Raw genomic sequence first — 60948 nt, 5'->3', positions numbered from 1 at the left:
TATAAAGTAAGCTGAGCGCCAAAGACTTGATGCTTTTGAACTGTGGTTTTGGAGAAGACTCTTGAGAGTCCCTTAGACTGCAAAGAGATCCAACCAGTCCATCCTAAAAGAAATCAGATCTGAATATTCATTGGAAGGACAGATGCTGAAGCTGAAACTTCAATACTTCGGCCACCTGATGCGAAGAACTGACTCATTTGAAAAGACCTTGATGCTGGGAAGGATTGAAGGCGGGAGGAGAAGGGGACGACAGAGGATGAGATGGTTGGATGGCATCACTGACTCAATGGACATGAGTTTGAGTAAACTCCGGAAGTTGGCGATAGACAGGGAGACCTGGCGTGCTGCAGTCCACGGGGTCACAAAGAGTCGGACACGACTGAACGACTAACACTGGAGAGGCAGTGGCTGCATTTGAAGCGGGTCTTGGAGGTCCACACCCAAGAAAGGAGGGGCCCTTCCACAGCAGCGAGGGGCGCGAGGGGAAGGGGTAGCAGCCCCAGACAGGAGTGGCAACTCCTCCCTGAAGGGCAGGTTCCAGATCCTCTCGCCCTGCCCTCTTTCCAGAGCCTTCTCTGCCTCCACCCAGGGGCCTCCAAGGTGTCTACATTCTTGCCACCACCGCCCACAGGATGGCCCTTCGCGCTCCCTAATGCTCCTATCTGGGGGGCGCGGCGGCGGCGCCGGCTTCTCTCCCTGCCCCTGGGTTTGGTCAACCCCGGGGGGCAGACATCAGTTCGGCTCGAGCCCCCTCCCCCAAGCTGCGCTGCGTCGCTCTCTCGCGACCAAGATGCCCAAGTCCCCCGGGCAGCGGGCAGCGGCGATCGCCTCTCAAACCTCCAGCCGCGCCCGCCCCGCTGGCCGCACGCTCGGCCGACTGCACCTTGCGGCGGGGCTCGCCTCCTGCCCCGCTCCCAGCCCGCGGGCTCCGGGAGCGCCTGAGTCCGCCGTCCCACCCGCACGGACCCGGGCAGGGGCCACCCCGGGCCCGCCCCGCGCTCGGCACCGCCCCGCCCCGCGCGCACTAGGCATGCGCAGAGCCGGGGTACGCGCCCGCGCGCCGCCATGGAGCGCATCGAGGGGGTGGCCGTGGGCCGCTGCGCAGCCTCGCCGTACCTGGTGCCGCTCACGCTGCACTACCGCCAGGTGAGCGCGCCTTCCGCGCCTTCCGCGCCTTCCATTCCCCGCGCTGCCCGACACCGCCCCGGGACCCCGCCCGCCTTCGACCCGGAGCCCCGCCCCCCTCGAGCCCGCAGCCCCGCCCCCCTCGAGCCCGCAGCCCCGCCCCCAGCCGGCGGCCCCCGCAGCTCCGCCCCCGCCCGGAGCCCGGCTCGGAGCTCCGGGCCCAGGAGCCCCGCCTCGAGTCTCGTGGTCCCGCCCCGCAAGCCTCGCGTCCCCGCTGAGCGCACACTCCGGTTGAGTGTCGGGGTCGGGGAGGGTCTGGGCAGGGACACCTCGAGGGACCACTCATTCCTCTAAAGAGACTTTGCTGAGCCCGGCCCTTTTTGCGGTGGGACATATTGGGCGCCCCCAGGGTCGGGGCAAGCTTCCTGGAGCTGGTGTTCTCCATTCTGGGCAGAAGAAGGCGAATGGAGGGACGGGGGTGCGCACTGGAGAGCCTCTCCAGGTGGGCTTCCTCCCCAGGACGCCTCCTCCGTGTCTCCACCTGCCGTCCTTGCAGGCTTTCCGCCAGGGCATCATCTCCTGCCGTTCCCTGGGAGGCAGTGCGGTACCGCGGCTGCCTCCCTTGGCGCCGTACATGGGAGTAGGTTCACAGGAAACACATGTTTGTCCAGTTTGGGCCCTCACCCTTTGCTTGCAGCTCCCCTGGAGTCCACCGTGCCATCCAGGTGAGGACTGCACCCCATAGCGTGGTCTGTGCGGCCCCTCGGTGCCCCTCAGTCAGGACAGGTGGTGCAGGTCTTCGGTGCCTCTGTCTCTGCCTGACTGCCCTTGGCCTGCAATATCCTCTCTACACCCCTCCCCCAGGTCCCTTCCTGTCTCCAAACTATGACACCCTCTTGACCCCCAGCCTGAGAGAGGCTGCACCGCCCCGTTGCTGTTGTCCCATTGGCCCTAGGGGACAGGGAGTCTTGTCCCCAGGCTGGACCTGGGCTGGCAGCACTGGCCTGGGGCAGAAGCCGGGGTGGGGTGAGGGCATAGTACAGGGACATGGAGGTTGCCGCCCTGTCCCTGGTGCTGGCCTGGGGCCAGAATGCCTGATTGTGGCCACACAGCTCCCAGGGGCCAGGGCTCTGGGGGCAGCAGGTGAGCACAGGGTGGTCCAGGCACCTGACTGCTGTGGCCTCTGGCTGTGGCACCCTCCCCCACTTCCTGTGAAAGGTGGATGGGTGCTGGTAACCAAAGCTGAGCCCGTGTGGGTGGCAGGCTGCAGTGGGCACAGGCAGGGGGCCACGGGACACTGGGCTGGGCGGTGAATGTCAGCGAAGGGCTTCTGCAACTTTGCTCAGTAGCCGCTATGCCAGGGGAGATCTGATGGATGGATAGATTCATCATCCAGAGGCAGGGCCTCCCCATAGCTCTGAGGGGGAGGGGGCTGTGTTACACTCCAGTCCTGTTCCTCCCTCCCAGTGCCATGAAGATGAGCCAGGCCTGGGTCTGGACCACCTGGGTGGGGGTCCTGCAGGAGGGGCTGCACGGGCCTCAGTGGACCTCTCTGGACCCTCCCCTCCACCCTGCCTGGACCTCAGGTTTGACCGATGTTCTGATCCTGATCCAAGAGGGTACCTGAAACCAACACAGGGTGACACGTACCCTGAGGGAGGCAGGGGACAGCCCTGAACTTGGCAGACTTGGGGACAGGCCTTCCCTGGAACCCCTCCTGGTGGGTGGCCGGCCCTGGGGTGGCCAGGCTGCAGGCAGGCCCAGGCCTGCCTCTTGTGGGTGGTGCCTCACAACGGCCTCCCGGGCAGCCCGACTGGCACAGCACAGCTCTCCTTCCCCCCGGAAACCAAGGCTGCTGCCCAGCCAGGACGCTCCTGCCTCCAGGCCAAGCTCAGCCCAGGTTCCCCATCTCCGCTAGACCAGCGTGTGGGTGGGCCTCTGCTTGCCAGGTCCCCCTGCCGGGAAGGCCCTTTTTTCTCTGTGAGTCCTGGCGCAGTGTCGCCTCCTCCGGGAAGTCCTCACAAAGGTTGTTCCTCAGCGTCTTCTCTCTTTTGCAGCCCTGACTATACTTTCTGTCTCTGGTGCTCAGGTTCATGTCCAGTTCGTGGCTTGGACAGGGCCCCATGTGTTGGGCCGGCAGCTCACCAGGGCAAAGGGCTGGACCAGTGGCTGAAGGGCAGTGGGCTAAGCAAGCTGGTGACGGGTATCCACAGGGCTGGGCTCTCGGGCTCCAGGGCAAGGCCCATCCTCAGAGACCTCTTTGAGGAAGGCTCAGGGACAGGGGGAACGGCCTAGCTGGCAGGGTCCCAGCCCCTCGTGCCTCCTGCCGGCTGGAACCACGTTAGCATCGGTTCTGGTTGCCCGCGGCGGCCCAGGCCCCGGCTCCGCACTGCCTTCTGTTCACCAGATGCCGCCCAAAGCCCTGGGAGCCGCTGGGGCAGGGCACCCCAGGCAGGGGAGCAGGGTGGCGGAAGGAAGGGACAGAGCAGCAGGACCATGGGCCACGGGAGAGACAGCCCCAAGCCAAAACCAGGCTGGGGAGAGGGTGGTCCCTGGTCCAGTCACACCCCTGAGTCATCCCATCCGCGGGGCAAGCTCCTGCCAGGCGCTGGCACACCCCCCAACTGCTCCTGTGCCCCGCCCCAAGCCCTCCCATGGCCCTTTGTCCAGGCACCCAAGGGAGCTTCAGCCATGAAGACCTGATCTCTGCTCCACTCACTCGGGACCCCCCAGCCCGGGGCCCTCCACACCCCGTGATCCTTTCCGGTCTGGGTGACAGCGAGCGTCTCCGCAGCTCCCCACTGCTTGCTCCAGTTTTCTCGTCACTCCTGGGGCGCACGCGTCTGCCCTGGACCCCCCTGCCCACCTGCTGCACCTCCTGGCTCCCGGGCCGCCTGGGCCACAGCTGGTCTCCCTGGGAGGAGCCGCTGCAGCGTGTCCCTGGGGCCTCCTCGCTCCCCGGAGCACTCCCTGACCGATGCCCTGTCTCTTCCAGAATGGCGCCCAGAAGTCGTGGGACTTCATGAAGACTCATGATAGGTGAGGGCCTGGCCTGGCTGGCACCAGGAAAGAAGGCTGGCAGGGACACGGGGCCCAGGGGCAACGGAGCCGCAGCCCCCTTTGCGTTTCTGAGCACCCCCGCTCTCCCTGCCTCTCACTGAGGGGCCCCATGCGGGCCTCCCAGGCGCCCTTGCCCTGGAGCGCCGGGAGCATGGGCCGGGGGCAGTGTGGCTTTAGCTGGCCGGCAGGGCCCACGTGTCCCGTCATTCTCGCGCCCTCAGATGCTGCCAGCCCCAGCCTGTCCAGCTGCCCAGCATGTCCTTCCTACTCCTGCCACCCAGCACATACAGGAGGCCTGGGTCCTCAACTGGCAGTGTGACCCTGGCGAGTTCTGTCCCAGCCTGGGCCTCAGTCTGCCCATCTGAGCAAGGGACCCAACCCTCCAGGGCTGTGGAGGGCGGCGAGGTGAGGGCACGCTTCTGTGCTGAGCTCGGTCCCCCCTGCCCCCAGCGTGACCATCCTCATGTTCAACTCTTCCCGGAGGAGCCTGGTGTTGGTGAAGCAGTTCCGGCCAGGTGAGGTTGGGGTCGGGGAGGCCGGCAGGCTCACGTTCAGTCCCCTGGGGTCCTGGTGTCAGCATGTAGACCTGGGAGGGGGCTCTGGGAGAAACAGCCTTGGCAAGGAGGTCTGGCCAGAGCGGGTCATGTGGAGCCGGCCACCATAGGCCGTGACGCAGTCGCCTCCCCCTGCCAGCCGTGTATGCTGGCGAGGTGGAGCGTCTCTTCCCAGGGTCCCTGGCCGCTGCGGAGCAGGACAGGCCCCAGGCGCTGCAGGCGGCGCTGCCTGGCTCAGCAGGGGTCACCTACGAGCTGTGTGCCGGCCTCCTGGACCAGCCCGGGCTCTCGCTGGAGGAGGTGGCCTGCAAGGAGGCCTGGGAGGAGTGTGGCTACCGCCTGGCACCCTCTGACCTGCGCCGGGTGACCTCGTACAAGTGAGTGGGGCTGGGAGGGCGGCCTGCAGTCGGACAGCCCTGGAGGCGGGCTGGGACAGGCCGCTGGGGGGCGGCGAGCGCTTCCTCCCCAGGGCTGTGTAAGCAGGGTGAGTTCGCCTTGTTCTGCAGCTCAGGGTTGGGGGAAGGTTGGCTGGAGCCTGTGGCCCCCAGCCCCCACTGCAGCCCCCTGCGGCCCCGCCACACCCCCCCTGCCACCCCCCCCCCCCCGCCCCGTGTGGCCGGCTCCAGTGGCAGCTGCTGCTCACAGATGCCCCTGCTTCCTGTGGGATTAGGCACCGGGGGCTGGGGGTGGGGGTGAGTCACAGAGGGCTCTGACTGCGGCTCAGGAGTGAGGGCAGGGCCGAGTCCTGGGCCAGGGTTGGAGCTCTGCGCTCCCAGGGAGGGGTCGCAGTGCGGCCTGCCCCTACCAGAGTCCGGGTGCCTGCCAGCCACTCCAGCTCCCCCTGGGGACATCTTCCGGGACGGGATGTCAGGTGAAGCCCACCCTTGCCCTGGGAGTGTGGCGATGGGTCCCCAGCCCTGGTGAAGTCCTGAGCAGGAGGAGGGTCTCCAGCTGAGCCCCAGCCCCTGGCAGCCTGCTCCAGAGGAGTGGGGCCTCAGCTCTGCCCCCCAGGCCAGCCCAGGGCCACCTCAGCGACACCCAGGCTCAACCAGGCGTCCCTGGCCTTCAGTCTTGGGAAGGAGATGGGGCAGGGCCTAGCACCTCCACACTCCAGGTGGGGTTTCTGCACCCCAGGGTCAGACATGCTGTGTGACGCCTCAGTTATCTGCAGGCATCCTCCGTGTGCCTGGCCAGTGGCCACTTGGTCTCTGAGCCTTTGGGCTGGCGATCCAGGGGCCCTGACTTCAGGTAGGGATTGAACCATTGGGCAGGCCAGCCCTGGGACCGGGGGCTCCGCAGAAGGGGTGAGTCTGTGTGGACGCCTGGCAGGGGCACTGTGTGGGAAAGGCTCAGATCGAGGGGACGAGCAGCCCAGTCTCTGGACCATGATCTGGAGGGTGCTGGGGAGCCACAGAGGGTTCTGGACAGCAGGCGGTCAGTGGTCAGCTCACACTGCGTTTTAGGGACAAGGGCAGGCAGGCCTGGGAGGGGGAGAGGAGGCCAGCGCAGCTCCTCACCCCGGGAGCTGGACGGCAGCTGGATGAGCCAGAGCTAAACTCACGCAGCCCCGTGGCCCGGCCCACGGCTTCCGTCTGAGGCCCCGGCCGCTTCCCTGCCCGTCCCGGGTGACGCGGCCCCCCCCCGCGCTTGCCTGAGGTCTCGCGGCCCGGGGCGTGATTGAGTGTGCAGGGGGGGCCGTGCCGGCCTGGCAGGGCACACTCTCCTTGGCCCCGGTCTCCTTCACACACCGGCGGAAACGGGGCCTGGAAACCCCGCAGACGGCGACTTCCATCAAAGCTCAAGCTGTGGTGGCCGGCGGAAACGGGCTTCAGGAAGGGTCCGGGGGAGATAAGGGGCCGGAGGGCGGAGGAAGCAGCTGGGTGAGGTCAGTCTGGGCGTGGCCCCGCCAGGGGTGGGACAGCTGGGGAGGGGACGGAAGCCCCTCTGCTCCTTGCCCCGGTGTCCCGGGAGCTCTTGCACCCCGCAGGCCTTGGCTGGCCTCAGCTAGCCTCAGCGGGACCTGGGGTCCCCTTATCCCCTGGACTTTGCACACACCGCTGGTGTCCCTCTCCTCTGCACACTGTGTTGGGCCCTTTCCCTCTGGAGTCCAGACCAGCCTGTCCGTCACCCCATCCTCAAGGCAGGCAGTCACCATGGCTACCTGCTGCTGACCTCCGCTGCTGGGTCTTCCCCCCTACCTTCTGCCCAGCCCATCCCCCTCCCTGGGGCCAGCAATCCCCTCCTGGCTGCCACCCAGGAAGGAAGGGGAGTCCTTGATGCCCCCCCAGCCTATGAGCCCTAGCCCTGGGGACCTCACCCCCCACCCTCACCGTGAGCCCCAGCCTGGAGTGGGTACCCTACCCTGTGAGTGCCCACAGACAAGCTGCACGGCCGGAGCCCTGGGCATGGACCGGCTCTGCCGGGTGGGGAGAGGACCGGCTTGGCCCAGCCTGGGCAGAGTAGCAAGGCCCGCGGTAGAACGGGGGCCGCCTGTCAGGCACCCACGTTCTCACTGCGTGGTTGCCGGAAGTCAGCCGTCTGCTTTGCCGGAGACCTGGCCCACCACTCAGGGACTTGACGGGCTGCAGCCAGGCATCAGCTGGGCTCTGCAGTCTGGTCCGGGGCTCTGCGTCCTCTTGCAGCTCCTCGTGGCCGTGCCTGCGGGCTGTCTCCTGGCCAGCTCTCGGGCTCTTAGAGGCCCCCACACACCCTGGCCCGTGGCCCTCCCGCAGCAGCAAGGCAGCTTGCTTCATCTTGAAGTATCTCTCTGAGTTTTCACTGATCTCTAAACTCTCCTGATGAGGTCACACCGACCCAGGATCATCCTCCCTTGAACTTAAATTCCCCTCATTAGGTCCCTTAATTATGTCTGTAGAATCCCACCTTCATCACCTGACCTAATGTAACCGGTTGCACGTCACAAGCCTAGTCACAGCCTCTTCACATCCAGCATGTTCCGAGGTCTCCCTCACACTCGAGAGGATACCGTGTGGGGAGATACCCAGGGGCCTCCTGGAACCCTGCCTGCCAGGGGCTGGAAGGGGTGGTCAGGAGAGGACTGTGGAAGGGGCAGGGGTGGCTGGCGGGGCCTGAGTGGAGCCCTCAGCACATGCTGTCTCATCTTCAGGTCTGGCGTGGGACTGACCGGCTCCAGCCAGACCATGTTCTACGCGGAGGTGACGGATGCCCAGCGGGGCAGCCCGGGTGGGGGCCTGGCTGAGGAGGGAGAGCTCATCGAGGTGGTGCACCTGCCCCTGGACGGTGCCCGGACCTTTGCGGATGACCCGGATGTTCCCAAGACCCTCGGCGTGATCTTTGGTATCTCGTGGTTCTTCAGCTGTGTGGCCCCTGGCCTGGGTCTCCAGTGAGAGCGCCGCAGACCCAATAAAGGCTGGCATCGCTCTTGGATGTGACCGACTCTGAGCTGTGACCGGGCTGGGCTCGGGGGCAGGGTAGGGCGAGGTCTCCATGAAAGCCCCTCAGCTCCCCCTGAGCAGAGGCATCAGCTGCAGGCTGTGCGGGGTCTGTTGGGACCTGGCCTCTGGCAGAGGGCTAGGCCAGGCCTGGGCAGTGCCGCCAGCTGGCAGGGAGAGGTGGGAAGACGGTGTCGGGTCAGGCCGTCCCTGGGGGCAGGGAAGGGTCAGCCAGGCCGAGCGCTCAGGGCCCGCTGGGCACCGGCCGTGGATGGAACTGTGGCCCTGGGGGCGGTGGCTGTCATGTCAGGAGAGGCTGTGGAGAAGTCCAGAGGCACGTGCTCCCTGCTCCTGGGTCCTCCCTGAGTGGGGCTGGGCCGGTGCCCCCCTCAGTAGCCCTGTGGCCCTGGGCACTGGTGATAAGTCTCGCTCCACCTGCTGACCTGTGTGCAGGCTGGCCTGCGAGCCCCACAGAACCCCCACGCGAGGGGTCAGGGATGACGTGAGCTGCCCTTGAGCGCCTGGGGTCTTAGGAGGGCTGGATATCTGCCCCACCAGGTGCCCAGCAGGACCTCCAGCGTGCGCTGGGGCCCTCTGCGAGGAGTATGTGCAGGTCATCGTGGTCTGGGTGTCTGAGGGCGTGGCGGGGCCGTCAGTTGGGAGAGGGCCGGGGAGGTTTCCTAGAGGGAAGGCTGGCTCTCCCCTTTATGAGGGTGGTGGCCTGGCCTGGCCCTTTCCCACAGGCCCCCAAATCCTCGGGTCAGCCCCTTGGGTGATGCCCTAGGACATGATGGGGGCAGCCTGGGTCATGGTCCACTGACCCTGTAGAGGGCAGAGTGTCCAGGAGATCCTGCTGGACAGACAGGTTGGGACTGGGGGCCCGGGTGACCACGAGCTTTTGCTGTGAACCTGCATGCCCTGTGCCCAGCGTGCCCCGGGACTGGGCCCTGTCTGGAATGGGAGGGGCGCTGAGCGAGGACGCACTGCCTCTGGCTTCTGCTGAGAGCCTGCTGTCAGGAGGGGACAGCTCACCAGCTTAGGGCCCCCTGCCCTCCTGTGCTCCCTGCCTGCCCCGGGCCAGTGGGCACTTTAGTTCCTGCTGGCCTGGGGGCCGTGTGTGGCTGAGCCCCTCCAGGAGCGGCTCAGAGCCCATGGCCCCCGAGTCTGGCCCTTGGGGCCCCCTAGGGTGGCTGCACCCAGGAAGCCCACTCAGGCAGCACCACCTGTGTGCAAATGCCGGCTGTGACCCAGGTAGGACGGCCCGGGTGGGGTGTCCTGGGAGCCCAGCCCGGCAGTGGGGTGCTGTGGGGGCGGTGCTCGGGCCGAGGTGTGGAGCCGGCGGGGTGGTGCCGTGCTGGGGTTCCGAGCGCCAGCACTGCCCTCTCAGAGGGGCTCTGAGGGCGGCCCTGGGCCGGGATGTCTGGAGAATCTGAGGCAGGGGCTCTGCCCAACCTGGGGCTGCCCCACCCCGCCCGCACCTTCCACCTGCCGCTGCCCACCTCCTGAGCTCCACTGCCTGCCCACTCAGAGGGGCCTCTGCTGGGCCCCGGGTGGGGCTGGGGGCCCTCTGCCCTGGGGAGCACATGGGCTTCGTCCTGGCAGGACAGGGCCCTGGTCTTGGGTGCAGTCCAGCTCCGCACTCTGCTCGGCAGCCCGTTGAGGCAGGTCAGGAGGCACTGCCGGGCCTAATGGAGCTGGCATCGATTTCCTGGCAGTGTGGTGGGGGGGGGCTGTAACCGGAAACTCCCCTCCCTGGCCGCTATATTTAGCACCACAAAACACGGGCGGAAGTAGCTCACTCAGCCCCACCGGCTCTGTCCACATGCCCGGCAGCGGGTGCCCAGCCTGGTCCTGAGCAGCCTGGCAGGGCTGAGCCGCGCCCCCTCCACATGTGCCTTGTCTGGCGCAGAGTGATGCCGACCCCAGAGTCTGCCTGGAGGGCCCCTGGGGCAGGGGACTCGGAGAGGGAGCCCTTGGGTTAGGGGGCGGGTGGGGCTGGGACACTGAGCGGAGTGTGACCCAGGGAGCCCTAAACTATGCCGGGGTCTTCCTGGAAGAGGCGGGAGCCTGGCTGTCTCTTGAGTCTCAGCCCTCTGGCTCCCCCCCGCAACCATAGGAGAGGACCCCTGTAGGAGGATCGCCCGCCCCGCAGCCCCAGCCCCGGCCCCTTCCCTCAAGCAGCCAGCGTCCTGCCTTGAGCATCTCCTGGGTCCATTTTGTCCAGGCTGTGGCTCCTGGGAGGGAGAGGGTGGGGAGAGGGGACCATGAGGGGCGTCTGTGGCCTGCAGGGGCCATCCTGGGCAGGGAGGCAGGGAGCCCACTTTGCTCCCAAAGGGCCTGGATGGAAGCAGAGGGGCCCGGACCCCTGTCTCCCTGTGTTGCAGGGCGGGTGGGGTCTCCCTGGGCCCCAGGGCGGCTCTGTCCCCTGACAGGTCGAGCTGGAATCTGGAGGTGGGCTAAGCATCCCTCACTGCTGCCTTCGAGCCAAGACAGCCCAGAGCAGGGCAGGGCCTCCGCCCAGAGCAGCAGCTCCTGGGACTCGTGGCCCAGCCGCCAGGGTCAGCCACGGCGTCCCGTGGCACATCCCGGCCGTCCGCTTCTCCTGCAACTGGCCGCTGGCAGGAAACTTCGAGGTGGACAAGGGAGGAGCACAGAGGGCGGCAGCGGCTGGGGGGCTGCTGTTCTCCAGATTCCACCTCTCACTCGTGCCGGAATTGCCCCCTCGGCCCCTCCACGGCCAGGACCCTGCCAGGCCACCGGCCCCTCTCGTTTGCTTATGGCCTCCCTGTCCGACCTCACCCCGTGCTGCCCTTCCCCCCTACAGCCAGGGATCTTGGTGACAATGTAAGTCACAAATGTGCAGCCCAACCCAGCTCAGCTGCTTTCTGTGACTTCCCGTCAGTCTTCGCAGGAAGGCTCGCCAGGCCGGCCCAGCACAGCCGGTGCTTGCCACTCCTTTCAGCCTCCCCAGGCCCTCACCTGCTCTGCCAGGGCGTGTCCTCCTCCTCAGCCCCAGGGCCTTTGCATGTGCTGTTTGCAGCCACTTTCCCTGGCCGACCCTGGCCTGCCCACTGGGTTTGAGCAGGCCTACTAGGCAGGGTACCCCCACGTGCCTCACTCAGTACAGTTTGCTGTTCTGTGTTGTTTAAGTTCTCTGCCCACTCCACCAGCCCCACTGGGAACCACTCACGGGTGGGTGGGCAGGGGCTGTGTCCACCTTGCTCATGGTTTGAGTAAGTGCTGGAGGACAGTGGGTAGTAAGGCAGCAAGCAAGGGCCAGGATGGAGCTCTGCCCCTGGGATGGTGCAGGGGCTGCTCGTCCCTGATGGGGCCAGCAGGACTCCGTCCCTGCCCTTGGGCCAGAGCAGGGGGGCCGGGAGCCTCTCTCCGTGAACCCCCTGCCCCCACAGGCGGTAACCGCTGCCCAGGAAGCAACTGGAAGGCTCTGAACAGCGCTCACATTCCCTTATTTGGTGGGGGTCGCTGTGCATGGCGGGGCCTGGCTTGTGTCCTGCCCCCTCCCAACCTAGAGAGGAGCTCAGGCCAGGATGGGTGTTTGGAGGGAGCAGTCAGGCCCAGCTCTTCAGGCTCCTAGGGGCTGGACCTCTGGCCTGGGCAGTGAAACCAGGGCCGCGGGCAAATTTGCGGGAGGAGCCAGGGATGGAAGAAAGCCCAGTTGCTACCGGGGTTGGGCGGGGAAACCCCTTTGGACCAAATTGGTATCCCTAACGGCCAAGGCGATCTCCAGCCTTGGAAGGGACCCTGTTTGGCAGAGAGGAAGGGGTGTTTGGAGACCCGGAGCCTTGGCATGACTCCGGGGAGGTGAGGCGAGGTTACTCCAGGAGAGGGCAGTAAGGCGATGAGGGGGTGGGATACGGGGGCCTGGCGACCAGGACAGCAGCCGCAGCCTCTCTGGGCGGCCTTCACTTTGTCCTTTGGGGCTTGCACCACCGTCCTTTATTCGCACCCTCGTCCGCGCCCAAACCACGACCCCCATCCCGGACGTTCCTCGGATGTCCCCTCTGCCACCAGAGTAGAGCTGGACACGGGCCGCGCAGAAGAGCGTTGGTTCCGTGGCTTCCGACCTGCGGGCAGTGGGGCGGGCGTCCGAGGGGAGCAGCGCCCCCTGCGGCGGGAGTGGCGGGGGAGGTATTCTCGGGGGCGGGGGCACGTAGTAGGGCCGCGCCCGCTCCAAGTAGGATAGAGCCCTGATTTGTGCAGGAGGCAGCCTCTTCCCTGGGACCGCGAGGAGCGCGGCGGCGGCGGCGGCGCACCGGTGGGAGGGGACCGCGGCGGTGACCTCAGGGGGCGCCCCACCCCCTGGCTCCGGAGACCCGGCGGGGCTCCGGCGAGGCGCGGCCGCGTTGGGGCGCCGGGTCCCGCTCTCCTGGCTCCGGCCGAGGCGCTAGCGGAGGCCCCACCGCTCGGCCGCCGGGCGCCCCGCGAGGCGCGCGCCGGGCCCAGGCGCTGACAGGAGGCGCCCTCCGCCGCCTTTAAATCCCGGGCGCCCCCGACCCCCCCCGCCCCACCCCGTGGCGCGGCCCCGCCCCCTCATGCATATGCAGGTGCGCGGGTGACGAATGGGCGAGCTAGCTGTCAGTCTCGGCCCGAACTTGTCGGCTGCGGGCGAGCGCAGCGCGGGCGCGCAGAGCCGAGGCCCGGAGCGCTGCTGCCGCCGCCGCCGCCGCCGCTGCCGCCGCCGCCGCCGCCGCCGCCGCCGCCTCCGGGAGGGAGCCGGGTCGGGCCCGAGCGCCGCCGCCTGCGAGCCCGAGCGCCGCCGCCCCTGCGCGCCCGCCGCCCCCGCGCGCCCGCCGCCCGCGCCCGCGCGGCGCCGCCTCGACCCCGCCCGCCGCCGCCGCCGCCGCCGCCGCCGCCGCCGCCTCTGCTGCTGCCGCTGCCGCCGGCGCTCGGAGGGCGGGCGGGCGCGCGGGCGCTGGGAGGCCGGGGCCCGGCGCGCAGGGGCGGCGGCGGCGGCGGGCCGGCGGGCGGGGTCACGGCGGCGATGCGGGCGCGGGGCCGGGGGCGCCTGCCCCGGCGGCTGCTGCTGCTGCTGGCGCTCTGCGTGCAGGTGAGCAGGGGCGCGGACGGGGCGCCCCGCGCCGCCCTCGGGGCCGGCGGCACCGCCCGCGGGCGCCGCGGTTCGGAAGCCCTCGGGGCGGCCCGGCGGGCGGGGGCGGGGCGCGCAGCGGGCGACCCCGGCCCGCGCCTCCTCGCGCTGTCCCTCCGCCTTATTTTTAGGCGGCGCGGCCCATGGGCTATTTCGAGCTGCAGCTGAGCGCGCTGCGGAACGCCAACGGGGAGCTGCTGAGTGGCGCCTGCTGCGACGGCGGCGGCCGGACGACGCGCGCGGGGGGCTGCGGCCACGACGAGTGCGACACGTACGTGCGCGTGTGCCTCAAGGAGTACCAGGCCAAGGTGACGCCCACGGGGCCCTGCAGCTACGGCCACGGCGCCACGCCCGTGCTGGGCGGCAACTCCTTCTACCTGCCGCCGGCGGGCGCGGCTGGGGACCGGGCGCGAGCGCGGGCCCGGGCCGGCGGCGACCAGGACCCCGGGCTCGTCGTCATCCCGTTCCAGTTCGCCTGGCCGGTAGGTGCTGCTCCTCCCGCGCTGCCCTCTCCGGGCGCCCGGCCCCACCCTGCCCGCGGCCCCCCGGCCTCCAGGCACCCCCCCCCCCGCCCCCCTGGCTCCCCGGCACCTGCGGCCCCGGCTCCGCGCGCGAGCCGCGCGCGCCCGGGCACGGCGGGGCGGGGCCGGCAGGGGGCGCCTGCCTCGGGGTCCGCGCCCGGCCACGTGGGCGCGCGGGGGTCTCAGCGCGGCGGGGTGGCCGCGGCCCGCGTGCGGGGCGGCCCGCGGCGTGTGCCTGCGTCGCCCTGCGCGTGTCTGTCTGGGTGCGGAGGCGCGGCCGGGCGCCTCGGGCCCGGGCAGGCCGCGCAGGCATGTGCACCGCGCGTGCTGGGGCTGGTCCGGGGCAGGCCCCGGCGGAGCCGCCCGGGCCCGCGGCCAGCCTGCGCCCGCCCTGCAGTTTCCTGGATGGGTGGGGGTGGGGGGCTGCTCAGGCGGGGGGCCGAGGGACCTCGTGCTCGTGGGTTGGTGGCAGCCTTTGCCGCTGGTCCAGACCCGGGGAGCCAGCCTCGAGGGGCCTTGGTGCTGTGATTCTCTGTTAAGCACCTTCCTGTCTTGCATTTTGGGTTTTGTTTGTTCTTTCTGGAGAAGGAGCTTGAGGTCCGCCTGTCAGACAGGAGCCGTGGACCTGGGAATGCTGGCAGGGATGCGGTCCATCTCAGTGGGCTGTCCTGGGCCCCGGTGGGTGGGGGCTGCGGCAGGCCAGGCCTCCAGCTGCCCGATGTGGCCCGAAGCCTGGCCTCCCGGGTCTTTGTGCTGTGCGCGCAGGGAACTGGGTGGGGGCAGGGAGGAGAGAGGCCCCTGCTAAGTGGGGTCTCAGGGTGCAGAGGCAGGTCCGGGCAGCTGGGGTGTGTCTGTGTGTGGACAGTGCCCAGAGCAGGGTGCCAGGCTGACTGAGGGACTGTCCTTCTGACCAAGGACCTCTGGCTCGGCCAGCCACTGGGAGGCCACAAGAACATGCCCACCTGGTGCCGTGGTTCTGAAAGAGACTGGGGGTTGAGGCCAGGCTGAGGTTGGCCCCCCACTGCCCCCCCCGCCACCAGCTCTGAGCCCCGTGCTGGCACCTCCTCCATATCGTATCCTAGGCCAGGAGGCCTCACGGCTACCCCCTCCCCCTGCTTCCTGACCCCTGGCCACAGCCCTGCCCCCACGTACCTGGGGCCTCTGCAGTCTCCCTGGACCCCCAGGCCGCAGGTGGGGAGTGTGTCCCTGGGGTGGAACAGGCGGGAGGCAGGGGCAGGCTGGGAGGCCCCGGGCGCTGGGATGAGCCCAGCCCCCTCGCCCCCGCAGTGGGCGGCAGGCAGGTCTGAGCAGGGCCCGCAGCCTGTCATCTGCGCTTGGGCTCGGGCCAGCGCGGTTCGAAATCGCTACCTGAGGATGTGTTTTCTGCTCGAGTTGGCAGCCGTGGGCGTGGGGGCAGGGAGGCCTTGCAGGAATGTGGCGGGCCGACGCGTGTCCCTCACGCTCTTGGTCCCACCGGCCGGCCAGGCATGGAATGGGACGGGGCAGGCCCGGGTCTCCCAGGCAGGGGCCTGCAGACCAGGGGCAGGTGCTGGGCCAGGTCCCCGCCCTCCACTTTGCTGGGCGCACCCAGGAGGGGCTGGTGGCCCAGCCCGTGATGAGGGTGGGGCAGCGGGGTAGCTGTGCGTTTGGGGGGCCGCTCCTGTCTCCCCCTCCGCACGGGTAGCGTGGCCTGGCTGCCGGGCCCATGGCCCGTGTAGTGATGCCAGTGCCCTGGTATTTCCGCTCGGCCGGCAGCGGCCCTGTGGCTGCACTGCCTCTGCCCCCTGCGAGTCCAGCTCCATCCCGTGAGCTGGCCCGAGTTTGGAACCCGGTGCGCCCACTATGGCCCTGGGGACTCAGGAGGGGCTGGGCCCTGCCTCAGGAGCTTCACGTGAGAGGGCGGGGCGCAGGGGCTTCTGTCCAGGACCCTGGAGCAGGTCGTGTGCGCAGGGCCTTGGAAATGGCGGGGGGTCCAGGAGTGTGGGGAGCCGGCCTGCGCCTGGCCCTGGCTTTGGAGAGGGCGGACCAGGACCTACTTTGGGCTCTGCACTCTCCAGCCCTTCCAGTGACCTTCAGGCAGTCCTGACCCACCCCCCCTCCAACTGCCTTCTCGTTCTATCCTGGTGCCCCAGGCGAGGCTGGGGGACTCTCTGCACCCTTACCTGGCCGCGCGGGCCCTAGAGTCCCCGTGTTGTCTGCTCTGCGTGGTTTCAGGTTGGACTCGGGCTCAGGTTTCTGGACAGAGGTGTGTCCAGGGTCTTGGGTGAGGGGAGGGGAGGGCAGGTGCGGGCAGTCTGAGTGTGGGGCTTCCCCTCCTCTCCTGATCCCCCCCACGGATGCCCCCACGTGTCCTACCGGTCCCCAGGAGATGGATGACACCCGGTTGGCCCTGGCAGCTGGCTCGTAGCCAACAAGGTGGAGGCCATGTTTGATCACGTGTGTGTGTGCCCTCCCTGGGTGAGTCAGTGGCTACTGGGGGCTCACGGGGGCCTGGGGGGCCTGGCCAATGGAGGCGCAGCGTGGCCCTGGGGCCTCCTGCTGACTGAGGGCCTGCTGCCCAGCTGGAGGCCATGCCTGCCTCCTTGGCTCACATTCTGGTTCCAAGACCTCAGGACCTGGCCTCCAGGTCTAAGGCCCCATCCTGGTATGTGCACTGTGTGTCTGCGGGGTGACTGCTGGCCTGGGGGGGCTGCGGCGGCTCGTGGAAAGCCAGGCTGGAGTGAGAGGAGGACCAGGGACCCGTGCGCTGTGCTCAGGGGTCGGCAGGGGGCCTTGGGCCAGTCAAGGGCCTGCACATCCAAGGGTGCGGCCTGGTGGGATGCGCACGCTGGCATGAGCACCTTTCTGCGGTGGGCCAGGCCAGGGGCTGCCCCTGGGGGCACATCCAAGGGTGTGGCCTGGTGGGATGCGCATGCTGGCGTGAGCGCCTTTCCGCGGTGGGCCGGGCCAGGCGCTGCCCCTGGGGGCTGTCCTTGACGGTGTGAGATGACGTCTTCCTGGTGCTCCCTGCCCCCCGAGGACCCGCGGCTGGTGTGGGGCGAAGGCGGCCCCGGCCCCTTCCCCGCGCGGTGCCTAGGGCTGCTGCCTCTTTTGTCCGTGTGGGGGCTCACTTTCCCTTCCTTCCTGTGCCAGGGGCCAGGGGTCCCGCTCAGCAGAGGCTCACCTGCCTCGGATCAGGGGTCTTGGCCTAGGCGTTGGTACTGGGGCTGTAGGGTGGGGCTCTTGGGCAAAGAGGGGCCCCAGACGGGCAGTGCCAGCCAATGGGCACTCAGAGACAGGCTAGGGCTTTGTCCCTGGGCCCTGAGGGGGTGGAGCTGAGAGTGAGGCTCCACCGTGGAGAGGGGGAGGTCACTGGGGGGTCTGGGCAGGGGCTTCTGGAGGAGTTGTGGCTTCCGGGGACCCTCCCAGGGGTCGTGTCTGGGTGAGGGCGGCCTGGGCCAGCGAGGGGCTTCTTGGTAGAGACAAATGCTTGTAATCCTCAGGCCTGAGCCAGGGTCCGCGGCCCCAGGCCTCATCACGCATCCTGGTATGACCAGGGTCCATCTGATCTTCGACTTCATGGTCCTGCCCGGTGCGTGTGACGAGGTGCTGGCAGGCTGTGTGCTGCTGGCTGCAGTGGGCTGGTTGGGCACGCTCAGGCACGGCCTGCCTGGTCCCCGGTGCGGAGCGTGGGCGTCCGGGTTCCCGTGGGGAAGCCTGCGGTCCAGTCCTCCTGCCGTGGCCCCGCTGGGCCCAGCAGCTTGGGGAGAGGTGGCCCCCCCACTCCCCTGCGGTGACAATGGAGGCAGAGACCTGGGCCTCTGCAAAGCTCAGGTTTCAGGAAACATATCTTCGCTGAGAGCTCCTGGCGCCGCATCCTGCTCTGCTCCACGGGGGGCCCGGCTCGGATGCGGGGTCTGCGGGAGAGGAAGCAGGTGGGGCCCGCGGACCCAGGCTCTGCAGTCAGTGTTGCCTCCTGGGCCTGGGGTGCCCCGTGCCACTGGGGCTGCCGGCCCGTCGTACTTTCTGAGGGTCGGACCGCGGGTCGGGACCTGGCCTTGGGGGTGGGCCAGGAGGACCCGCGGTCAGGATGGGGTTCTGGCGCAGGCAGGTTGGGGTGGGCTTTCTGGAAGAGGGAAGAAGGCCAGCAGGCTGGGGGCCTCTCAAGGTTGGGCAGGCTGGCAGCCCAGCTACGCTTGGCCAGGGGCCCTCCTGTTCTGTAGGGTCTTGGGTCCACAGAGCCCGGCCAGCCCGTGGCCCACGAGGCTTGTCCCTGGGACAGAAGGCTGCTCTTTGCAGAGAGGAGACTTGAGTCCTGGAGGCCAACTGGGAGGAGGCGGAGGCCCAGCCTGGCGCCCTGCCCCCCAGCTCAGGTTCTCCCCAGGTGCCTCCCTGCCGCCCAGGTGCAGGAGCCCAGCTGGCGGGCGGCGGGGCCCTTGTGGGTGGGCGGGCGGGCGGGCGCATGTCCCCTCAGGGGCAGGTAACCGGAGCCTCGGGTGCTGGTGAAGGTGACGGTAACCCTACCTGGGTGGCTGGCGTGGGGTTTCCTGGGAGCCAGGAGGAGCTCCCTGCTTTCCGAAGCGCAGGTGCTGGGAGGTGGGCTCTCATGCCCTGTGGGCTGGGCACCCTGGGGCCGGGGCGCTCCTCGGCCTGCCTTGCAAGGGCTTCAGCCCTGGGCCCTGCCCCGCCCCCTCCCATGCTCTCCCTCATGGCCCGTGTGGCCAGGATGCCCGCTGAAGCCCCAGGAGCCCCTGGCCCTCACTCACACCCACCTGGCAGCTACCCACTCTGCTCAGCGCTGGCACCACAGTTGGCACAGGGGCCAGTGGCCCCGCAGTCTGACCCTGAGATCTGTTCCCCGCATTGCTCCTCTTCCAGCCGAAGGCCCTGCCTGTGGTCCCCCTGCCTGGGATGCTTCCTCCCGAGCACCCTCCCCAAAGCCTGTCCTGACACTCTTTAGTACAGCGGCTTCTCACCCATCCACTGCCCCAGAGGCAGGCCTGTGCCTGGTGCATGCTGGGTGGGTGGATGGATGGATGGAGGATGGATGGGTGGGTGAGTGGATGGATGGTGGGTGGATGGTGGATGGATGAGTGGGTGGGTGGATGGATGGGTGAGTGGATGGATGGATGGTGGATGGATGGGTGGGTGGGTGGGTGGATGGATGGGTGGGTAGGTGGATGGATGGATGGATGGATGGGTGAGTGGATGGATGGTGGGTGGATGGTGGATGGATGGACGGATGGGTGGGTGGGTGGCTGGCTGGGTAGGTGGATGGATGGGTGGGTGGGTGAGTGGATGGATGGGTGAGTGGATGGATGATGGATGGATGGATGGGTGGATGGTGGATGGATGGATGGGTGGATGGTGGGTGGATGGATGGGTGGGTGGGTGGATGGTGGGTGGATGGGTGGATGGTGGATGGATGGATGGGTGGATGGTGGGTGGATGGGTGGATGGTGGATGGATGGATGGGTGGATGGGTGGGTGGATGGTGGGTGAAGTGAGTGCTTGCTGGGGAGGAGCTGGGTGCTCCAGCTGCACCCAGGAGTGAAGTGACCCGGGGAAGGCTGGCCCGTGGGGTCATTCCAGGCAGAGGGAGGACGTTGTGTGTGCAAGGGCTCCGTGGTGGGGTCGTGCTGGATGCCTGTGGGGAGCGCGGGAGCCGCAGGCAGCCCCAGGAAGGCTCTGGGCAGTGGGGGAGATGTGGACAGAGCTCTGAGGGTCCTTGGGGCTCCTGTGGATGGGGGAGCGGAGGCCGTGGTGGCTGCTGGGGACCCTTGAAGGAGGCGGGCAGCCTGGACCAGGCCTGATGGCCTGGCGGCCAGCGCTGACAGCAGGGAGGCAGGGGTTTCGGGGACCCTCGGTAATAGGATTCACAGCCTGGGGTTGGCCCCATGGGGGTGGGGTTTAGAAGGGTGGACGATGGCGTCTTCTTTCCTGCCCGTCTTCTCTGGGCAGCTGCTGGGGTAGGGGGGCTCTGGGCAGGGGCAGCCGCGGAAGTGAGGGGGTCCCGGGCAGGGAAGGCATGGGGAGGGGGTCGCTGCCTGTGTCTGGTGGTCTTTGTAGGGTGGGGTAGGGCAGAGGGTGGTCCTGGGCTGCTCAGTGATGCTACCCTGTCACTCACCGCATCCCTTGCCTGGGACACAGGGCCAGACAGTGGGGGGCAGTGAGCACTGCTGAGGCTGCCTCAGGCCGTCCCTGGGCCTCAGTTTCCCCATCTGTGAAGTGGGGCCACTTTTCCTGGACCTTCACTAAGGGCTTCCCTGGTGGCTCAGCTGGTAAAGAATCCACGTGCAGTGTGGGAGACCTGGGTTCGATCCCTGGGTTGGGAAGATCTGAAGAAGGGAATGGCTACTCATTCCAGTGTTCTGGCCTGGAGACTTCAGGACTGTCTAGTCCACGGGATCACAAAGAGTCGGACACGACTGAGCAGCGTTCCCTTTCACTGTGAGCTCGCGTGTCCCACGGCAGCTCCAGTGCTCGGGCTACCCAGGTCGGCCCCGCAGCCTGGTGACTGGGCATCAACTCTCCCAGTGGGCTTGGAGGACCCTGGGCTCCCACGCGACCCCCTCTGGCCCCAGCCCACCTGGGACCTCAGGCTGAGGCCACTCGGCTGTGCCCGCCCTCTGCCCGCTGCCCCATGTGGGTCACTGTCTCTTCTGCAGCCTGACCTGGTCTGCTGGCTGGCAGGTTGCAGGAGCCCGGAGTCCAGGCCCCTGAGTCTCTGTGAGCTGGAAGGAGCAGCGTCCCTGCTCTGAGGGGTCATCTCGGGGTCTGGGCCGAGATGGAGGAGGGGGCTTGGCCGGCTGGGGTGGGCGGAGGAGCCTGACCCGCCCTCCCCGTGTCCACAGCGCTCCTTCACCCTCATCGTGGAGGCCTGGGATTGGGACAACGATACCACCCCGGATGGTGAGTCAGCCCCTGAGGGTCCCCGGGGGGCTGCCTACAGGGCCTCCCTCCTCATGGAGACGCGCGTAGCCAGGCTCCTCGTCCTCTGCTTGCTGGGGCAGAAGGCACACAGCGGGCAGGGAGCTGCCTCTGCCCTGCAGGTCTCTGCTCCTCTTGCCCTGGCCGCCAGGATGCCCTGCTGCGCTCGGGACTTGCTTGTGCTGCCCTGGCTTCGCCTGTGTTCTGGCAGGAGGCCTGCGTCCTCCTCGAGGTCCCGCACCTGGCACCTGGGCCGTCCCTGGCATTCTCGTGACCTCCTGCTGATACCCAGACCCAAGGCCGGTCTTCTGGGGCCTGGCCGTGGCTCAGTGGGGTGGGTCACCGCCGAGAGCTTTCTCTGGCTGTGTGGGCCCCTCTCCGCCCTGGTGAAGGGCTCGGTGGGCCTCTTTGGAGGCCTAGCTGCTGGCTGGCCTGCCTTGCACAGAGTCCACAGGGCCTGTGGTGGTGGGCAGAGGTTCCTCGCAGACAGGTAGGGGGCAGCCAGTGCCAACAGCCCAGAGCCTGTGGGCAGGGGAGGGGTTGCCATGAGGTTAGCGGGCCAGGGTCAGCTCGTGGAGGCCGCGTGGCTCCTGTGAGGACACCGGCTTCTTCTCCGAGGCGGGTTGCTCAGCCTGCCGCGTGGAGGGTGGGTTGCAGGGCCAGGGTGGAGACAGGTGGGGAGCTTTGTGTAGCAGTCAGGGTGCTGGGACCAGGGGCGGCCTGTGGGGTGGGCGGGGTTCTGCTCGCTCCGAAGGTCGAGGCCCGGGGCCTGCTGACTGGGTGGCTGCGGGGCGGAGAGGCTGTCGTGGGGATGGGCTGGAGCGCTGTTTGGACGCTCTGTGTCTGGACAGCGTCAGATGGGCAGCTGGATGCTGGGTTAGACCAAGCTGGGTCCCAGCAGTGGAGATGCCATGGGAACACAGAGGGGCGGGCGGAGAGCAGCGGTCAGTGGAGCCGGCTGTGGGGTGAGGGTCCTTAGCATTTTATTGCACCATCTTCTAAACCGGTACACGCATGTAGGGAGACCCCGTGACCGTGGTTGCCAGCTCCGGCCACGCAGCAGGTTGGCTTGGAGGGAGGCCCAGCCCTCGGGTTGCCGGGTCCGTGGTCTCGGGCCCAGGGAGGCTCGTCTAGAGACACGGCAGCAGTGAGTGCTGTGGCTCCTGCGGGGACGGGGCGGCCTTGACTGCAGCCGTGAGAAGCGTGCAGAGCCCGGGGCGGGGCGGGGCCTCGGGCAGGACAGGCTGGCCGCAGGCGCAGGCGGGAGGCCCCCCGGTCCTGCGGGGCAGCGGCCGTGCCGGCTGACTGCTGCTCCCCCTCCAAGAGGAGCTGCTGATCGACCGGGTGTCACACGCGGGCATGATCAACCCCGAGGACCGCTGGAAGAGCCTGCACTTCAGCGGCCACGTGGCCCACCTGGAGCTGAAGATCCGCGTGCGCTGTGACGAGAACTACTACAGCCCCACCTGCAACAAGTTCTGCCGGCCCCGCAACGACTTCTTCGGTCACTACACCTGTGACCAGTATGGCAACAAGGCTTGCATGGACGGCTGGATGGGCAAGGAGTGCAAGGAGGGTGAGCGGGGCGGGGCTACGGGAGCGCTGGGGGCATAGCGGAGGCCAGCGGAGGGCCAGGTGGGGGCATCGTGGAGGACGCGCAGTGCCCCGCGGAGGGTGGGGGGCCACGCGGGGGGCTGTCCCCAGAGCCTGTGTCACGGCCGCAGGCCGGTGTGTGGCCGCTGCAGGGGTCTGTTTGCTCTCTCCGTTCGCAGCCGTGTGTAAACAGGGATGCAACCTGCTCCACGGGGGGTGCTCCGTGCCCGGGGAGTGCAGGTGAGTGCCCCACGCCAGGTCCTCTTTGCCTCCCGAGCGTGCACACACTCGCTCCCGCACAGAGTTGGCTGCACACAGGCGACGTGAGTGGGATGGGCCCTGCTCGTGTGCGGCTCACTGTTGGTGAAGGCCGCACGTGCTCTTGGAGCCCGAGTGTGCCCCAGGGCGCGGGCCAGCCTTGGTGGGCAGGGCCGCCACACATTCCACACCTCTGGTCTGGGCCGAGAGCCGCTCCAGGGCAGGAGTGCGTGGTCCAGGCGGTGCAGGGTGGTGCTCACAGGTGGGGAACGGGAGAGGCCTGGGGGTAGCCAGGAGGCCCCACGGGGCGGGCCAGGAGGCAGAGGCTGCTGTCCGGTGTGGGTGTGGGGGCCGCCCCCGTGGGCGTCCTGGGGCAGGAGAGTGGGGCTCGAGCGCCTTTGGTACCCTGAGCCACTGACGGGGCGGCCCCAGGCGCAGCGGGCGGGAGAGCAGCTGCTGTCGTGGGAGTGCTGCCCACCCTGCCCGGGTTTGTGGGAGGAGGCCTGGCTAGGGATGCACGTGGGCCGTGTGCGTACAGGCGGGGCGGGCAGGGCGGGGGAGCCAGCTGGGGTTCCTGCTGCTGCCGGTGGACAGCAAGGAGCTGGCAGGGGCAGGGGGTCCCAGACATGTTGGCGGGGGTTCAGAGGGAACCAGAGAGCCAGGGGTCTGGGCCGCAGACCTTGGTTGAGGGGCAGTGGAATCGCTGCTGGCTTGAGTGGGGTCGAGGGTGGGCGGGGAGGAGTGGGGGCTAGAAGGGGTGGGGGCGGCCAGGGGGCTCTCTACAGGGCGGGAGCCAGGTGGGTGCCAGGAGTTCGCCGATGGCCTGGGAGCTGGGCCCCGGGGACCAGGCGGACGCCCTCGGGGGTGAAGCCCTTCGGGGGGGATGCCAGTTGACAGAGGAGCAGGGGGTGAGTGAAGCCTTCTCCCCACTCTGGGTCTGAGTCATCAGGATTCCCTCTGGGAGGTGGGTGCATTTTCCGATAAGGACGCTGGGCAGGGAAGTTTGGTAACTGCCCCGCTGACTCTGGCTGGGAGGGCAGTGTTTGGGAGCCAGGATGGGGGCACCCTCTGTTCATCCTGTGGTGGCTGTGGCCTGGGAAGGGGTAAGTGGAGCGAATCTTCCAGTCCCGGGCAGGGAAGTGGGCAGGTTGCCCAGGGACCCGGCGTCAGGGTAGGGGGGGGTTGTGTCTAGGGCTTCACCCACTCTGTCTGCCGGGTTTGAGCTGAGTTGAGTGGTGGTCTCAGAGCAGCGGGGCTGAGAGGTGCCTGGGGGCGTGGCCCGTGGCGGGCTCCCGTCTCAAGGGGCAGGCACCCCAGGAGCACCCTCGGTGTGGGAGACGGGGTGCAGGGCTGCTGTCTGCCTGGGGCAGGCCTTTCCTGCAGCCCTGCCCTCTGACCCAGGCGTGAGCCCCGGAGTCCGGCAGACCCTTCCCTGCTGGGTTGTGAACGCGGCAGGGCTGGGGCCTGGCCCAGCCCTTGGCACCGAGCTCTTGGGGTGAGCTGTTGGCCCCGGGTGGCCAGTGACCGGGGCGGGCAGAGGGGAGGCTAGCGCTCCACTCCCCACGTGGGCCCTGCGGGAAGACGGTGGGGGGCACAGGGCTCCCTGGACAGGGCCCTAGGTGAGCCCTGCTCGCCTCCCTCTGGCTCCGTGGGTGAGGCCCAGCTGCTGCTGGTGGCCCTGGGCTCAGGTTTCAGGACAACCCCCACCGGATGCCGCGGAGATGGCCGTGCCTTCCTGCCGCCTCCTCCCCGAGCTGCTGGAGCCGCAGGCCAGGAAAGCCGGGGCCACGGGGGCCTGAAGAGGTGGCCCCACCCAGGGCTGAGAGCACGCCCGGGGGACCCCTCTCACCTGGAGGGGGCCCGGGCTTGCATCCCCCGTCCCGCACGCGCGTCTGGCCGGCCGAGTCCCTCTCGGCAGCCTCGGTTCCCTGTCCTGCACCACCAGCGTCCCTTCTGGGTGCCGGGGGGTCGGGGGCAGCCCAGGAAGGGCCGTGCCTCTTCCCTTTTACAAAAATAAATCCACATGACGGGTGGTGGTGTGGACGTCACCCCATCCCACAGGACCCTTGAGTGCTAGGGGGGGTCCCCTTGGGGGTCCCAGCAGGGTGGGCCCCAGGGCGTTGAGCACAGGGCGCTGGCCTCTCTCCCTGGGGCTCTGGGCTCTCAAGGGGGCGGTGCTGATGGCCGGGGTGTCCCTCTGCGTCTCCTCCTGAAGGACTTCCCGGAGAGGATGCTGGCCCACAGTACGGGCAGGGCTGGCTCCTGGGGTTATGGCCTGAGAGCCCAGAGGTCTCTCGAGGCCAGGGAGCGGGTGATTCCTCCCGGGTCAGGAAGTGCCCTGGATCTGGCCTCTCACGGGGCTGGCCTGGGACAGCCCACGGGCCTCAGCGTCCCCATCTATGAGATGCGTCCCTGCTGGGGCCTCATGGAGAGAGTGACCGCCTCTGAGTCATAGGCGAGGTCGCGGGCTGTGCCCAGGGTTCCCGGCAGCAGGAGGCCTGTGCCCGCTGGCCTGCCGGCCCTGGCAGCACCTGGCCCTCTCATTCCCGGGGTCCCAGCAGAGCCTTCCTTGCCTGGCGCCTTCTCTGGGGGCCCCGCTCCGGCTGTGTCCCAAAATAGCTCCAGGAGGAGTGACTGGACAGCTGCGGCTGACCGTGCGCGGCCAGCGGCCGGGACTGCCCGTGACGTGCGGGCGGGGCCGCTCCGGTTCAAAGGCTGCGGCCGCTGGCCCCGGGGGCCCACGTGACGCTGCGCCATGTCCCCACGCCACCCTGGGCGTGGCCCCCGCTCGCGGGGTCTGCGGTCACACGCAGGGCCTCCCGGCCCTCTGCCTTCCCCAGGTGTAGCTACGGCTGGCAGGGCAGGTTCTGTGACGAGTGCGTCCCGTACCCCGGCTGCGTGCACGGCAGCTGCGTGGAGCCCTGGCAGTGCACCTGTGAGACCAACTGGGGCGGCCTGCTGTGCAACAAAGGTGCGGGGGTGGGCGGCGGCCTGCCGCGGGGGGTGGGCGTGAGGGGCGGCCTGCTGTGCAACAAAGGTGCGGGGGGTGGCGGCCTGCCGCGGGGGCGGCGTGAGGGCCGAGGCCTGTCCCCTGAGCACCATCTACCCCCAGACCTGAACTACTGTGGCAGCCACCACCCCTGCGCCAACGGGGGCACGTGCATCAACGCGGAGCCTGACCAGTACCGCTGCGCCTGCCCTGACGGCTACTCGGGCAAGAACTGTGAGCGGGGTACGTCAGGGCGGCCACGGCGGGACCCACTCCTCTGGCCTGAGTGCAGCGGGGGTCGGGGGGGCCCTTGTGGAAGGTGGGGGCCTGGCCACCACACCCACCCCTGTGGTTCCCCATGCAGCCGAGCATGCCTGCGCCTCCAACCCGTGTGCCAACGGGGGCTCCTGCCACGAGGTGCCCTCGGGCTTCGAGTGCCACTGCCCGTCGGGCTGGAGCGGGCCCACCTGTGCGCTGGGTGAGAGCTTGCTCCAGGGCTTCTGGGGTCCCCAGCCTGCATTCCGGGGCTCAGGAGGGTAAGGGCGAGGCGGCCCATCCCCGTGGGGCTGGGGTTGGGGAGGAGCGAGGGGAAGACCCGGGTGCTCACACTCCTTCCTGAGGGCCAGCTGCCCCCTCCTCCACCCTGCGATCATCCCTGCTCCTCCCCCTGGACTCTCCGCAGACATTGACGAGTGTGCCTCCAACCCGTGTGCGGCGGGGGGCACGTGCGTGGACCAGGTGGACGGCTTTGAGTGCGTGTGTCCGGAGCAGTGGGTGGGGGCCACCTGCCAGCTGGGTAAGGGGCCCTGCGGGCCGGGGTGTGTGTGCATGCTGTGCGCTGTGCTTGCGGCGGCTGCTGCGTGTGCTGCCAGGGCTGCGGGCCCATCGCCCCCCTTGTCTCATTCACAGACGCCAATGAGTGTGAAGGGAAGCCGTGCCTTAATGCTTTTTCTTGCAAAAACCTGATTGGTGGCTATTACTGTGATTGCCTCCCGGGCTGGAAGGGCGCCAACTGCCACATCAGTCAGTATGGGTGGGCGGGCCGCAGGGGGCAGGGCTGGGGGCAGGGAGGGCCCGCTGTGACCTGCGCCTCTGCCCGCAGACGTCGACGACTGTCGGGGCCAGTGTCAGCACGGCGGCACTTGCAAGGTGAGGGCCTGCACACTTTGTGGGGGGTGCAGGCATTGGGCTGCAGGTGCCTGAGGGCGGCTTTGGGAGGCTCACCCCACGCCCCGCACCTCCCCAGGACCTGGTGAATGGCTACCAGTGCGTGTGTCCACGGGGCTTCGGGGGCCGGCACTGCGAGCACCAGCTGGATGAGTGTGCCAGCAGCCCCTGCCACGGGGGCCTCTGTGAGGACCTGGTCGATGGTTTCCGCTGTCACTGCCCCCAGGGCTTCTCAGGGCCGCTCTGCGAGGTGAGGCCTATGCGTGCTGCCTGCCCCTCGGTCCCAGCAGCTGCCACGGGTGGCCCATCGAGTGGCCGGGAGGGGCCACGGTGGGGGTTGGCCCTGCAGCATGTCCCAGGCTCAATACTAGACCGAGACCCCAGCCCCAGAGTCCTGGCTGGGCAGGGCCAGGGGAGAGGCGGAGGGTCCGGGCTTGTCAGGACCAGCCCCTCCTGGTGGGGTGGCCTGGAGGCCTGGCAGGTCCACTGGCTACCCTGTGCCTTGGCTGGTTCTCACGCGGATGCAGGGCAGGTGGCCGTGACGGGGTGGAGTCTGCAGGCCCCTGAAAGAGGGGCCTTGGGGTGGGCTGGGGGTATCACTCTCGGGTCTGACAAGGAGAGGCTCACTCTTCCACCCCCGCTGACCTGCTTTGTCTTTACCCGGGAGAGGAGTGAGCTGCGGGGTGTGAACACCAGATCCTGTCTTGTGTCCTGGAGCCTGGGGTGGTTCTTCAGAAGGACCCACAGCTGGGGCTCACAGCACCGTGGAGGCTGGAGGGGTGGCCGGGAGCTGGCCTTCCTGCCAGTGGGAGGGGCGAAGGCCGGATGCTGCCCCGGGAGGCCGCGGAAGAGGGCTGCCCCAGGGCGGGGCGGAGGGCGGGGCCTGGCCCACCCAGGTGTTTCCGGCCAGCTAGGGGTCCGGACGGGCTGAGCTGGGCCGTCCTCCAGGCTCCGTCTGCAGAGGCCTGGCTGGCTGGTCTGAGTGGGCCTGGGTCTCAGGGACCGCTCGTAGGGGCTGTGTGTAGGGACATGAGCCCGGGTCCATTGTCCGGTGCCAGCAGCACCCTCATGTTTGTCCCCACCTCACAGGTGGACATCGACTTATGCGAGCCAAGCCCCTGCCAGAACGGGGCCCAGTGCTACAACCTGGAGGGGGACTACTACTGCGCCTGCCCGGATGACATGGGCGGCAAGAATTGCTCTGAGCCTCGGGCGCCCTGTCCTGGCGGGGCCTGCAGGGGTGGGTGCGGTGGGTGGGGCCTTCAGGAGTGGGTGCTGTGGGCGGGGCCTGTAGAGATGAGTGTTTTGTAGGCGGGGCCTGCAGGAAAGGGTGCAGTGGGCGGGACTTGTAGAGGTGAGTGCATTGTGGGCGGGGCCTGCAATGGTGGGTGCGGTGGGCGGGGCCTGCAGGCCTGTGTGCAGCAGGGACGGGGCCTTAAAGGGATGGGTGTAGTGTGGGCTGGGCCCGAAAGAGTGGGGTTGTGGCGAGGGGTGGCCGTGTTCTGCAGAGGTAGGGCTGACCCTTTTTGTCTCTGTGGCAGTGGTCGATGGCTGCGGGTTTGAGGCAGGGACCAGGGTGGCTGGCATGGGCCCCTCTGGCGTGTGCGGCCCCCACGGACACTGCATCAGCCAGCCCGGGGGCAACTTCTCTTGTGTCTGCGACAGCGGCTTCACGGGCACCTACTGCCACGAGAGTGAGTAGCCGTGGACCAGGGCCGGGAGGGGGCCGGGCCAACTGGGGCTCCAGCTCACGCTCACCTCCCGCAGACATCGACGACTGCCTGGGCCAGCCGTGCCGCAACGGGGGCACCTGCATCGACGAGGTGGACGCCTTCCGCTGCTTCTGCCCCAGTGGCTGGGAGGGCGAGCTCTGTGACACCAGTGAGTGGGCCACACTGCCCCACTCTCGGCCGCAGGGCCTGTGCCTCCTGGTGCTGAGCGCGCCGCGCCCCACGCCCGCACCGCACCCCGCCCCGCGACCCGCGACCCGTGCCCTGCGTCGGCCTGGCTCCATGTGTTGAGCCGCCGACTGGGATGCAGCACATAGAGAAGGCGGGCAGAGGGGTACACACGCTCCCTCCCCGCTCCTCTGCCGCTCCCTGGCCCACCCCGGTGCCTCCTCCTCCGGGCAGCCCTCCCTGAACGCCGGGGACCCCCGCTGACCGGCGTCCTCGCCCCCAGATCCCAACGACTGCCTCCCCGATCCCTGCCACAGCCGCGGTCGCTGCTTCGACCTGGTCAACGACTTCTACTGCATGTGCGACGATGGCTGGAAGGGCAAGACCTGCCATTCGCGTGAGTGCCCACCATGCCCTGCCACTCTGGGGGCTGCACTGCCTGCCGGGGCGCCGCCCGCTGCTCCGGGCAGCCTCTGAGTGGCTGTGTGCCCGCAGGTGAGTTCCAGTGTGACGCCTACACCTGCAGCAACGGCGGCACGTGCTACGACAGCGGGGACACCTTCCGCTGTGCCTGCCCCCCGGGCTGGAAGGGCAGCACCTGCACTGTCGGTGAGGGCCGGGGCTGGGCTGTGCCTGTCTGGGCCGAGGCCTGGGGCGGGGACCCCGGCCTGCCTGGCTCAGGTGAGAGCCCTTCCTTCTCTTTCTGCTCTCCTTCTCTGACTCCTTTGCAGCCAAGAACAGCAGCTGCTTGCCCAACCCCTGTGTGAATGGGGGTACCTGCGTGGGCAGCGGGGACTCCTTCTCCTGCATCTGCCGGGACGGCTGGGAGGGCCGCACCTGCACCCATAGTGAGCTCAGGGGTTGGCGGCACCAGGGGGCGGCTGTGGGCATGGGCTGGTGTGGGCCCACCCCATCCCCTGCTTCCTTGTCCTGCCCCCACCCCGACTCTGCCCCATCGACCCACTCCTTGTGCTTGGCCGCGGAAGCCTGGTTGAACCCCTCTGACTCCCCTGAGCTTCCTCCCGTCCGTGCTGGCCCTTGCGCGTCTCCGGCCAGCCACTGTCTTGCTCACACAGTCCATTTTCCACGTGGGCCTCCAGGACGGGCTGTCCTCCCAGAGCTGCCCTGGCCCCACATCCTCCAGCCTGGGCGTGGCAGGCTGGTGTAGACAGCGCGGTATCTGCTTGCCCTCCCCGTGTACCTGGGGCGCCCCCAACCGGGCACGGATGGGTGCCTGGGTGGGGAGTGCCGGGCTCACCGTCCTCTCTCTCCTCAAATGCAGATACCAACGATTGCAACCCCCTGCCCTGGTGAGTGGTGGTGGTGGGCTGGCCTGCCCTGGGCTCCCCTGACCCCCGGTGGTGGGACGGCTGATGGGCTGGTCTGCCCTGACCCTTGCCCTCTCTTCTGCAGCTACAACGGTGGTGTCTGCGTGGATGGCGTCAACTGGTTCCGCTGCGAGTGTGCGCCTGGCTTTGCGGGTCCCGACTGCCGCATCAGTGAGGGGCTGGGGTCCCCACCCCGGGTGGGGTTGCGGGGTTCCCGCTCTGAGAGCTGTTGGGGTCATTTGCATCCGCGGACCTCAGGGCGCACTGTGGTCACAGCCGCCTCCCCGCTCTGTCTGAGCCTCGGTTCTGCTGTTTGCTTCCCACCAGCAGTGGCTGGGGGGCACCCTGTCAGGGGCAGACCCAGCTTGGGTTGGCCATTAGCTCCTAGAGGCAGATGGTGACAGTGACGGCGGTCTCAGGCCCAGCTCAGAGGCCCCTGGGGCCCCCGAGGCCCAGGCTGGCCGGGGCTGCTCTTTCTGCGCGGGCCCTGCTGCCCAAGCTGCCGCCTCGCTGACGCTGTGCCCGGCCCCTCTCCCGCAGACATCGACGAGTGCCAGTCCTCACCCTGTGCCTACGGGGCCACGTGTGTGGATGAAATCAATGGCTACCGCTGCAGCTGCCCACCTGGCCGATCCGGCCTGCGGTGCCAGGAGGGTAGGTGGGGGATGCCGCTGGCGAGGCCACGCTCAGGCTGGGGGGTCCGGGGGAGCCTGCTCTCCATGTGCCCCACTTCTCCCGCCCACAGTGATCGTGTTTGGGAGGTCCTGCTGGTCGCAGGGCATGCCCTTCCCTCACGGGAGCTCGTGGGTGGAGGACTGCAACAGCTGCCGCTGCCTGGACGGCCACCGAGACTGCAGCAAGGTGTGGGGTCTGTCCACCCGCCCTGCGCGCTCCCACTGCCCTGCGGGTCTGCTGCCTCCGCGCCCCAGGCCTGCAGTCCCCATCATTCACCCCCACCCTGTTGCTCACCCGGGGAGGATGTGGGGGGAGGGAGACAGGCGAACCTGGCCCCGGAAGACGTGGGCCGCCCTGCTGTGCTGGGCTCCTTCACCGTGGGGCCCTGGCGGTGGGGGCGCTCTGCTCACGGACTCATGACCAACGGTGTGTTTCTTCCCACATGGTGCCGTCCGGGTCTGCCTGTGGGTCCCGTCCGTGTGCCCCCAGGTGTGGTGCGGCCAGAAGCCCTGCCTGCTGGCTGGCCGGCCGGATGCCCTGAGCACCCAGTGCCCGCCGGGGCAGCAGTGCCTGGAGAAGGCCCCGGGCCAGTGTCTGCAGCCACCCTGCGCGGCCTGGGGGGCATGTAGTGCGGAGGAGCCCGCGCTGCCCAGCACCCCATGCCAGCCGCGCTCCGGCCACCTGGACAACAACTGTGCCCGCCTCACCCTGCGTTTCAACCGTGATCAGGTGCCTCAGGTGAGCTGCCCGCGCCCTGGACGCCACCAGCGAGCAGGGCCCTGACTGCTGGCCTACTTCCTGTGGCCACTCAGATGGCTCGAGAGCCCTGCTGGCCGCCCGGCCCCATGCCTGCATGTGGTCGGATGAGATGGAGCGCTGGGCTCGGGGCGGCCGGGAGGGGCCGGCCTGGGCCGAGATGTCCACTCGTCCAGTCATTCCCAGGGCCTGGGTTGCAGGCGGCCTTCCCGTGAGGGCGGGGCCGGCCCGCGGCTCCGTGGGCATTCTCACCCCGCCCTCATCTCTGCCCATAAGGCCTTCTGGTCTCAGTACCGGCCCTGGCCAGAGGCCGTCTGGGTTCTGGGTGGGGCTGCGGACCGCCGTGGGAAGCCAGGGCCCTTGCTCCCCCAGACAGGCTGTTGTGGCGTCCCGCCGCACACTGAGAGGCGGACCCCCTTGCGGCCGCGGTCACTGCCCGCTGCTCACGTGCTGCCCACCCGGCAGGGCACCACCGTGGGCACCGTCTGCTCTGGCATCCGTGCTCTGCCAGCCACAAGGGCCGCGGCCCGGGACCGCCTGCTTGTCCTGCTCTGCGACCGGCCGCCCTCGGAGGCCAGCGCAGTGGAGGTGGCCTTGGTGAGTGCGGCCGGCGGGCGGCCACCTGTGTTCCACACCCGCGCCACTGCGGGTCCCACAGCGAACGTGCTCCTAGATGGGGTGTGAGTCGGCATCTCGGGGGTCGGGCGAGGCTGTGGTTTCTCTGGGTGCTGGTGTTGGCGTGGGAGGGGCTGCGTGGTGGAGGTGAGTTGGGCCAGCATCAGGGCAGTGGCGGGTTTGTAGCCCTCTCAGGACTCCAGGCGTGGCCGGCTGGGGCTGGGACCCACCTGAAGGGCCGAGGTTCAGCGGGGTCTGTGGGAGTGCAGACCAGGCCATGGCCACCTCCCCGTGGCCTGCCCAGCGTAGGGCACCTCCAGGCTCTGCCAGAGCCCTCCTCCAGTGAGCCTCCTCCAGGGCCCCAGGCCCCCAGCCCCTGACGCTGCTCCAAGACGGCCGTGCTCTGGGGCCGCAGGGTCTCTGCCCCTCCTCGCCACTGCCTGGACCGGCCAGCCGGAGCAGGAGTCTCGCACTCCCCAGGGCTGCACGCAGGGCCGGGCCGCTATCCCAGCTGCTGCCACAGTGGGGAGGGGTCACAGGCCTCCCGCTGCCCAGCTGAGTGCGCAGGCGGCCCCTCAGCACTGTTCTCTGCCACAGTCCTTCAGCCCGGCCCGAGACGTGCCGGACAGCACCCTGATCCAGAGTGCGGCACACGCCATCGTGGCCGCCATCACGCAGCGGGGGAACAGCTCGCTGCTGCTGGCCGTCACGGAGGTGAAGGTGGAGACGGTCGTTGTGGGCAGGTCCTCCACAGGTGAGCGGGAGGGGCGCGCCGCTTGGGCCCAGGGCGAGCGGGTGGGGTTCCTTTGGGCTTGGGGGGGTGGGGCTGCGGCCTCTGCCCGCCCTGCCCCATGGCCGACCAGCCCCGGGGACGTGGCAGCTCCTCTGCACCTGCCGGCGAAGGTTTCCCAGCCCAGCCCACCTCCCAGCCCCGATCTAGGGCCCTGCCCATCCCCACGAGCCGAAGGACTGGGCGTCTGGCCCTCTGACGTCTGGGTGCCCCCGCCCCAGGTCTGCTGGTGACGGTGCTGTGCGGCGTGTTCAGCGTGCTGTGTCTGGCGTGCGTGGTCGTCTGCGTGTGGTGGATGCGTAAGCGCAGGAAAGAGCGGGAGAGGAGCCGGCTGCCGCGGGAGGAGGGCCCCAACAACCAGTGGGCCCCGCTCAACCCCATCCGCAACCCCATCGAGCGGCCGGGTGGCCCCGGCGGCCCCAAGGACGCTCTGTTCCCCTGCAAGAACTTCACGCCACCCCCGCGCAGGGTGGGCGAGGCGCTGCCCGGGCCGGCGGGGGCCGGCGAGGACGAGGAAGATGAGGAGCCGGGCCGTGGGGAGGACGAGTCCCCCGAGGCCGAGAAGTTCCTCGCGCACAAGTTCACCAAAGACCCCGGCCGTTCGCCCGGGCGGCCGGCCCGCTGGGCCTCAGGCCCCAAGGTGGACAACCGCACGCTTGGGGGCGTGAGTGCTGCCCGCCGCGCCGGCCGGGAGTAGGGCGCCAGGCCGCCCGCCGGCCACGGGAGGCCGAGGCCGCGCACAGTTTATTTTGTGTAAAAAAGAAAAAACACCAAAAGCAAAAAACAAATGTTTATTTTCTACGTCTCTTTCGCCTCGTATAAGTCATTCGCTGAGTGTCAGGCGGAAAACAACGGCGTGTTCTTGGAGAGTTGCTATTTTTGTAACGTTCCCCGGTGCCGCACGCACGTGTGTGGCAGGAGACAGTGAGGAGGCCTGTCCTCCCCAGGTCCGTGGACGTCTGTCCCAGAGGTGGTGCGCTGTTTACAGAATCTTCCTTTATTCCTCATCTGGGTTCGCTGTGGCTCCAGGCCAAAGAGCCGGTGGGACCCGCGGCGTCTGGCGTGGCCCGCGGCTGTCGGGGGCGCCTGCGGTGGCGGTGGGGCTGGGGATCGCCAGGGGGCCCGTGGTGGTCGGCATGGCCTGAGGCCGCGGGCAGACCCACCCCTCCGGCCCGCCGTCCTCGCCTGCGCTGCCCGCGACGCTCGCTCCAGAGATCTCTCAACTGTGCTTTCAGAAGTGCCCTTCCTGACTGCTCCGTCCCCCGGGCGGCGGCAGTACTGACGCTTGTGACAAGTGCCTTCTCACAGACTCTCCCTCGCGATTGTCAACGTCTGCCGCGGGCACCCGGCTGCTGCCCACCTGCCGGCCCCGGCCGCCCCTCCTCGTGAAAGTGCATTTCTGTACATATGTACATATTAAATGAATCACTCTGTATATTTGATTTAATAACTTAAACGTTTTGGCCTCCCTTGTTCTTCAGGTGCTGTTCTTTTGTTATGCAGAGTGGGCCGGGGGGCCGGGGGCGGGCCACGCCAGGGACCCCTACCCCGGGGCCCCTCGGGTTCCCCACGTCTGTGAACACGTGGGTGTCCACGCTGTTGGCAGATGCCTTGTTGGAAATGGGGCGACGGAGGCACTTTGCCTCTGGTCTGAGCTGAGAACACGTGGAAAGAGCTTTGTCAATGGTGTCAAGTCGCTTAGCAATGAAGCGCTGTCAGGATTTCAAGGAATGAGGTCAAAGTTAGACAGCCCAAGGGCAAAGCCCTGCGTGACTCCTGGCTCCGAAGGCTGGGCAAATGGGGCCTCAGCCCAGCGGCCTCGGGGCGGTGGGCCGGGCTGGCTCCGTGCCTGTCGGTGAGGCTGCTCACCGTGTCAGGGTTTATGCCAGCTCATGCTCGCGGAGCACTCGCGCCACCAGAAGGATAGCCAGCTTCCAGGCTCCTTTTCCACTGTGTTTATGTAACTCGGGACTCCGGGTTCCTGGGAGAAACCACGCCAGCGCCTTTTGTCCTGGAGTGCTCTGCTCCTCGTGAGTGATTGCCCAAGCCGGCACACAGACCGCAGCCCAGACCCTGGCCCGCAGGGCGCCCCAGCCCCTGGGGCAGAGCGGTCAGGGGCCTGGGTGGCTGCAGGCTCCCCTCGGATGCCCGGACCCAGAGCACAAAGCCTCTTTGCTGGGTGTGCTCGAGCAAGACCGCTCGCCCTGCTGAGTGGATTTGAAAAGAAATGAGTGGAGTTTCTAGAAACGACAAAGTGCCACTTCCAAACAGAACTGAATGCCACTCTGACGCTGCCGAAGGAAGAAGAGGTCAGAGGAGAAGCCTCTTGTGCTGTGAAGAGGTCGGGGGAGAACGGTCCCAAAGCACCTAGACCGGAGAGCTGGGTGGCGGGAGGCCCACGTGACTGGCGAGGCAGGGCTGGTGGTCGGAGCCTGGCAGGGTGTCCCTCGAGGTGGGCAGGCAGAGAGGAGTGGCGGCAGGGAGGGCCAGGCCCCTCCTGGCCGTCAGGACGTGGCTGTGGGCAGTGCCAGTGGCCCCCCACATTCTGGGGGAACCCTGTGACCTTGAGGGGCCTGGGGGGAGCTCACAGGACGCTGCTGGCTTGGGGGAGACTGCACGCCCCTGTGTGCACATGTGTGCAGCCTGCCCACCCTCCCCGCCTGCCACCAGCCCCCTTCCCCACTCAGGCCTGGCCCGGGAGGCCCGGTGCCCAGTCGTGTAGGGACAGGCCTGTCCACGTGCCTCTTCAGGCCCAGCTTACACCGCCGGCCACATGGGCACCCCCTCCCGGACGGTGAGGCTCGTTTCCGCTGCAGTGTGGCCTCCACCACTCCTGGCTGGGCTGCAAAGGGCAGCCCAGATGGCACAACCCCTGTGCCCCAGGGTGGCCCTCGCCCTGCCGGTCCCACCGTCTGCCTCGCCAGGTTCCTCCACCTGCCACACCCAGTCCTCTCCCGGGTGGGCCATCAGGGTCAGCCGTGCGGTCAGGAAGCTCAGATGAAGGAAGGCTCGGGGGCCACAGCTGGGGCCCCCCATCTCCCGAGACTGGCTGGGCCCCTGTGGCGCCTCCGCCAGTCCGGGTGTGGAGCGGCATCACACCGCAGCCAGCGGGGAGTGGACGTGGAGTCCAAGAGCAGCTCAGGGCCCCCTGGCCCCGCAGCAGCCTTACACGAGCCTCCTTGTTTGCAAGGCTGTGGCCCCTCCTGGCACCCCCACCCACCCGCCTGCTCCCCGCCTGCCTGCTCCCCGCCCAGCCTGACAGCACCAGGGGAGCCTCCTCACTGTCCTCCGGGCTCCAGTCACCAAACAGGGTCTGGGCCTCCCTGGGCCTGCAGGGCTAAGGGTTTGGAGGCAGCACAGGGCTCAGGGTGTGGGCCCAGAGGCTGGGGGCTCCCTGAGAGGACAGCGGGCGGCACCTTTGGACTGGCTCCAGCTGGGGCCTGCAGAGGCTGCGGGTCTGGACAGGTCCGTACTGTTGCATAGCTGAGAGGATGGTGGGGAGGTGGAGGTGGACATCAAGGTGTGCTGAGGTGCCAGCCTGGGGAGGGGCAGGCCTGGGTGGGGGTCTAAGGCCCCAGGCAGGTGCCTGATGGGGCTGTGCTGGCGGACGTGCGGGGTCTGGCCCATCCTGGGCAGCGGGCACTCCCTCCATAGGCCAGGCACCCAGGAAGCCCTGTGCCCACCAGGTGAAGAGTGGCCAGTTGGCAGTGGCTGTTGCTGTAGGTCCGCAGCTCTGCGGGAGCGGCCCCTCTTTCTGGCTGGGATCAGACGGGCCTCCCCCATCTCCTCATCCCTGGGGTGTCAGAGCCAGGAGCAGGGCCCCGTCAGTGCCGGGCCTGGACCAAGGGCCAAGTCCCGGCCCCGCGTGCTGACCCATGTCCCTGCAGCCAGCCTGCTGCGGGTGCAGAGTGGCTCTGGGGCCGGGATCCGAGCCTCCTGCAGCTGCCCCCCGGGGCTGCCCGCTGCTTCCCCGGTGCCAGGCCCTGGGGACTGGCTCTGCTTGACGACAGCTCTGCCTGCCAAGTCTCCGAAGAAACCAGGCCCCAGGGAGCGGGGAGGAGATCCCACAGCTGTCCCCTGGGCGGCCGGGCCGTTAACCCCCGCAGGCCAGGCTGTGGGCCTGTGGCCTTGGCCTCACGGGGCCTGACCCCAGCTCTCTCGGACCCAGCCCGCTGGCCCTCCCTCATCAGACCCCAGACCCATGTCTTCAAGGAGCTGGGCTGTCTGGGACCTGTGAGGGTCTCCAGCTGAGAGCAGGGGCCTGGAGGCCACTAGGAAAGAGAAACAGTCTGTGCCACCCCTCTCCCCGGCCCTGGCCCTGGAGGATTCTGGAAGCCCACCACCCAACGAGGGAGGGCCCACTGGAGCCCTCCTGACATTAGGCCAGACCTAGGGCCAGCAGCAAGGCCAAGGTGGCCCCTGGCCGGTGCCTGAGCCTGAACACCGACTAGGATGGGGCTGGTGATGGATTCTGGGGGCGGGTGGGCACGGGGTGGGTGGGGCAGATGTCCCCTCTCATGGACGGGACCTCTCATTGAGCCGCGGGTCCTGTGCAGACACCCTTCCCCACAAACGGCCCCCTAGGAGGTGGCACCTCCGCCTCCTGAGCTCCCGAATGTTGCCCTCCTCATGGTTAGAGTCGCCCTGGGGGACAGTGGGCGCTGGGTATCCAGAGGGAGGCCTGGTCAGGACGCCGCAGCACCTGCTCCGTGAGACACGGCTGCAGGGAGACAGGCAGCAGAGCCTGTGAGCAGAAAGGGGCAGGGCGGGGCGGGACATCACAGGTCAGCACTGGCCCAGGATGACCCCAGACTCAAGGTCCCGTTGAGTGCAGGCGGCCAGAACAGAGACCCACAGGACAGTCTTGAAGGTCACAGGGTAGAGATTCAGGGGAGGCAACAGGAGCTCCAAACGGAGAGAAAGGAACAGGCGGGGAGGCAGACACCAAGCGAGGGGCCCCCAGCTCACAGGGCGAACACGTGTCCCCGCGCTGCCTGGCTAGCGCCCAGGAAGTTCTCCAGCTTGTGGAAGAGATGGAGGCTCGCAAGGACCCAGGGAGACGAGCCAAACCCACAAAAGGGGCAGGCGGGCGGCACTGGTGCCCTGGTGTTTCTGGTTCTTCTCCTCCCCGGGCAGGTGGCGTGCACAAGCATCATGTCGCTCTGGGGCTCCACCTTGCAGCCCCGCCAAGCCCTGGGGTGAGAGGAACCGGTGAGACCTGAGTGCCGAGCTGGCTGCCGGGGCTGAGAGGTCTCGCGTGGGGTGACCTCTGAGACTGGGCGCTGGGTCTTCCCTGCACGCCCTCCCGCAGTCCCCTCGCGGGCAGCCCTGGACTTCCTGTCCGTGTACAAACTCTTGCTTCACTGCGCTCTGCCGACGCTGCGTTTTTTGCAGATTGAAGGTTTGTGGCAGCCTTTGTCAAGGAAGCCCGTCATTGCTATTCTTCCAACAGCATGATTTTAAAATTAAGGTCTGTGCGTTGATTTTAGACATCACGCTATTGCACACTTCACAGACTACAATAGAGTATGAACATGACTTTCATATGCCCCGGGAAACAAAAAAAGTTCATGTGATTCTTGCAATATTTGCTTTATCGGGGTGGTCGGGACCCAAATCTGCAATACCACCAGGGTCTGTCTGTTCTAGGACTGCTTATCTGCTGTTGCGTGACAAGTCGCCCCAGACATAGTCACCCCAAAGGGCTTAAAATGACAAGCCTTTATCATCTCACAATTTCTCTGGGTCTGGGGTTTGGGAGGGGCTTCACAGGACGGTTCTGGCCTGGGGTCTTCAGAGGCTGTGGTCACAGTTTTGGCCAGGGCTTTTCCTCTGAAGACTGGGCTGGACTAGGGAGGGGGGTCTGCCTCCAAGCTCCCTCACGTGACTCTTGGTGGGGCCTGAGCCTCTCCCAGTGGTCCCTGCAGTGTCTTCACCAGGGGGCGGTGGGCTTCTCCACCGCCAGGGGCCAGGAATCGCAGGACAGAAGCTGCAAGGTTTTGATGACCCACCGTCACTGCACCAGCTCCACCTGGGCGTCAAGCCCACACCTGAGGGAAGAGGACCTGGGACATATTTGAAAGCACCCCCAGCTGCCCCTGTGCCCCTCCCTGACACATGCGTGGGGCCCAGAGGTCTGGTCTGGCCCTGAACTCCAAGCCTGCTGCGGGCTTCTGAGGGCACCAGCGTGGGGACCCCGAGGGAGCCGGTGAGAGAGAGGGACGCTGAGAGCGCCTCCCACCCCACACAGAGGAGAAAAAGGTCCCAGGACAGAGAGCCAGGCCAGCCCCAGAGCAGCAGCTGCGCAGGACGCTGGACGGCTGTCTCCCTCCTGCACCTGTCACTGGGTAGAGTGGAGGAGGAGAGGTCCCCCAGGCATGGGGTGGGGCCCCCCGCCCAGCTGGGCCTGGAGTCAGAGCAGAGGTCTCCCAGCCCCCACCCAGAGCCAGGCTGGACCGGCCCCTCTCTCCTGCAGTCGAGGCCTTGGGTACAGATGTACTCTGGGGGTTGGGGTAGAGGGGACGGGGTCTGAAGAGACACCTGCCTTCCTGCAGGGAGTCCCGGGGGGCAGGAGGCCTCTCTCCTCCCCATCCAGTGGGGAGAGGGGCAGGAGTCGTCCCTGGACCTCACGAGGGGGGATGGGGGGCCTGGGGAGGGAGCCCGCCCCTCCCCCTGGCTGGAGGCCTGCCCAGCTGCAGGACTCCACCTGTCACGTGTGGATCCGGGAGGTGGGGACCTGGGCGGGGCTTGATGAGTGTCTGGGAGTGTGGGGCGCTTAAGGGGTCCTGCGGCTTGGCCGCCACCCTTAGTGTTGTCGGGGGTACAAGTAGGAGCAGCCCAGTGGCTGGAGAGGGGACAGGACACGTGGGAGAGGTCAGTACTGCAGACAACCCCAGGGTGAGGATGGGGAAGGTGTCATGAAGGGAAGCTCGGGCCAGAGTCCAGAGGGTAGGACCTCAGGGAAGTTCTCACGGGGAGAGGAGGGGCAGTGAGCATCTCCATCCCTCATCCTAGAGGGGAGGGGCGGGGAAGTGAGCTGTCCACTCATCCTGGAGGGAAGGGGGCAGTGGACGTGTCCACTCATCCTGGAGGGGGAGGGGAGGGGCAGAGGGCGTGTCCACTCACCCTGGAAGGTGGGGAAGTGGGCGTGTCCACTCAACCTGGAGGGGAGGGCAGTGGGCGTGTCCTATCAGCCTAGAGGGGAGGGACAGTGGGCGTGTCCTCCCATCCTGGAAGGGAGGGGCGGAGTAGTGGGCATGTCCTCTCATCCTGGAAGGCAGGGCAGTGGGCGTGTCCATTCATCCTGGAGGGGCGGGGCGGGGCAGTGGGCGTGTCCACTCATCCTGGAGGGGAGGGGCGGGGCAATGGGCGTGTCCATTCATCCTGGAAGGGAGGGGGCAGTGGGCGTGTCCTCTCATCCTGGAAGGGAGGGGCAGTGGGCGTGCCCTCTCATCCTGGAGGGGAGGGGCGGGGGCAGTGGGCGTGTCCACTCATACTGGAGGGGAAGGGAAGTGGGCGTGTCCATTCATCCTGGAGGGGAGGGGCGGGGCAATGGGCGTGTCCATTCATCCTGGAAGGGAGGGGGCAGTGGGCGTGTCCTCTCATCCTGGAAGGGAGGGGAAGTGGGCGTGCCCTCTCATCCTGGAAGGGAGGGGCAGTGGGCGTGTCCTCTCATCCTGGAAGGGAGGGGCAGTGGGCGTGCCCTCTCATCCTGGAGGGGAGGGGCGGGGGCAGTGGGCGTGTCCACTCATACTGGAGGGGAAGGGAAGTGGGCGTGTCCATTCATCCTGGAGGGGAGGGGCGGGGCAATGGGCGTGTCCATTCATCCTGGAAGGGAGGGGGCAGTGGGCATGTCCACTCATCCTGCAAGGGAGGGGCAGTGGGCGTGTCCACCCAGGTCCGGGACCGGTGGAGGGTAATGCTCCCCCACAGGCTCCTCGGTGGAGTGTGGGGAGGTGGGAAGCAGGTCCGGGCACAGGCGTTTGGCCGCCCGCCTGCCCACAGCTGGAGAGTCGTTGTGTCTGAACAGGACACAGGTGAATCCCCACCCACGAGGAGCAAACGTGCCCCGGGACAGCGGCCTCAGAGCAGGAGGAAAAGGACCCGGAGGGCAGGGCTGGGCGGACAGAAGCTCGGGACTGGCCAGCACTGCCGCAGCGCCGGGGTTAGGAATGGAGACCCGGGTGTGCGTCCGTTTCGCACACGTGCTCACGGAGGAGTCTACAGCTGGAGGCCAAAACCTGGGAGAGCTGCGCGAGCAGCTGGTCCGACGGCTCACACAGTCAGCGGTGTCCACACAAGGGGCTCCACCTCTTCATAACAACACTCATGAGGACGAACTACAGCCTTGACAACTATTCAGAGAGCTTCTACAAACTAGCAAGAGGAAAATTGTCCCCAACAGAAAACTAAGGGAAGCATTCCAGGAAAGCATTCCAAGAGCCAATCAAGCATCAAGGAAGGAAGACAGCTGGTGGGTGGTTCTGTGCCCTACTCCCTGGAGCTGCGGAGATGGGCGGGCTCCCGCGGAGGGGCCCAGTGGATGCAGCCATGTGGGGCCTGCGTCAGCCATGTGGGGCCGAGGGCTTCTCGGGAGCACTTAGAAAACTCACACAGAAAAGCCCGTCCAATTTCATGACCACTCGAGAAGTTCCAGTTAAGATCAGCGTGAAGCAGCTCCTTGACCTTGTTGGTGGAGGGAAGCTGGGGTGGGGAGGGGGCGGGGAGCCGGACGAGGAGTGGGGGGCCACTGCAGGCAGGGCGGCGCCTGACAGCCTGACGCTTGTCCAGTGCTCCACCCTTTGCCGCTGCCCCGAAGCATCGACCATTAGGGTCCTGAGGCTGGGCTGGTCGTGGCCGCCTGGCCAGTAGTGGCCAGTAACCAGACCCAAAACTGTGCCATCTGTCGGGGAAGGTCACCTACGCTCAGGCAGCCCAGGAGACAGCATGCGGCAAGCTTTACGAAGGGTGCACGGAAGGCTATCCACAGGCCCATGGACGGTTGAGCTGGAAAGGCAGGATCCGCGTAAGGAGTCATGGTACCTGTCGTCAGTGTTCTTTCTTTCCTTCCATTGCTTTCTTAAATTCAATTAATGGATAAATCTTTGGTTGCACTGGGTCTTTCTTGCACGTGATGGTTTTTTTCTGGTTGTGGTGAATGGAGGGTACTCTTCAGGGCGGTGCGTGGGCTTCTTTTGGTGGTGACTTCTCTGGTCGTGGAGCACGGGCTCTGGACGTGCGGGCCTCAGTAATTGCGGCTCTTGGGCTCAGCACTTGTGGCTGCCGGGCTTTAGTTGCTCCTCGGCACGTGGAGTCCTCCTGGACCTGGGTTGGCAGGCAGATCCTTATCCTTTGCACCACCAGGGAAGTCAGAGTTTTGCGTGGGTCTATATATTCTTTTCCAGGCGTCAAAGACTCCTGCCCGCTCTCAGCTGGTGCTCTGTGAGATCTTCTGTGTCTGAAGATGGATTCCTGGTGCATCCGTGTAGAGAGATGGACTCCACGTCCACCTACCCCTCCGCCAGCTTGTCACCTCTCATTCCGCTTTTCTAAAGGAAATTATTTATTTATTTTAATTTCTTGATTTTGGCTGCCCTGGGTCCTTGCTGCTGCGTTCTGGCTTTCTCTGGTCGGGGAGCAGGGGCTACTCCTGGTTACAAAGCAGAAGCTCCAGGGTGCGCTGGCTTCAGTAGCTGTGGCGCCCACAGGCTCAGCTGGGGAATCTTCCCGGACCAGGGATTGAACCTGTGTCCCCTGCATTAGCAGGCAGATTCTTAACCACTGGACCTGCAGGGAGGCGCAGTCCCTTTGTAAATTCCGTTTTAGGAACCTGTGGTAAAATAGACGTAAAGCACTTGGCCGCCTCAGCCATTTACAGTGTGCAGCTCAGAGGCCTTGGCACATTCACACTGTAGTCCCACCATCATGGGGTATTTTAAGAAGTTTTCAATTGTGGCAGAACCCACAGAAGGTAAAACTTCCATCCCAGCAGATTTTGAGCTCACAGTTCAGAAATGTTAATTAAAGCACGTTCACAGTGTCGTGAAACACCACCCCAGAGCTTCCTCACCTCGTGGAGCTGAGCCTCCATCCCCATTAAACAAGAGCTGTGCGTTTTCTCTGCCCTGGAGCCTCTGGCTGCAAATCCTAGGAATCGAACTACTTTAGGTTCTTCTTATCGATGGAGTCAGCAGTATTTCTCTTTTTGTGACTGATTTATTTCACTCAGCGTGATGCCCTTAAGTTCTGGCATCAGAAGAGGGCGAGGGCAGGATGATTTGGGAGAATGGCATTGAAACATGTATATTATCATATGTGAAACGAATCGCCAGTCCAGGTTCGATGCATGATACAGGGTGCTCGGGGCTGGTGCGCTGGGATGACCCAGAAGGATGGTACGGGGAGGGAGGTGGGAGGAGGGTTCAGGATGAGGAACATGTGTACGTACACCCGTGGCAGATTCATGCTGATCTATGGCAAAACCAATACAATTTTGTAAAGTAATTAGCCTCCAATTAAAATAAATTTATATTAAAAATACATAAAATAAGAAAATAGAAAGTAATATTGGAGAAAAAAAAAAAAGAACTCCCTTCCTTCCTAATGCTGAGCGACATTTCCTTGTCTGGATGGACCACATCTCGTCACCTGTTCGTCTGCCCTTGGAGCCCGGGTTGCACCCAGCTCTCAGCTGCGCTCGACAAGGGTTCAGGTCTCCTTCTGGGATTCTGCGTTCAGTTCATTTGGATAAATACCCACGCTGGGATTGCTGGATCATATGGTAGTTCTATTTTTTGTTTTTTGGAGGAAGCATCATACTGTTCTCCGTGGCGACTGCACCATTTTACATCCCTACCGACACTGTGCAAAATTCCAGTTTCTCTACGTCCTCACCGACGCTCGATACTTTATGTTTTTTCAATATAATAACCATCCTAATGGTGTGATATGGTGTCGCAAGGTGGGTTTGATTGGTATTTCTTTAATGATTATTGATGTTGGATGATCTGTGTTCTTTTAAAAGAAATTGTGGCTGTGTCACAATTTACATGGGTATACGTGGGTGTGTCGCGACACCCACATACCATCTGTGTGTATCTTGTATGAATAGTAGGACCTCAGGGGCATTTGCCAAGTGGGGACGTGGCCCGGATGCAGCTGTGTTGAGAACAGGATGACAGTGACCTTAGGGTTCAGGTGCACAAACTCCCTGGACTCTTTCCACCTGCACATTCCTGCTGTAGGAACCATGGCTCCTCCCAAGAAACAGAATCTGTGCCCAATTGTGGAAAAAATCTAGTTACCTCCACACATTCCTCACTGTTAACGACAGCTCTACTGAAGTGCACTTGACGCACAATAAATGGCGCACGCTTAAGACACACGCTTGATAAGTTCTCACGTGAGTGTACGCCTGCAAAACCAGGGCAGCAATCAAGATGGTGAACACCGCTGTCGTCTCCACAGTGTCCCCGTGCCCCTCTGCGACCCCTCAGCCCCAGGCAGCCTCTCACCCGCTTTCTTTCGTGATGGGTTAGTTTTTGTTGCCCGGAATTTTGTAAATGGAATCATACAGGATGCACCTCCTTCACGGATCACACCTTGTAGTGGCGAAAAGGCTTGTCTGACTCACTGAAGCTGAGAGCCATGCCGTGCAGGGCCACCCAAGACGGACCAGTCGTACTGAAGAGTTCTGACAAAACCTGGAGAAGGAGAATGGTAAACCACTCCAGTATTTTTGCCTGGAAAACCCCACGGACAGCATGAAAAGGCAAAGGGATATGATGCCAGAAGATGGGTCCCCCAGGTGGGAATGTGACCAATACGCTACTGGGGAAGAGCAGAGGGAAGTTACTAAAAGCTTCAGAAAGAATGAAGCGGCTGGGCCAGAGTGGGAAAGACCTTCAGCTGGGGATGCAGAGAACATCATGAGAAATGCCGGGCTGGATGAATCAGAAGCTGGAATCAAGACTGCTGGGAGAAGTATAAACAACCTCAGATATGCAGATGATACCACTCTAATGGCAGAAAGCAAAGAGAATTAAAGAGCCTCTTGATGAGGGTGAAAGAGGAGAGTGAAAAAGCTAATTTGAAACTCAACATTCAGAAAACGAAAATCCTGGCATCCAGATCCATGGCTTCATGGCAAACAGAAGGGGAAAAAGTGGAAGCAGTGACAGATTTTATTTTCTTGGGCTCCAAAATCACTGTGGACAGTGCTTGCGGCTATGAAATCAACAGATGATTGCTCCTGGGAAGGAAAGCTATGACAAAATTAGACAGTGTATTTAAAAATAGAGACATTGGGGTCCGTATAGTCAAAGCTATGGTTGTTCCAGTAGTCATGTAAAGATGTGAGAGTTGGGCCATAAAGAAGGCTGAGCATCAAAGAATTGATGCTTTTGAACCGTGGTGCTGGAGAAGACTCTTGAGAGTCCCTTGGACAGCAAGGAGATCAAACCAGTCAATCCTAAAGGAAATCAGCCCTGAATATTCATCGGAAGGACTGAAGCTGAAGCTCCAATACTTTGGCCACCTGATGCAAAGAACTGACTCATTAGAAAAGACGTTGATGCTGGGAAAGATTGAGGGCAGGAGAAGGGGGCGACAGAGGATGAGATGGTTGGATGGCATCACTGACTCGATGGGTGTGAATCTGAGCAAACTGTGGGAGATAGTGAAGGTCAGGGAAGCCTGGTGTGCTATAGTCCATGGGGTTGCAGAGAAGCGGACGTGAATTAGCGACTAAACAACCACAGGAGGTAGTCTTTTTTGACTTGGCTTTTCTTCCTCAGTTTAATTATTCGGAGGCCAGTCCCTGTGGTGTACACCAGTAGCTGCCCCTTTTTATTACTGTATGGTTCTCCACTGCGTGGGTGTGCCACCGCTGGCCACTCAGCCACACGCGCTGGTGGACGCAGGGCTTGGCTCTGGTTTGGGGCTCCTGTAGTTTTACAGCAAGTCTTGAATCAGGCAGTGTTGCCCCCACGCCTGTTTTCCTTTTCTTCTCTTCTCTCTGGCTGTGCCACACAGCTTGCAGGATCTTAGTTCTCCCACCAAGAAATGAACTCGGGCCCCAGCAGTGAAGTCGCCAACTCCTAACCGCTGGGCTGCTAGGGAGTTCCCTCCAACTCTTTTTTCTTTTTTGAAGTTGTTTTGGGCCACTCTGGGTCCTTTGCGTTTCCATCTGAATTTCAGAATCGGTTCATCACTTTCTGTGCATGCTGCTAAGTCACTTCCATGGTATCTAAGTCTTTGTGACCCTGTTGGGACAGTGGCCAGCCAGGCTCCTCTGTCTACACGCCCCCCTCCACCAAAAAAAAAAAAAGCCTGCTGGGATTTTGTTTAAAGTAATTATACAGTCACAAGAGGCAGCAAAAAATAGTACAGAGGGTTCCTGTATACCCATCACCCTGCTTTCCCCACCAGCCTCCCTTCCGTAATTGTGGTATATTATCAAAGGCAGGATATCCCTGGAGAAGGAAATGGCAACCCACTCCAGTATTCTTGCCTGGAAAATCCCCTGGACAGAGGAGCCTGGTGGGCTATATAGTCCATGGGGTTTCAAAGAGTGGGACAAGACTTAGTGACTAAACAATCAAAGGCAGGGTGTGGTAACCAGCCCACAGAGCCTCCTGGGCCATCACGGGTTTCTTCAGAGGCTCCTGTGTCTCTGTCACTCCTTGACACCACGGCGTCGATTCCCACAGCCGCCACGCCAGCTTAGACGCAATTAAGACCACCACCACCAAGGGGTCCCCGCCCTGCTGCCCCATCCCGCCGCCTCTCCCCCACCCCAGCCTCTAATCTGTGCCACCCTCTGCAGTCTCGTCACTTCAGGAATAGCGTGTCAGTTGAACTACACGCCCTGCGACGTTTGAGACGGGTCTGTGCCCACAGCATCGCCTCCTCTGAATCCTTCCAGCAGGAGATGGGTAGCTTGTTCTGGTGTGTTGCTGAGCTCTGCCCCACCGTGCAGCAGCCCGAGATCTGTCCAGCTGTTTACCCGTCGAAGGACACTTGTTTCCAGTCTAGGCTGTTACACAGAGCTCTGTAGACACTAGTGAGCGGGCACTGCTGTGAGCAGAAGCTCCGACTTCTCTGGATAAATACCCAGTGGTGAGAGTGCTGGGTGTAGGCTAAGTGTGCTTTTAGCTTTTAGAAAGTATTTATTTATTTGGCTGCCCTGGATCTTCTGCCCACGTTGTGGCACATGGGCTCTAGTTCCCTGACCAGGGGTTGAGCCCAGACCCCCTGCATTGGGAGCACGGAGTCTGCCCCTGTACCAACAAGGAAGTCCCTATTTTAGCTTTTCAAGAAACTGATTAAAATCTGACTGATTTAAGGAATGGCCCTACCACTCCTGCTGGGATTCTGATTGGAACTGTGTCGCATTTGGAGAGATCTGGCGTCAGCAAAACTGGGTCTTCTCACCCTCCAGGCTGTGCACGTTTCCATTCATTCAGTTCTTGGTGAATTTCTCTTGGCGATGCTTTGGAGTTTTTTGGTTTTTTTAATTTAAAAATTAATTTGACTTTTCTCCAATTATAAGTGATCCTTGTTGATTAGAGAAAATGTGGACAGTGTAGGAAAACACAGAAATGAAGGGGAAGCATCCGCAATCTCACTCCCCAGGGGACAGCCGCTGTCGGTATTGGGGCCGTTCTGGTTTTCTGTGCTTTTATCATCGTAACTGTGGTGACACACACCCTGTAAGTTGCCACGGCAACTGCTCTTTTCTGGCCATGCTGTGTAGCCTCCGGGAACTTAGTTCCCGACAAGGGGTTAAACCAAGCCCCCTGCCTTGGGAGCGCAGAGCCTTGACCACTGCACCGCCAGGGGAGTCTTAGCCGGTTTCAGTGCACCACCCTTGTTCCGTAGTTTTCTGTTTGCAGCTCTGGCCCATCTTTTGTCAGGTTTATCCCATTGCCCGTTAAGTGGTACTTTTATAAATGGTATTTTTACGTTTCCATTTCCCGTTGTTTCTTGGTAGTGTGTGAACGTATGATTGAGTTTTGTTTAGGGACCGTGTGTCCTGCAACCTTGACCAATTCACTTATCTGTCTCAGCCGCACCCCTCTACCCCTAGGAAGCTGACATGGCCCCAAAACAACCCAGAATTTCCAGACGTTAGGCCACGGCGTCCCGGGGCAGGGGGGTTCTGAAGAAGGGCTGCTGACGGCCACACTTGCATAGGGCGGGAGGGGGCTGAGCCGCTGCACTGCTGGGGGAGCCGCCCCTGCCTGACTCCCTGTGAGCCTCCCACCGAGGCTGCAGGCAGGAAGCTGTGTGTTTGAACCAGTCTCTAAACCCGAGCACTGGGGCTGTGTGATCACAGGGCTGCAGTGAGAGATGACAGGGCAGCCCCACCCCGTGTCCTCAGCACGGCGGGTGGCACGTCTGTCCTCCCCCAGCTGAGCTGGGGGAAGATGGGGTGTGATGCCCGCATGTCTGCTGCATCAGCAGTCATCCTCGGTCGTCTGGAATCAAGTGCTGCGACAGACAGGGTGTGCATCAGTCAGCTGGTGCTGCATAACAAACTGCCCAGCTCAAGGTAAAGCAGGACAGTCCGTGATTGCTCATGAAGGCATGGCTCTGCTGGGTGGTTCTGCTGATCTGTGCTGATCTTGCCGTGGCCTGTGGGCACCTGGCTGGTCACCGGAGGTTGACTAGGACAGTCTCCTGGCCCATCTGGGAGCTGCCTGTCAGCTGGGGAGTGGGCAGTGGAGTGTCTGAGCCACACGTCTCATCAGTAGCATATCACAGCAGCCAAGTGGGGAGAGAGAGAGCACAGTACTCGAGGCTTCTCTTCCATTTTTCCGTTGAACAGTCTTATTGAGTTATATTTTATAAACTATAAAATTCACTTGTTTTCAGTGTCACAATTCAATTTTTTAAAAATAAATTTGGAATTATGCTGTGAGCTCCACAGTGTCGGTGCAGAATGCCTTCACCACCCACACAGCAACCTCGGGGCCCAGCCCCTGGCAGCCGCTGATGCGCTTCCTGTGTCCTCAGATTTATCTTTTCCGGACCTTTCATATTAATAGAATCACACCGTCTGAGATCTCCTTTCATTTAGCATGATGTCATCTTATACCATGCGTCAGAACTTGGTTCTTTCTTAGCGCCAGCCGATGCTCCCTGCAAGGATCCAGCCGATGCTCCCCGCGAGGATCCAGCCGATGCTCCCCACAAGGATCCAGCCGATGCTCCCCGCAAGGATCCAGCCGATGCTCCCCACAAGGATCCAGCCGATGCTCCCCGCAAGGATCCAGCCCGTCTTGTTTCCCAATGCCAGTTGATAGGCATTTGGGCTGTTTCCAGTCCTGGTCTGTAGAATGAAGCTGCCGTGAATATTCATGCACACGTGTTCGTGTGGGCATATGTTTCCATTTCTCTTGGGTAGATGAGAGGAGTGGAATTGCTGGGCCGTATGGTAAATTTATGTTTAACATTTTAAGAAACAGCTGAGCTGCTTTTCAAATGGTGGCACCTGTCACATTTCTACCGTTAATATATGAAGTTTCCAGTTTCTCCCTGGAGGAGGAAATGGCAACCCACTCCAGTATTCTTGCCTGGGAAATCCCACAGACAGAGGATCCTGAGGGGCTGCAGTCCATGGGGTCTCGAAAGAGCTGGACACGACTTAGCAACTAAAAAACAACCAGTTTCTCCAAACTTCTCCATCCCCAGAACTGTCATCAAAAGAGCAACTGTTCTTCTGATGATGGCTATCCTCGCGTGTCTTACTGTGGGTTTAATTTGTATTTCTCTACTTAATACTGTTGCCAGGTGCTTCTTCAAGTTCTTACAGGCCATCTGTGTCCTTTGGTCAAATATCTAAAACTTTTAGTCACTTAAGACTTGGATTATTTGTCATACTCTTGAGTGATAAGACACATTCCGGATACAAGTCCTCGATCAAGGATGTGACGTGTGCCTCCTCCCATTCTGGGATTGGCGTCCCTGTTGGAAACCAATTGGCTATAAATGTTCTGGATTCTTCTGGGACTCTCAGTTCTACTCCATTGGTTTGGATGTCTGTTCTTTTGCTCATATGGCACTATCTTGATTACGACAGCTTTGGAGTAAGTTTTGAAGTCAGGAAATGTTGAGTCCTCCAACTTTGTTCTTTTTTAGACTATTTGGCTCTTCTGGGGACTCTACATTTATGTGCGAATGTTAAGATCAGTGTACCGATTTCTGCAAAAACTAAGGAGCCAGCTGGGATTTTGATAGGGGTTGCCATGGGTCCGTGGATGAACTCAGGGAGGGTGGCCATCACAGAGGTGCTGAGTCGTTCAGTGCGTGAACAGTGGCATCTCCTCGTTTAGAGCCTCCATCTCTTCCAGCAGTGTTTGTAATCTTTAAGTAACTAACGCGTAAGTTTCCCGTTGCCCAAGTTGTCTCGAGGGCAAGGCGTGGAATTAGCATGTGGCGCTTCATGTGGGACCCAGGAAGCCCTGAGGTCCAGCCCCTGGATTCCAGAAGTGGGAGACGGACTCCACTGGGGGTGGGAAGACTTGCCAAGCTGCGCTGTCAGGAGCCCGGGTGCCCTCAGTGGTGTTGGAACCAAGGGTGGGCTGGCTGCTTATACCTGCCCAGGGGGCGGGTGGGGGGTGGTTAGCCATGGTCAGTGAGAGCTTGGGCTTTATTTCTTCGCTTACGATGTGGTCAGCTTCTACTATAGCTCTAAAACAGTTGTCGAAGCCTCAGCATTGACTTAGTTCAAAGCCAGGCTGAGTTCAGCGCCTTTGCAGGGGTTTTCTGTGATGGTCAGCATTGCCGAAGAGGATAGGGTGGGGTCATGAGGTGGGCTCAAACACGCCTGATGGCCCTGAGCGCCCATCCTCCTAGGCCGGCTGGTCCTAGGAAGAGCCCCTCCCCCGCCTACACAGGCTGGTCTCTTCTTCTGCTTGGAAGGCGTGGACTTCAGAGACCACCTTGCCCTCAGCTCCTGAGAGGTGATCGCTAGGCCTCTCGGGTGTCCTGCCTGGTAAGAGGGTCTCTAGTGTCTGGTGGCCTATAGGTCAATGTGATGTAGAGTGGGCCACGGGTCAGCCTCCCCACAAGAGAGGTGGTCGGGTGTGGCGCTCCAGCGAGGACCCTGGACCCCAAGTGGCAACACCCCACGGGAAGGTCACACACTGGGACTCCAGGGTGGGACGACATCTGGAGGCTGGTGCCCAGCCCTCCAGAGCCCTGCCCAGGCCCTCCCACCTTGAGACTTTCATCTGTGCCCTGTCGGGGTCACGACCACAGCTGGGAAGTGAGTTCTGGTGAATGCTCACATGGAAGCTGGTCTTGGGGACCCCGGGCTCCCAGCTGGGGTTGGCAGTGCAGGGGCTTGTGGACTGTGCTCCTGCCGTCGTGACTGCCTCAGGAGGACCTCTCCTGGGCGGTGGTGTGCAAAGGTGGGGAGCTACTACCTCCTCACGGCCCCAGCTCCCTGTCCGCCAGACCCGGGACTGGACTCAGAGCCCGGCGCTCAGGGACGGCTGCCCAGGGTGGTCGTTGAGAAGGAAGACACGTGCTGGACAGTCACATGGGTCAACGGCAGGCTCCTGGTCAGAGGCTCCCACCGGGTGAGGCGGATCTGCGTGGTGATGAGACAGAAGCTGGAGCCCCTGGCAGCCAGCATGGTGCCAGAGCATCTCTGTGTGGACGAGAGACGCCAGTGGGGAGTGGACATAGAGTGAAGACCCACCTTGGCCTCTCCCATACCTGGAGCCTCGTGGGCACCTTTCCAGGCTGGACTCAGTCCCCTGCCCCAGGCGAGGTGTGGCCCAGAGCCCACTGTTCGCAAATGCTTCACGGCATTCTCTGTACTCTAGGCCTCGCCACTTCACAGAAGTAACTCCTGTGGCCTGGGCCCAGCTCATGGGAGGGCTGAGCTGAGGATGCAGTTTTCGCTCCTGGAGGTGCCAGGAGGTTGCAAAAGTGCCCAAGGGCCTATGGCCATTGCAGCACTGACCAGGTGTCCCAAGCCCCCAGGCCCACCTTCTGCACCCGAAGGACACCCTAGAGCAGGCAGTGCCCCAGGGACACCGTGCTGTGCGGGCGAGGACCCCGCGCCCCTCTGCCTTCACTCCGACCCTCAGGCTCAGTTTGGGAGGCACCGCAGCCCCAGCACCTCCCAGACGCGTCGGGTGCCACTGCTCTGCTCCCCGAGGGTTCAACACCTCCCCATCCTCTCTCACCCCGTCCCTCCTGGCTTTTCAGCTTCGCCACGCACTTTATTATCGTTTTTAACGTCCAGTGCCTCTCTGTGTTAGGGATGTGGACAGAGCCCCCACGCCACTTGCTTAGGAGGAAGCAGCCTCTGGTTGTCATCCTAGCGTTCACGCCAGTCCTGATGTGGGCAGCATCCTGGGTGGGAGCGCGTTGACGGCACCCCAGCGACCAGAGCCCCTGTGCCGCCATGGGAACCGGCTGCACACAGGCTCCCCCGGGGGTGGTGTGTCGCCGGGGGAGGGGTGCACGCGTGTCGAAAGCAAACACGCCTGAGGTGATGGGGGCTGAGCTGCCATGGAAAGCGTCCTGGCCGTGTGAGCAGGTGGGGTGCGACGAAGAACAGAAACGCGTGACCGTAGTTGTACCCTGAGCTGGAGAAGCAGCTTGGACCAGCTACGTTTGCCTATGGCATCTTTTGCTCTGAGATATTTTTTAATTTTTACATGGTTATATCTGTCAGCTTTTTCATTATGTAGGTTGCAAGTTGGTTTTTTCCCCAGTTTGGGGGCAACTGTGGTCTCTTCTGCCAAAGAGGACCTTTAAACCACGTGGTGCAACCTGTCCACTGTCAGAGAGCTGTGTTGCAGAAGGTCTTTCCCTGTTTGTGCTTCCTGTGCTGATCAGACTTTTTTTTATTAATTAATTTTTTATTGAAGGATAACTGCTTTACACAATTCTGTTGTTTTCTGTCAACCCTCAACACGAATCAGCGGTAGGTATACATCTATCCCCTCCCTTTTGAACTCCCTCCCATCTCCCGCCCTATCCCACCCCTCTAGGCTGGGACAGAGCCCCTGTTTGAGTTTCCTGAGCCACATAGCAAATGATCAGACGTTTGAAATTCACGTGTAGTTGAGTCTTGTCAGTGTTTCTCTTTGTGACTTCTGAGTTTGGGGGGCCTGGGGAGTCCTGCCAATAATGTCCTTCTTTTCCTCCCAAGTTTGAACTGAATGTGACAAGTCAACCTGGTGGAAATGACATTGTGGGTTCATTCTGGTCGAGGCTGGACAAGCATGTGGGTCAGATAAGAGGCCCCAGTGGGCTCCTTGGAACCTCCTGTGACTGCCCGCTGGGAGGGAGCTGGGGGAGGAGCCAGGTGACCTGCGGCTGCTATTTCCATCTGTCTGCTGGCGAGCCCAGCGGGACCGCCAGCAGGACGTCCTGCCACAGGCCACGGTCCTCAGTGAGGTCCGGGACGAATGTGGGGCCATGTCTTCTGGTTCCCTCAGCCTCTCAGCCACAGCAGGGGCAGCAACCCCCTGAAAGGTGCGTGTGCAGGAGACCGCCCTGGAGCGCGGCTTCTCAAAACCGCAGCTGCTCCAGGGCTCAGGGTCAGCGGCAGGCTGGGCGGCGGGACCAGCCGGGCACCTCTTCTGCAGGTCTGGGCGGGGCTGCCTGGCCTCCTTGGGCACCTAACCCGGCCTGCAGATGCTTCCTTCTGGTCAGAGCTAGTTGCAACCTGGGCTCCCATCAGCAAGACACAGATCGTATGCCCCTCCATCCTGGCTCCCATCAGTGAGACACAGATCATACGCCCCTCCATCCTGGCTCCCATCAGCGAGACACAGATCATACGCCCCTCCATCCTGGCTCCCATCAGCGAGACACAGATCATACGCCCCTCCATCCTGGCTCCCATCAGCGAGACACAGATCATACGCCCCTCCATCCTGGCTCCCATCAGCAAGACACAGATCATATGCCCCTCCATCCTGCAGAAGCCTCGGAGGGCCTGTGGTCAGCCTGGACTCCTGCTTGTTTTCCATGGCCGGATCCTGTCTCCCAGCATAAGGGCACCCACGGCCGCTGCAGACCACAGGCCTACCAGGGGACATCTCAGATAGTTCACACGCCCTACCAGGTTGGAGGCTGTGAGGATCCAGTGAAGGGACCATGGGACATTTGGAGCCATGGTAACTGGAGAAATATCAACAACCTCAGATATGCAGGTGATACCACTCTGATGGCCAAAAGTGAAGAGGAACTAAAGAGCCTATTGATGAGGGTGAAAGAGGAGAGTGAAAAAGCTGCCTTAAAACTCAACATTCAAAAAACTAAGGTCATGGTCCCATCACTTCATGGCAAATAAAAAGGGAAAAAATAGAAACAGTGACTGATTTTATTTTCCTGAGCTCCAAAATCACTGCAGACAGTGACTGCAGCCATGAAATTAAAAGATGCCTGCTCCTTGGAAGAAAAGCTATGAAAAACCTAGACAGCATATTAAAAAGCAAAGACATCACTTTGCTGACAAAGGTTGATATAGTCAAAGCTATGGTTTTTCCAATAGTCATGTACAAATGTTTGATTTGGACCGTGAAGAAGACTGAGTGCCAAAGAATTGATGCTTTTGAGCTGTGGTGTTGGAGAAGACTCTTGAGAGACACTTGGACACCAAAGAAATCAAACCAGTCAATCCTAAAGAAAATCAACCAATCAATATTCCTGAATATTCATTGGAAGGACTGATGCTGAAGCTGAAGCCCCAATACTTTGGCCACCTGATGCAGAACTGACTCATTGGGAAAGACCCTGATGCTGGGAAAGGTTGAGGGCAAGAGAAGAAGGGGGTGGCAGAGGAAGAGATGGTTGGATGGCATCACTGACTCAGTGGACATGAATCTGAGCAAACTCTGGGAGATGGTGAAGGACAGGGAAGCCTGGTGTGCTGCAGTCCACGGGGTCACAAAGAGTCGGACATGACTGAGCGACTGAGCAGCAACAGCATGCGGTACACTGTGGTGAAACAGTTACTTGCATAAGCAGTGATTGGGGTGGAAGGGGCGGGTACAGCTCAGGACAGCGGGAGGGGCCACTGGAGGAACTGCACCAGTGTCTAAGGAAATAAAGTGACATGATCGGGGGGGTTGAATCCTGAGCTCAAGGCAGGTCAGAGAGCAAGAGTGTTCCTGCCATCATTGAGAGGGTCTCTGCTCCCCAAAGTCTGCAGAGCGGATGTGCTCCCAAGATGGCCCAGCAAGATCCAGAGGGTTCAGAATCCCAAGACAGACTGAGCTAAGCTCCCTCTGCAGGTCCCCGTGAATGGCAGGACTCTGATGGGGACAGAGTTGGACGCCGGATTTGGGGCGGATCTAGATGCCAGAATCCCACAGTAGCCAGTGACCGCGCTGAGCGGGCGCGGCCCCTCCCCCTCCCGTGGGTCCAGTCCTGCCTCCTCTGCAGGCCCAGCAGTGGCCTCTTCTGATGTGGTTACTTTGCAAGCAGGTGCCGATTTCCACCGCGCTCCACTCCACTTCCACCGCCCCTCACCATCCCAAACCGACAATTAGAGTCAGATCCCAGCATGTCCAAGGAGGTTAAGCACAAGCCTAATTTGGGAAAAGAGGGCTTGCACATCAAAAGGTCTGCCAGATTCGTCGTTTATACTGTCAGGAGCCTGGGGGTGTGTGGGTTGGTGTCTGCAAGTCCCAGTGAGGGAGGGAAGAGCATATTGTGGGTTGGATTAAATCTTCCAAGATGTGTGCAGTAACAAGGGATTCGGGATTTGATATTTTCAGCGCTCTCGTCATGGATCATAGCCTTGTTGAGGCAAAGAGGCTTGCATAATTCAGTGTAGCTATGAGCCATGCCGTGCAGGGTCACCCATAGTCACAGTGGAGAGTTCTGATAAAACATCGTCCACTGGAGGAGGGGATGGCAAATCATTCTGGTATCCCTGCCTGGAGAACCCCATGAACAGTATGAAAAGGCAAAAAGATAGGTCACTGAAAGATGGACCCCCAGGGCAGTAGGTGCCCAAAATGCTACAGGAGAAGAGCGGAGAAATCGCCCCAGAAGGAATGAAGAGGCTGGGCCAAGCAGAAACGACGCGCAGTTGTGGGTGTGTCTGGTAGTGAAACTTAAAGTCCGACGCTGTACATAACAGTACTGCATAGGAACCAGGAATGTCATGTCCAGGAATCAAGATAAATTGGACGTGGTCAAGCAGGAGACGGCAAGAGTGAACACTGACATCTTAGGAATCAGTGAACTAACATGGACTGGAATGGGTGAATGTAACTCAGATGACCATTATATCTACTACTGTGGGCAAGAATCCCTTAGAAGAAATGGAGTAGCCATCATGGTCAACAAAAGAGTCCGAAATGCAGTACTTGAGTGCAATCTCAAAAACAGCAGAATGATCTCTGTTCGTTTCCAAGGCAAACCATTCAATATCACAGTGATTCAAGTCTACTCCTCGAATAGTAATGCTGAAGAAGCTGAAGTTGAACAGTTTTATGAAGACATTCAATACTTTCTAGAACTAACACCCCCAAAAGATGTCCTTTTCATCATAGGGGACTGGAACGCAAAAGGAGGAAGTCAAGAGTTACCTGGAGTGACAGGCAAGTTTGGCCCTGGAGTACAGAATGAAGCAGGGCAAAGGCTACCAGAGTTTTGCCAAGAGAGTGCACAGGTCATAGCAAACATCCTTTTACAGCAACAGAAGAGACGACTCTACACATGCACATCACTAATGATCAAAATCGAAATCAGATTGATTATGGTTTGCAGCCGAACATGGAGAAGCTCTATACAGTCAGCGAAAACAAGATCTGGAGCTGACTGCGGTTCAGATCATGAACGCCTTACTGCGAAATTCAGACTTAAATTGAAGAAAGTAAGGAAAATCACTAGACCATTCAGGTATGACCTAAATCAAATCCCTTATGATTATACAGTGGAAGTGATGAATAGAGTCAAGGGATTGGATCTGGAGGACAGAGGGCCTGAAGAACTATGGAAAGAGGGTTGTAACACTGTACAGGAGTCAGTGACAAAAAGCATCCCAAAGAAAAAGAAATGCTAGAAGGCAAAGTGGTTGCCTGGGGAGCCTTTACAAATAGCTAAGGAAAGAAGAGTGTTGAAAAGCCAGGGAGAAATGGATATACCCAACTGAATGCAGAGTTACAGAGAACAGCAGGGAGAGAGAAGGCCTTCTTCAGTGATCAGCGCAAAGAAGTAGAGGAAAACAATAGAATGGGAAAGACTAGAGATCTCTTCAAGAAAATTGAAGATATCAAGGGAACGTTTCATGCAAGGATGGGCATGATAAAGGACAGAAAATGTATGGACCTAACAGAAACAGAAGATATTAAGAGGTGGCAAAAATACACAGAAGAGCTTTTGGCTCAGAGGAGGCAAAAGTACAACTTTCTTTGTCATCCCGAATCCGGGTTCTTCCGACACCAGCCGCCTCCTCCATGCCACCTAAGTTCAACCCCAATGAGATCAAAGTCGCATACCTGAGGTGCGCTGGTGGGGAAGTTGGTGCCACATCTGCCCTGATCCCCAAGATTGGCCCCTGGGTCTGTCTCCAAAAAAGGTAGGTGATAACATCACCAGGACAACTGGTGATTGGAAGAGTCTGAGGATTACGGTGAAACTGATCAGAACAGACAGGCCTGGATTGAGGTGGTATCTTCTGCTTCTGCCCTGATCATCAAAGTCCTCAAGGAACCACCAAGAGATAGAAAGAAGCAGAAAACATTAAGCACAGTGGAAACATCACTTTTGATGAGATTGTCGACATTGCCTGGCAGGTGCAGCATTGATCTCTAGCTAGAGAACGCTCTAGCCCAGAGAACTCTCTGGAACCATTAAAAAGGTCCCAGGAAGTGCCCCATCTGCGGCTGCAATGTCGATGGCCGCCGCCCTTGTGGCATCATAGATGACATCGACAGTGACCAGCTAGTTAAGAACTGCAAGAGGAAAAGAAGAATAAAGGATTATTTGACAGCCAAAAAAAAAAAAAGGAATACACAGAAGAACTGTACAAAAAATACCTTAATGAATAACCACAATGGTGTGTTATTCTGGGTGTCTGGCACCTAGAGCCAGACATCCTGAAGTGTGAAGTCAAGTGGGCCTTAGGAAAGAAAGTGAAAGTGAAGTCGCTCAGTCGTGTCCGACTCTTTACGACCCCGTGGACTGTAGCCCACCAGGCTCCTCCATCCATGAATTCTCCGGGCTAGAATACTGGAGTGGGTTGCCACTTCCTTCTCCAGGGGATCTTCCCGACCAAGGGATCGAACCCAGGTCTCCCACATTCCAGGCAGACGCTTTAACCTCTGAGCCACCAGGGAAACCATAGGAAGCATCACTGCAGACAATGCTATCGGGAGTGACCAAATTCCAGCTGAGCTATTTCAAGTCCTAAAAGATGATGCTCTTAAAGTGCTGCACTCAATATGCCAGCAGACTTGACACACTCAGCAGTGGCCACAGGACTGGAAAAGGCCAGCTTTCATTCCAGTCCCAACAACGGGCAAAGGCAAAGAAAGCTCAAACTACTGCACAGTCACGCTCGTTTCTCACGTTAGGAAGGTTATGCTCAAAATCCTTCGAGTTAGGGTTCAGTAGTACATGAACAGAGAACTTTCAGATATTCAAGCTGGATTTAGAAAAGACAGAGGATGTGGGGAGCAGAGGAGGAAAAAAGGCAGAGGGACCAGAGATCAAACTGCCAATGTCTGTTGGATCATCCAAAAAGCAAGAGAGTTCCAGGAAAACATCTACTTCTGCTTCATTGACTATGCTAGAGCCTTTGACTGTGTGGATCACAACAAACTGGAAAACTCTTAAAATGACGGGAATACCAGACCACCTTACCTGCCTCCTGAGAGACCTGTATGCAGGTCAAGAAGTAACAGTTAGAACCAGGCATGGAACAACAGACTGGTTCAAAATTGGGAATGGAGTAGGACATGTTGTATATTTTCACCCTACTTATTTCACTTCTATGCAGAGTACATCATGCAAAATGCTGGGCTGGATCAATCTCAAGCTGGAATCCAGATTGCTGGGAGAAATATCAATAAACTCAGATACGCAGATGACACCACACTTATGGCAGAAAGAGAAGAGGAATTAAAGAGCCTCTTGATGAGGGTGAAAGAGGAGAATGAGAAAGCTGGCTGGAAACTCAACATTGAAAAAACTAAGACCCTGGCATCCGGTCCCATTCCTTCACGGCAAACAGATGGGGAAAAAGTGGAAAAATGGCACGTTTTATTTTCTTGGGCTCAAAACTCACTGTGGACGGTGACTGCAGCCATGAAGTTAAAAGACATTTGCTCCTTGGAAGGAAAGCTACGACAAACCTAGACGGCACATTAAAAAGCAGAGACATCAACTTGCCGACAAAGGTCCTTATAGTCAAAGCTATGGTTTTTCCGGCAGTCACGTATGGATGTGAGAGCTGGACCATAAAGAAGGCTGGCACTGAGGATTTATTTTGAACTGTGGTGTGGAGAAGACTCTTGAGAGCCCCTTGGTCAGCAAAGAGGTCCAGCCAGTCCATCCTAAAGGAAATCAACCCTGAATGTTCACTGGAAGGACTGATGCTGAAGCTGAAGCTCCAATACTTTATCCACCTGATGCAAAGAACTGACTCATTGGAAAAGACCCTGATGCTGGGAAACATTGAAGGCAGGAGGAGAAGGGGACGACAGAGGATGAGATGGTTGGATGGCATCACCGACTCAATGGATATGAGTTTGAGCAGGCTCCAGGAAGGACAGGGAAACCTGGCGTGCTACAGTCCACGGGGTCGCAAAGAGTTGGACACGACTTAGCAATTAGACAACAACAGCGGTTTTTCAACTCAAGAAGCTGGAAGCGTCCCTCACTTTTTTCTTGGTTGGTTGATTGAGTCTGGGGCTCAGCGGTCACCCAGCAGTGGAGGTTGAAATGCTGGAAAGGCTGTGGTAGGATTCCAAAATAAGAACCAAGAACTTCTCGTCTCCTGACCGTGGTCCCAGGAAGACCTGCCCCCATCACCACAGGCCCAAGGGATACAGAGGAGGAACGTGCTGGCGTCCTGGGACCGGGGACCACCCAGGGGCTGTCGTCTTTGTGGGGAGGAGACAGGAGGATGCTGCTGTGGAAACGTGTGCCTTGACTGCAGGGAGGCTGACGGGCCAACTTTTCTAGAGGGTCAGGGTGAAGAAACAGGAAAAATAAACGGATCTGGAAACTAGAAGATGGTTAGGATTGAAGAATAACTCCAAGAGCTAATTTTGGAGGGACAAAAATCACGAAAAATAGAGAGATAATTGGAAAACCAAATCAAGAAGGGAGAAATTTTAAATATACAGAAGAACAATCATGAGGGAAATCATCACAGATGTAGAAAATTGTTTTTAAATACAAGATACAGTACTTTGATGCACACTAGTCAAATAAATAAAACCTGATTGAAACATGGTTTTTCTAAGGAAATATTATAATTAATAATGATAATAGATTTATTGAAACAGATCCCTGAAGAGATTTAAAAATCTAAGCACAGCAAGTAATGCAGAGCTAACCCTGGAAAAGTCATCAGGCCAAGACAATCTCCTAAGTGAAGAAGAATCCGCCTGCCAACGCAGGAGACATGGGTTCAATCGCTGGTCCAGGAATATCCCACGTGCCGCGGAGCAACGAAGCCAGTGAGCCGCAACTACCGAGCCTGTGCTCTGGAGCCCATGCTCCAAAACGAGAGAGCAGCCTCTTTTCTCACTGCTAGAGGAAAGCCACGCAGCAATGAAGACCCAGCACAGCCATAAGGACATAAAGAAATACAAATTTTAAAAAGAATAATATTTTTTTTAAAAGCCAATACTATAATGTATTCCAGGATGTAGGAAACTGATGAATTTTCCCCATTTAAAAATATTCCTTCAATAACATGGACATCAAAACTCTAAAAATACAGCACAATAGTGTAAAATTACAGACTGATCTCATTAATATGGAGGTTAAAATATTAATCTTAGTGTACAGAATCAGAAAGCACATGAAAAGGCTCATACTCTAAGGCCAAGTGAGGTTTGCTAGTGGATGATTTGTTAACAGAAAATGTGTAATACAATTCATCATATTAATAAAGCAGAAGAGAGACATTGTGTTCATTTCATAGAGGCATTTGATAGGGTTTATCAGAGGTTTTCTTTTGTTGAAGTAAA

The 60948-nt window shown here is 62.3% G+C and overlaps 2 protein-coding genes and 1 pseudogene across 5 annotated transcripts; all 3 read left to right on the top strand.

Moving 5' to 3' along the window:
• The first annotated feature begins 1057 nt into the window (after positions 1-1057).
• On the top strand, positions 1058-8147 carry NUDT14 (nudix hydrolase 14). 3 transcript variants are annotated; one of them, NM_001105652.2, is given in 5 exon segments: positions 1058-1146; positions 4121-4164; positions 4636-4700; positions 4879-5116; positions 7867-8147. In NM_001105652.2, coding segments are annotated over 5 exon segments (669 nt in total). In that variant the 5' UTR covers positions 1058-1065; the 3' UTR covers positions 8108-8147.
• A 4990-nt stretch (positions 8148-13137) lies between these two features.
• On the top strand, positions 13138-34231 carry JAG2 (jagged canonical Notch ligand 2). 2 transcript variants are annotated; one of them, XM_024982220.2, is made up of 26 exons: positions 13138-13220; positions 13391-13741; positions 20614-20671; positions 22014-22265; positions 22462-22522; positions 25381-25511; positions 25653-25772; positions 25894-26007; positions 26212-26325; positions 26439-26552; positions 26632-26678; positions 26776-26946; positions 27786-27936; positions 28238-28390; positions 28464-28577; positions 28878-28991; positions 29090-29203; positions 29326-29442; positions 29877-29904; positions 30008-30093; positions 30463-30576; positions 30668-30783; positions 31087-31335; positions 31819-31950; positions 32566-32722; positions 32980-34231. In XM_024982220.2, the coding sequence occupies exons 1-26, from the start codon at positions 13155-13157 to the stop codon at positions 33453-33455; spliced, it is 3720 nt and encodes a 1239-aa protein (XP_024837988.1). In that variant the 5' UTR covers positions 13138-13154; the 3' UTR covers positions 33456-34231. The 2 variants fall into 2 exon arrangements, with proteins under 2 accessions (XP_024837988.1, XP_024837989.1); XM_024982221.2 differs by lacking the exon at positions 26439-26552.
• Positions 34232-56697: 22466 nt separating this feature from the next.
• On the top strand, positions 56698-57986 carry LOC100848862 (large ribosomal subunit protein uL11-like; annotated as a pseudogene).
• Positions 57987-60948: the final 2962 nt, after the last annotated feature.

The sequence above is a fragment of the Bos taurus genome, chromosome 21, assembly GCF_002263795.3.
Source record: "Bos taurus isolate L1 Dominette 01449 registration number 42190680 breed Hereford chromosome 21, ARS-UCD2.0, whole genome shotgun sequence".
NCBI classification, from domain to species: Eukaryota; Metazoa; Chordata; class Mammalia; order Artiodactyla; family Bovidae; genus Bos; species Bos taurus.
The sequence above is the reverse complement of the archived record's forward strand: the minus strand, read 5'-3'. Positions and strand labels throughout refer to the sequence as shown.

Bases quoted from the DNA above. Each gene is read 5' to 3' on its own strand.
- NUDT14 (XM_010817205.4), top strand. From the start codon at position 1,785: ATGTTTGTCCAGTTTGGGCCCTCACCCTTTGCTTGCAGCTCCCCTGGA. The intron at 1,851-4,120 runs GTGAGGACTGCA...TGTCTCTTCCAG, and splicing joins GAGTCCACCGTGCCATCCAG to AATGGCGCCCAGAAGTCGTG. The intron at 4,165-4,635 runs GTGAGGGCCTGG...CCCTGCCCCCAG, and splicing joins TTCATGAAGACTCATGATAG to CGTGACCATCCTCATGTTCA.
- JAG2 (XM_024982220.2), top strand. From the start codon at position 13,155: ATGCGGGCGCGGGGCCGGGGGCGCCTGCCCCGGCGGCTGCTGCTGCTG. The intron at 26,326-26,438 runs GTAAGGGGCCCT...TCTCATTCACAG, and splicing joins GGGGGCCACCTGCCAGCTGG to ACGCCAATGAGTGTGAAGGG. The intron at 31,951-32,565 runs GTGAGTGCGGCC...TCTCTGCCACAG, and splicing joins GCGCAGTGGAGGTGGCCTTG to TCCTTCAGCCCGGCCCGAGA.